Source organism: Lissotriton vulgaris, chromosome 2_1, assembly GCF_964263255.1.
Source record: "Lissotriton vulgaris chromosome 2_1, aLisVul1.2, whole genome shotgun sequence".
NCBI lineage: Eukaryota > Metazoa > Chordata > Amphibia > Caudata > Salamandridae > Lissotriton > Lissotriton vulgaris.
The window spans coordinates 496294774-496366862 of NC_141687.1; positions in this window are offsets into that span (position 1 = coordinate 496294774).

Genomic DNA, 72089 nt, shown 5'->3' on the forward strand with positions numbered 1-72089 from the left:
GCAGAAACGCTGTCCGTAGGGATTATGGTCAGGCCTCAGACTGTCCTACTGGCTCGTTGAACCCGTCGGAATCCAGACAGAATGCCTGGCTGGTTTCACTTTTGACTGTCCGCGGTCTAAAGTGAAACCTGTGATGAGACTCGAAAAGCCTCTGACTTTTGGTCAGAGGCTTACAGTGTCTCATCGTAAAGAGGCCCTAAATGTACAAGTTAACTAATATTTACATATGTTGATAATATCCCTACCCTTCCCCCCTAAAAAAACAATATCTAATTTCTATAATATAATTACTTATACATTAATACAAATAATTAATCAAATTTATAATAAAATATTTATTTAAACTTGATTAAATGACAAAAAAAGTACAAAACATACTAACACAAAGATCAACATACATCTGAAATAAATGTACTTGTATGCATGCTTATAAATTAACCATACTTATTTCAACATGTTATGATCACCTTGACGGCCTTGGAAATGAATGGCTATTTGAGAAGTAGCAAGTTGACCAACACATAAATCATCAATGTTGATCTACTTAGCGAACTTGCTTGTAATATAATGTAATGTGTTGTAGGTGACAGTACATATACAATCCATTCCTAGAACTTGACATTATACCTGCATCCACAATCAGTAAAGGAGAGAAGATACAGCAAGACACCTAGAAATACATGGTCATTGGTGGAACGCACCTTTGTCTACTGAAGGGCATGTGTCGGGTGCTACACAAAGTGGAGCATTCATCTGAAACATAATGCAAGGTAATAGTATACTGGGCCACACTTCATGTCGTAGCAAGGACAGGCCTAATATTAGTCCCAGAGTATGTGGACCCTGGTGGTGGTTCTGCAAGAACTGATGACTATAGGGCATGCTGGAGAAATTTAACACCCTACCACTTTTTCAAAATATATATATTTTTTAATTTTTGCTGTGAAAGAAAGACCTTCAATATTTCTGAGCCAAAACTATTTTTCTATCTATTCACAGGTTATATACCGATTTCATTACAAGACCGGAGGCTACCATTATGCAAATACTTTTATTTGCTGCCCAAACATGCAGCCCTTTAAAGAATACTATTACATCACAATAAATAGAACTTTAACACATAACAACTAGGATGAGCAGGCTCCTATCTTCCTCTTTTTTCGCTGCTCTGACAGAGATAAGTACTACATTTCTAGCATAGCATCTTAACTTATTTATAAAAATGTTGGTGTGTTTTAAATGAATTTTACTATTATTAATATTTCTAAATAACTAATGTGTACTCATTTATTCAATTATTAAGTTTATTTTAATACTGCTTGATTAATCTGCTATTTAATGCAATTATCTTTTTAGATTTTAACATTTCCCAGTCCAATTTACGGTCAGGATTAGACTTCTCATTTCTGTTCTTCCTTTTGGTCCATACTTGGTGGTAGGTATTCCAGTCCTATATAATGATAAGGATTTATGTATAATCTACCTTTTCTATGTACCGTTTATACCTCAATGGCTAAATATAACTAAAGGATTTTAAGCGTTTCGTTTATTTAAAAATAAAAGGGAGAAATAGCAAATGAAGAAACAAAACGCCGACATATATTTTTGATTCCCCGCATCTCTTGGCAATGTAGAGACGCGGGTATTTACCAGCTTTCCCTCGAGCCCTGCGCATGACCATTATGCCTTCGTGAAAGCCTCACGCATCTCCTAGCAACTGGCTGGGAGATGCGGAGACGCAGTGACACAGAGAGACGTGGTGCCTCGCGCTTTAATACGCAATAGAGATTTGCTAAAATAAGCTTGCTATCTCCATGGTTACAACTTCCCTAAACGAGAGAGTATAACGGAGACGGAACATACGGAGCCCTTTCAAGTTAATTGAAATCTTTCTAACCGGAAAATAATAACAATATTTTAATATATACAAACGATTTAAACTGAACGAAGATCGCCATCTACTGGCCTTCACCAGAATCGACAGGGGAGTTTTCTTCCTGTAACCCCTTCGCTGCTCATGACGAGCTCAGCTCATCATGCAGTACACTGGTCGTGTGCTTATGACGAGCTGAGCTCGTCATGAACAATGGGGATCCTGCAAATGCAGCACAGGAGAAAAATCTCCCCAGCAGCCAAGGTGGTAAAGATAAGTGGAAAACTCGATTTTATAAGAGAATCCTTTCCTTAAAATCGTTTCAAGGGTACTATCTATATATTTAACCCTTTAGAAACTTATTTAAAACATATTTGATTCTAACATTACCATGGAAGACAACATTAATGACGCAAATGATGCAAATGCTTCCCTTAAGGAACCTTTGCCTGACAACATTAAAAACCTCTTTAGAGAGGAATTTAGATCTTCTATTAAGGAAGCTTTTGACGCTGCCCTGGCAAAAAGAAAGAGAATTTCACCTGCAGAGGAGAATTACTTCTCACTCTCGGATGGGGAATCTCCTTCAACATCTGCAGGACAGAAAAAAGGAAAGGTACTTGTAACGACCGGGTTCTCGAACCAGATAGGATCAGCTCCTCAGAGCACCTCCAACCCAGCCGGAACGTAACCACCTCCCTCCTCAGGACCCATCTGTCCAGGCACCTGGGTACCTACCTGACGATGGGGAACTCGCAATATACAAGCTCATATCATCAGAAACACCACTAAATCTATAGGGATTACTAGGAATACTCACTGATTACTAAGGACGTCCATGCCCCACACCACACTCATACCTCATAGTCTCGCGACCACATGGGTCCAGACTAATCTACCCTGGGGCAGTTCTGATTATTTACCATTACATACTGACCACAGTCAGTGCTCGCTCGGCACCTCCGCAATCCTGCGTGCCTACACACTGGTCTGCAGCCCTAGTGCTCTCTCCCTCACAGCCCGGTCCACAATCCGGCGAACCTACACACTAGTGTTCCTCCCTAGTGTTCTCTCACTCACAGCCCGGTCCACAATCCGGCGAACCTAAGCACCAGTCTCCCACCTGGTGTTCTCATTAACTCTGCTTACCAACGACGATCACTTTCCTATGAATACCTTTGGAAGGAATCTCTCATTGGCTACTCGGGATATGATACTATAATATTATAGTACTCTAAGAAAACAACAGTTCCCTTTTCTTAAGTTTTTTAGAGGTATTGAAACCACTAAGGGATTTTTAATCACCAATTTCAAGGATAAACCGTATGTTGTATCCAGAGTTGCAACGAGATTGACAAATTTACACATAGAACATTTTCAAAAGCAATCTATCAGAGACAATTGGGACCCACAAACACAAATACTACATTCAGAGTTCTTTCACTATACTGGATTGATGAGAATATGCACATTCACAGGAGAGTTTTTTTTAAAAACAATGTTTTTATTTAGTGATATGACCGACCATTTGAATTTAAAAACAGAGTACTTCACATTTATTCAGTAATCACATTAAAACTTAAAAATACAAAAACATGAAATGTGTCGACGCGGCGTTTCGGTGATGTAAGTTGTCACCTTCTTCAGGACAAGATTTCAATTTAAAATCACTATGGAATTAAAAAATACAAAATTGACAGTTACCTCATATCTCCAGTGCAAGGAATTATATTAAAAAAACATTTTTTTTAAAAAATATTTTCAAACTAACTGGTATGGCACTTCCTGCATGAATCACATATGATCTATTAATTTATTTAGACATGTGCATCCTGATCAAACTTTTGGTTATTCTCAAAGGGGTCTTGGTATCAACAAACAGATAGTTTGGGGTCAAAAAACAGATATTTTGGGGGCAAACCACATTCATAGAACCATTGACAGATATATAAAACATTTGTGAATCTTGCAACCTGCTACGGTATGACCTTGTTTGGTATCCCTCTGCGAAAAAGCCTTTTTGCATCTTTGACACCATTGGAAGTTGTCTATTAGAAATGAGAAACCGCCATTTTAATTTGGCAGCTTTTAGGGGCTATTAGGTTTTACTGACTGAAAAAGACCTCCTGCCCGCTATGTCTGTCCATTGACATCTCATCTCATATTATATTTTGAAGATTTTTTAATTACTTGAAACTTAATATTATTGTACATACCTACTTGGTAGTTCAGCAATCGCTTTAATCAATGGGCGATTTCCAGAATTTTTACAACTTTAATTCAGTTTCTGAAATTAAAACACGAGTGTCATGGATTTATTCAAGCCTTTATCATAATTCAAAAAAATTCAATCGCCTGTTTATAACTACCTTGTTTCTATGTCATTCATAAGGTTTCAAATTGTTGTTCCCCTTGAACTTCTTTGAGTCAAAAGGTCGTGTTCTCTGTATTGTGAAAAGATATTTCATTCTCATTACTCTTTTATTCATGCCTCATATCTTCGTTCATTTTTAGTAAACGAGACCTCAAGGAACAGTCAGGGTGAGATTATCTTCATTCTTTCAAGTCCTTTGTTACAACTGCGGTGATATGTCCCTCATATGTCTACCGTTACATGGCGTATCTCATCTCTACTTTTAGAGCCTAAATTATTTTCAATCATACTAATTTTGTTGAGGGCTTATTTACCTGGATCTTTCTATTACGATCCTGAAGTGGACGGTCGTTTTAACTTCTTGCCCAGCCGTACTGTAGGGAAATATCCCTAAGAAAATATATATGCGAGGATATATTACAACTCTGCAAATTTCTCTCAGTTTACAAGAACAATTCATTTAGTTATTGTGACTTTCCTACCTTGCAGCTGTTTGTTATATTTATCTAGATGCTCGCACTGTTTCTTGGTTTGGCGGCTTGTTCTTGAAGACCTTGAACACTCTTGGGCATCTGGTACAAGGGTTTTAAAATAGAAAAAAACTTTTTATTCTCTACTCTAATATGCTTAAGGCAGTAGAATACAAGAACAGAATCCTCCACTATTTAGAGTTTTTTTTTTAGGATCTCCGTACTTACTCTTTTGAGAGGTTCTTCTGGCGTCTCGGGTGGGCACCTACAACGACCGTCTTTCCGGGCTGGAATGGCTTGGCTAGAATTATGTCTGTTTATATACTTTGCCTAATTGCTAAATTGAACACATGTAATGTTATACACCTGTGTAATTTCCGCGTCGCGCTCACGTGAAGCAAAACGGCGGCGGCCATCTTTTAGTTCCTACCTTCTAGTTAATGGGATATTCTGGTTTCCCTTGATGTTATAAATTCTAACTTTTGTGTTGTCCAAATATTTGTAAAAACGTTCACTTCCTATGATTAGACATTCTAATTTCATTTTTTAGGGGATTGGGTTTTGTGATCCGGGTTAGAATACATTATGTTTAATGGATCGAGTTGCGATCACGTGTCCTATTCAAATGCCTTGTTTCTGCTCGTTGCGATGGCGGCCATCTTGGAACGCCTCGCAACCGTATGTATTTCCTATACATACCCAATCTTTGTATATGCACTACTGTTCCTATGGTGCCACATTAATTTAGTTATTCGGTTCCTATGATATTTTCGCCTTATTCCTCCTCGACCATGCTCATATACAGCCCTTGGAGGGTGGCTTACCATGGGTTGTATTCAATATCGTTTTAATAACTCCAGGTTTACTGAAACTGACCCGCTCGATTCGCGTTTTGTGGGCGGCCATCTTATAGTGTAGTGGTGCAATTTTTCGTTGTTTACCTTAAATGCAAGTATTTGTTATTTTTACATCAATTTATTCGTTGTTTATTGTTAAAGCGAAAGGGTTTGCACTTGTTTGGCATTTTCTACTTACACCGAATTGATTTTTCAACCTCTTGGGTTTTTAGAGAGGTTGATAGTTTTAAACCTATGAGTGAAAATTAAGTATATATCCCCATGCGCTATTGCTGTAATTATAGGGCAGTTCTACTTGTTGAAAGAGTTCTTAGATTATTCTGTCCCATTCTTCCCGGCTGTTTAATTCATTTCTGAATGTGTTGAATTTAGACATGTAATACTGCTCTCTCTTTTTTCTTTTACTGTCCAAATCTCCACCGCGATTGTTCAGTTTAACCACTTCAACAATCCACCATTTTAGGTCCTCAACAGTATGTTTGGACTGTTCCTAGTGCTCAACTAAAGGTGCATTGGTTCGTTTAGTTCTAATTGAGGATTTATGCTCATTTAGCCTGAGTCTCATCTCTCTTGCAGTTTCTCCTATGTACGCTTTTTGACAAGGGCATTGTATCATGTAGACCACATTTTGGGTTTTACAGTTAACTAGTTCCTTTTGGTGATGGGTGATTCCATTGTAATTTATTTTAGGACCTTTGATTATCAAACTGCAATTTTTGCATGCACCACAGGGGAAATTACCAGCCGGCGTTTTTCCGTCTATGGTTTCTATCCTATTCCTTTTCATCTCGTTAGGATATGTGTGTACTAGACTGTTTTTAATTTCCGTCGATATGCGAATATCGGTTTTGTGATGGGTATGGATCCTGCATTCTATAGTAAATTCCAGTTCCTATTTATAAGGTTCTTGACTTTATTGCTGATGTTTGAGAAGTTGGTCACACAGACTAATTTTTGATCTTTTGTTGCAGTTTGGGATTTGGGTTCAAACAGACTCTCCCTATTAAAATATTTTGCTCTTTTATATGCATTTTTAATCATCTTTTTCGGGTAGCCCCTTTCTAAAAACTTATTAGTCAGGGTTTGAGCATGTTTTTCAAATTCCTCTCTATCAGTACAATTTCTTCTAACCCATAAAAATTGGCCAAAAGGTATATTGTTTTTTTGAGTTGCGGGGTGGTGGCTTTCAAAATGCAACATGGTGTTGCGATCAGTTGGTTTGCTAAAGAGTTCCACTCTCAGGGTTCCATCTACAGGTTTTATTCTAATATCTACTAGACACCTTTGAAAAGGTCATAGAGAAGGGATTAGAAGATCTACTAAAACAAAAATCATGGATAAAATACAATCTCACTAAAAAAGAGAAAGATGCCCTAGAAACCCTGAAAGGATGTAAGGAAATCACAATAAAACCTGGTGACAAGGGGGGCAGTATTGTCATAATGGACACCGAGAAATACGAGTGTAAAATGCAGGAGATGCTAAAAAACACCCTTCACTATGCCTCGTCTAATCGACAAGAATGGTCGGACTTAAAGAAAAAAATAAGAGAGAGACTCAACTTTGCGCTAGAAGACGGTGTCATTAATCAGGAGGAATTTAATTTTTTTTAAAATGACAAACCGGTGATACCCACCATCTACGGCCTCCCAAAAGTTCACAAAGATATTAGAGACCCACCAATGCGACCCATAGTTTCGAGTCTAAACTCTTTACCAGAACCATTGAGCCAATATGCTGACAAATATATTCAACCATTAGTAACTCAGCAAAAAGCTTACATCAGGGATACTACAGACACAATCAGAAAAATTGAGAATAAACCCTTTAATGTGGATAGTGAGTGGCTAGTGACTCTAGACATAGAGGCACTATACACAAACATACCACAAAACGATACGAAAATTATGATAGAGAAGATTCTAAAAGGGACAGATGATGAATTATCTGAACATGCCCAATTTGTAGTGGACTGTATAGAGATAGTCCTAACCAATAATATTTTTCTATTCAAAGACGAGTTATTCAAGCAAATAAAGGGCACAAGCATGGGCGCTACATGTGCGCCGAGCCTTGCCTACCTATATGTAGCAGCATTTGAAGACACACACATATTCAATGAAATGGCCCCATTCTTTGAGAACATAAGGATGTGGGTCCGTTTCATTGATGATGTGTTTTGTATATGGTCAGGGGGCGAAAATGAACTAAAGGAGTTCATCCAATGGATCAATCTAGGAGACAAAAACCTGAATTTCACGTCCACCTACAGCAATCAAAGCTGTGATTTTCTTGACATTAGAATAAAACCTGTAGATGGAACCCTGAGAGTGGAACTCTTTAGCAAACCAACTGATCGCAACACCATGTTGCATTTTGAAAGCACCACCCCGCAACTCAAAAAAAAATATACCTTTTGGCCAATTTTTATGGGTTAGAAGAAATTGTACTGATAGAGAGGAATTTGAAAAACATGCTCAAACCCTGACTAATAAGTTTTTAGAAAGGGGCTACCCGAAAAAGATGATTAAAAATGCATATAAAAGAGCAAAATATTTTAATAGGGAGAGTCTGTTTGAACCCAAATCCCAAACTGCAACAAAAGATCAAAAATTAGTCTGTGTGACCAACTTCTCAAACATCAGCAATAAAGTCAAGAACCTTATAAATAGGAACTGGAATTTACTACAGAATGCAGGATCCATACCCATCACAAAACCGATATTCGCATATCGACGGAACAGAACAATTAAAAACTGTTTAGTACACACATATCCTATCGAGATGAAAAGGAATAGGATAGAAACCATAGACGGAAAAACGCCGGCTGGTAATTTCCCCTGTGGTGCATGCAAAAATTGCAGTTTGATAATCAAAGGTCCTAAAATAGATTACAATGGAATCACCCATCACCAAAAGGAACTAGTTAACTGTAGAACCCAGAATGTGGTCTACATGATACAATGCCCTTGTCAAAAAGCGTACATAGGAGAAACTGCAAGAGAGATGAGACTCAGGCTAAATGAGCATAAATCCTCAATTAGAACTAAACAAACCAATGCACCTTTAGTTGAGCACTGGGAACAGTCCAAACATACTGTTGAGGACCTAAAATGGTGGATTGTTGAAGTGGTTAAACTAAACAATCGCGGTGGAGATTTGGACAGTAAAAGAAAAAAGAGAGAGCAGTATTACATGTCCAAATTCAACACATTCAGAAATGGATTAAACAGCCGGGAAGAATGGGACAGAATAATCTAAGAACTCTTTCAACAAGTAGAACTGCCCTATAATTACAGCAATAGTGCATGGGGATATATACTTAATTTTCACTCATAGGTTTAAAACTATCAACCTCTCTAAAAACCTAAGAGGTTGAAAAATCAATTCGGTGTAAGTAGAAAATGCCAAACAAGTGCAAACCCTTTCGCTTTAACAATAAACAACGAATAAATTGATGTAAAAATAACAAATACTTGCATTTAAGGTAAACAACGAAAAATTGCACCACTACACTATAAGATGGCCGCCCACAAAACGCGAATCGAGCGGGTCAGTTCCAGTAAACCTGGAGTTATTAAAACGATATTGAATACAACCCATGGTAAGCCACCCTCCAAGGGCTGTATATGAGCATGGTCGAGGAGGAATAAGGCGAAAATATCATAGGAACCGAATACCTAAATTAATGTGGCACCATAGGAACAGTAGTGCATATACAAAGATTGGGTATGTATAGGAAATACATACGGTTGCGAGGCGTTCCAAGATGGCCGCCATCGCAACGAGCAGAAACAAGGCATTTGAATAGGACACGTGATCGCAACTCGATCCATTAAACATAATGTATTCTAACCCGGATCACAAAACCCAATCCCCTAAAAAATGAAATTAGAATGTCTAATCATAGGAAGCGAACGTTTTTACAAATATTCGGACAACACAAAAGTTATAATTTATAACATCAAGGGAAACCAGAATATCCCACTAACTACAAGGTAGGAACTAAAAGATGGCCGCCGCCGTTTTGCTTCACGCGAGCGCGACGCGGAAATTACACAGGTGTATAACATTACATGTGTTCAATTTAGCAATTAGGCAGAGTATATAAACAGACATGATTCTAGCCAAGCCGTTCCAGCCCGGAAAGACGGTCGTTGTAGGTGCCCACATGAGACGCCAGAAGAACCTCTCAAAAGAGTAAGTACGGAGATCCTAAAAAAAACCCTCTAAATAGTGGAGGATTCTGTTCTTGTACTCTACTGCCTTAAGCATATTAGAGTAGAGAATAAAACGTTTTTTTCTATTTTAAAACCCTTGTACCAGATGCCCAAGAGTGTTCAAGGTTTTAAGAACAAGCCGCCAAACCAAGAAACAGTGCGAGCATCTAGATAAATATAACAAACAGCTGCAAGGTAAGAAAGTCACAATAACTAAATGAATTGTTCTTGTAAACTGAGAGAAATTTGCAGAGTTGTAATATATCCTCGCATATATATTTTCTTGGGGATATTTCCCTACAGTACGGCTGGGCAAGAAGTTAAAACGACCGTCCACTCCAGGATCGTAATAGAAAGATCCAGGTAAATAAGCCCTCAACAAAATTAGTATGTTTGAAAATAATTTAGGCTCTAAAAGTAGAGATGAGATACGCCATGTAACGGTAGACATATGAGGGACATATCACCGCAGTTGTAACAAAGGACTTAAAAGAATGAAGATAATCTCACCCTGACTGTTCCTTGAGGTCTCGTTTACTAAAAATGAACGAAGATATGAGGCATGAATAAAAGAGTAATGAGAATGAAATATCTTTTCACAATACAAAGAACACGACCTTTTGACTCAAAGAAGTTCAAGGGGAACAACAATTTGAAACCTTATGAATGACATAGAACAAGGTAGTTATAAACAGGCGATTGAATTATTTTGAATAATGATAAAAGCTTGAATAAATGCATGACACTCGTGTTTTAATTTCAGAAACTGAATTAAAGTTGTAAAAATTCTGGAAATCGCCCATTGATTAAAGCGATTGCTGAACTACCAAGTAGGTATGTACAATAATATTAAGTTTCAAGTAATTAAAAAATCTTCAAAATATAATATGAGATGAGATGTCAATGGACAGACATAGCGGGCAGGAGGTCTTTTTCAGTCAGTAAAACCTAATAGCCCCTAAAAGCCGCCAAATTAAAATGGGGGTTTCTCATTTCTAATAGACAACTTCCAATGGTGTCAAAGATGCAAAAAGGCTTTTTCGCAGAGGGATACCAAACAAGGTCATACCGTAGCAGGTTGCAAGATTCACAAATGTTTTATATATCTGTCAATAGTTCTATGAATGTGGTTTGCCCCCAAAATATCTGTTTTTTGACCCCAAACTATCTGTTTGTTGATACCAAGACCCCTTTGAGAATAACCAAAAGTTTGATCAGGATGCACATGTCTAAATAAATTAATAGATCATATGTGATTCATACAGGAAGTGCTGTACCAGTAGTTTGAAAATGTATTTTTAAAAAAATGTTTTTTTAATATAATTCCTTGCACTGGAGATATGGAGTAACTGTAAATTTTGTATTTTTTAATTCCATAGTGATTTTAAATTGAAATCTTGTCCTGAAGAAGGTGACAACTTACATCACCGAAATTCCGCGTCGACACATTTCATGTTTTTGTATTTTTAAGTTTTAATGTGATTACTGAATAAATGTGAAGTACTCTGTTTTTAAATTCAAATGGTCGGTCATATCACTAAATAAAAAAATTGTTTTTAAAAAAAACTCTCCTGTGAATGTGCATATTCTCATCAATCCAGTATAGTGAAAGAACTCTGAATGTAGTATTTGTGTTTGTGGGTCCCAATTGTCTCTGATAGATTGCTTTTGAAAATGTTCTATGTGTAAATTTGTCAATCTCGTTGCAACTCTGGATACAACATACGGTTTATCCTTGAAATTGGTGATTAAAAATCCCTTAGTGGTTTCAATACCTCTAAAAAACTTAAGAAAAGGGAACTGTTGTTTTCTTAGAGTGCCTAAAACCCCATCCCTTTTCTCTGAAAGGGTTTCTCCTTTTAAATTTCTCTAACTATAATATTATAGCACACAACAGTTTGCCAAATTAGATAATGTCCTATCTATTCTCCTCCTCAAGGGGCCCCTCTCTCCCTCATTGCTCAGTCACTACTTACCTGACCGGGAATTACATCCGTTCATGAAAACAATGTCTGACTAGAAGAACAGGTTACCCTGATTGAACAAAAATACAAGGCACATGCTGGTTTACTAAGAACTGGGGTATCTTTATTACAATAACAATAGAATGGGAATAGACACATACATAGATCTGCGGGGTCTCTGTAACTAACAGGAACTGTAACACACCACTGAAAGAAAAAGGATTAGACATACAGTATAAGGACAAGGTTAATGTTTGGAAATACAGAAGGATATCACCTGAGGGGTATGAGGTCTTGCTCTAGCTGTCATCTGGGCTCCTCTCTCGTCTGTGCCTTAGCGCGTCTTAGATCCTCTCCTGCACCCTTGGACACACATCTACGCTGATCACTCTGCACTGGATTCCTCTCTCCCACGAACTCTCTCCACCTTCCAACTTCAGTCTAATGGTTTCTGTCGCTCTGATAACCGTTCGCTCCACTAGCTTCTTCACTCTATTTGATTGTCTCTGTGCTAATGTCCAATTCACTCCAGCTGCTCCCACAGATTAATCCACAATATAACTTCAGTCTCTTCCAAAAGGCATTACTTCAGACTCCAGCTATTCACAACTCCTCCTGATAAATAACTGCTTCTGACTGCTTCCTTCAGTTCCAGCTCACTGACTGTCTGTCTGTCTTCTCTCTGTTCCAAGCATCTTCTGTCTCTTCTCCTCCTGCAACTGCACTCCTCTCCTCTGCTCCAATTCAACTCAAACTCTTTCTGATTCTCCACTCCTTCTGCAACTCCACTCCTCTCCTCTGCTTCAATCCAACTCAACTGCTTCCAGCTCAAACTCTTTCCAGCTCGAACTCTTTCTGCAACTCCAGCTCAACTCTTTCTCGCTCGAACTCTCTCCAGCTCAAGCTCTTTCTGCAACTCCAGCTCAACTAACTGACTCCGCCTCTGCACTTCACTAATATGGAATGTTGTTTCCTCATGGAAAGTTCCAGCCATCAGCCCGCCGCCCATCAGATCTCTGCACCACTCCGCGCCAAGGACACACACCCAGCCGGCCGGCCTTTTGTGGTGTCTTCCACACAGAGAATAATACAGCCTACCGATAAGGGCTGGCCCAGACCGGTTCTCTTCAAGTGGACAACAGCTTTAACTATAAACATTACCTTTACCCTGCAAGCATCTCAGCTCTGCAGGGATAGAAAGCAAAATGGAGTCTCTCTAGTTCTGGGCCTTGTAGGCCTGAGAAGGATGAAATAACCCTTAGCTCTGTCAGAGTACCTACACAAACCATACCAATATGTAATATAAAGTCAGGACCACAGGATCCACCCTCTACTATAGGCAGGATAATGAAAGGACACATAATTATGTCAAAGCCAATAGGCAATAGATGGATTAGAGTCAAGAATAAGGGATCTATCATCATATAAAGCAGCTATCCTCTTCTAGGTCTGGAAAAAAAGGCTTAAAAGGGCCAACACAAGGTAAGAATACAGATTATAGATGTTAGCAAGCTTAAAGTCTTCATCACTCCGAAATAGAGCCAAAAACCATGTCAGAACAGTACTCCTAAAGAAAAATTATTCTTGCGAGATTGATGGCCCTCGCGCCACAAGAATTATCGGTGCTCCTTGCAGCACAATAGACAGACCTCAATTACTTGAGGCAGGGAGAAGAGGTGTCCCTAGTGGCACAATAGAAGGTGGTACCCTCTACGGGACAAATGATTTTAATGATTATTTTGAAAATCAACCTATAGAATATGATAATTCTGATGAATTTATATTTGATCCTCAAGATTCATTCGATGATATTGATGAAGATCTAGAAACTCCTTCTACTTCCACCTCGGTCAAAGACCCATTTGGTGGGGAGATGTTTAATCCCACTACGATCCGTCACCCCCGTAGCACCGAATGGTGGCCTATGGATCATGTTAGTAAATATCTATCACAATGGGTTAGAAAACCCCTTGATATCAATACTCGTAATCTCTTAAAGAATGAGTGCCCTCGTCCCTCTTCAGAAGACAAGATCTGTAATACTCCTAATCTTGACCCTGACCTAATCACCTTTCTGTTCAAATCTGGAAGAGATCCTAGGAAAGGAATTGAAAGGTGCCTTAAACAAGCTCAAGATAAGCTTCTTGATGTGATGGGACCACTGTCTAAAATTCTGGATATCACCGAAGAAGCTAAAGCTAATGACTCACCTGTCGACATCGAAGTGCTTCGTGGATGGTCTCAACGTGCTATTTGCCTTATTGGCAATGCTAACGCAAACCTAATCACTGAACGTAGAAATGCTGTTCTCCTAAGAATGAACCCGAAACTAGCTGATCTCTCAGCTAGTGAAGATATGTCCAACACAAAAGGACTGTTATTCAGAGACAATTTCATCAAAACACTCGGGAAATATGTCTCCACATTTAATGCCTTTAGTAGGGCACAATCAAATATGCGAAGAGTCTTTGGCACTCAATCACTTTTTGGAAGGGCTGACAGAATGGGACAATCTGTCAGCCGCTCCTCATCTCGGTCCCAGTTTTATCAAGACAACAGAGGCTATCGTCCCTATAGAGGTTTCAGTGGAAACTCAAACTTCTATTCACAAAGAGGAAGAGGCCCAAGATTCCGTGGTGACAGACCTCGATCATCCAATCAAGGAAACTACGGTAAGGATAACCCCTTAAAGGTGGCAGGAAGATTGAGACACTTCAAAAAGAATTGGCTTCGAGTTACCCAAGATCCATGGGTTTTGGAAACTGTTGTGGGATTCAAAATAGAATTTTGGGAAGAACCCTTTCAGGAAAGAGCTCCCAGAGAACTCATTTTAGACGAGGAAAATTCAAAATTAATAGAGACAGAGATCTCCCAAATGTTAGAGAAAGGGGTTATTATATAAATTCCACTTTCAGAGTTAACAAAAAGCTTTCTGAGTTCTATCTTTCTAGTCAAAAAGAAAGACAAGGGTTGGCGACCTGTTATAAATCTAAAAAATCTGAACAATTTTCTAATCTACAGACACTTCAAGATGGAGGGTATCCATCTTTTGAGGGACATTCTTCAGAGCAAAGACTGGCTAGTGAAATTGGATCTGAAAGATGCCTATTTCACTATTCCCATGCACGAGGATTCTCGCAAATATCTCCGATTTACTTGGAAAGGAACTCTCCATCAGTTCCAATGTCTCCCCTTCGGTTTATCTTCAGCCCCTTGGTGCTTCACCAAGGTTCTTCGTCCGGTGGTCAGTTACCTAAGGGAAAGGGGGATTTGTCTTATAATTTATCTAGACGATATCCTTATCATGTCTCAAGACAAGACAGAAATTCTGGAACATTTAGATATCACTATGAATCTCCTTCGAGACTTGGGTTTTATCATAAATTCTCTGCCCGAAATACTTAAAGCTGCAGATTGGTCTAATGCAAGTACCTTCTCGAAGTTCTACTTGAGACCGATAGAGCATGTTAGCGGTGCAGCTTTGCATGGCTTTAAACATGCAGAATGGTAGCCTTCGGTCTTGTAATGAAATGTCGATTCTCCAATTAACATGAAGAGAGAATCTTGATTTCATTAAAGACATACGCAGGCTAACATTATCCCACCCTCATCTCCCTGAGAGGTTTGGGTTGATTGATGTCAATTTTTTTTCTTATTATATCTGAAAACATGATTTTTTTTTCTCTTGCCTTTTTCACTATATGATATTTTTTTGTTCCTTCTCAGATAACAATCTTAAGGAATAATTGTTTCGAAGAACTTTCTTCACTGTACTCCTGTGTCATCGCAGCCCACGAGGAAGATAGGAGCCTGCTCATCCTAGTTGTTATGTGTTAAAGTTCTATTTATTGTGATGTAATAGTATTCTTTAAAGGGCTGCATGTTTGGGCAGCAAATAAAAGTATTTGCATAATGTTAGCCTCCTTATGTCTTTAATGAAATCAAGATTCTCCCTGCATATTAATTGGAGAATCGACATTTTCAAGTTAAGATTGTGATTAAGAATGGGCAGAAAATCTGTTCCGCTTGCGGATTTTGCGGATTTTCGGTAAATTCGCAATACGCGAGATTTGCGGATTTCCCGCAAAATCCGCAAATTCGCACGCAGCGGATTTTTTTTTTCTTGGTGATACAATTTTGCGGCGCGTGGCGTTTACTTCCCGTCATTCATCGTTTGCCGAGTTATTTTTCTTGATATTTTGCGAGTGCTGCGCCATTTTGGATCTTGCTGTGGGATCCCGCGGGAATTTGGCAAGCGCGATTACGTAATTGCGGCTTGCCAACTTTTACAGCGAGAGTTTGTCAACGCGAGTACGCCGTGATCAAGTATCGCGGTACTTCGCAATAGCGAGCTTTGAGATGCGGCGAGCAGCAACAATCTTGCACTTGCGAAAATATAAAATTTGCAATTCTGCACAAGAAATCCACCAGCAAGCAGCATAAACCTTCTGGAAATGATGATTTTTATCTGAATAACTCCTCAGGTTGACATTTGCCTGCACTTTTTTTGCGAGGAGTCCATTTTGGGGAGGGGGGGTGGTGGGAGGAAGGAAGTGCTCCACAGTCTTCAACTTCCTGTTCCTGTTCAGCAGGCTCCTCCCAGTGCTTTGTCTATCTCCTGGTCACTTTTCATTTGGATCTGGAGCTGGAAGGATTACTTTTTGTGGATGCTGCTGGATATTTGGATTTGAGGCCTTTTTGACTTTCTTTGGATCACTTTTGGATTAGAAATTTCACAAGTAAGTTTGTTTGGGGCATTACAGTTGCTGCAACTACAATTTTGGAATTTTCGATTTTTGGGCTGTTTTGGGGCCTTTTGCCCAGGGGTACTCAGTGGTGGGTGCACTGAGTCTTTCTGTGGGGTGTTTTGAATTTAAACATCATGGAGGGGCTGGATGGCTTGGGATTGTGCTGATTTTTCTGTGATTTTCGTTTTTTTGGCCTGTTGTGGCCTTTTCACCCGGGGTAGTGTGAGGTAGTGTGGCTCACTGGTTAGAGGCGGCAGACCCGAGAGCAGAGGACGGCCCGGGACCAGGGTTCGATTCCCGGCGCGGCAGGTTTCTGGACCAGGGTCAGCGGACTCGATAATTCTCTCGCCTCGGTGCCCACTCTGATCAGCGATCACACTCAGCAACTCTGGGCATTAGCTTGCCTCATCTTCACTAACGGCCCCACCAGACCGCCGGGGATGCCTGGTCTCACCCTGGAGATACCCATTAAGGGACCATCTCTCAGGGAAGCCAGGAAGGGTTTCGCAGCGGTCGAAGCGCGGAGATACTCCCCCGGGAGTGATTCTAGCGCTATATAAACACGCAAAAATTAAATTAAATTAGTGAGTGGTGCATGGGCCTAGTCTTTCTGTGGGTTGTCTTGAATTTAAACATCATGGAGGGGCTGGATGGCATGGGATTGTGCTGATTTTGCTGTGATTTTCGTTTTTTTGGCCTGTTGTGGACAGGCCATGTGGTTGGGGGCCATTTTGAGTGCTGCTACAGGCCCTGGCCATGTGCTGTGATGGAGGGGGCCATTTTGAATGCAGGCAGTGTTCTCAGGCCTGCACCCATTTTGCCTAGCTTTCATCCATTATGCCCAGGGGTAGTGAGTGGTGCATGGGCCTAGTCTTTCTGTGGGTTGTCTTGAATGTAAACATCATGGAGGAGATGGATGGCATGGGATTGTGCTGATTTTTCTGTGATTTTCGTTTTTTGGGCCTGTTGTGGACAGGCCATGTGGTTGGGGGCCATTTTGAGTGCTGCTACAGGCCCTGGCCATGTGCTGTGATGGAGGGGGCCATTTTGAATGCAGGCAGTGTTCTCAGGCCTGCACCCATTTTGCCTAGCTTTCATCCATTATGCCCAGGGGTAGTGAGTGGTGCATGGGCCTAGTCTTTCTGTGGGTTGTCTTGAATTAAAACATCATGGAGGGTCTGGATGGCTTGGGATTGTGCTGATTTTTCTGTGATTTTCGTTTTTTTGGCCAGTTGTGGACAGGCCATGTCGTTGGGGGCCATTTTGAGTGCTGCTACAGGCCCTGGCCATGTGCTGTGATGGAGGGGTCCATTTTGAATGCAGGCAGTGTTCTCAGGCCTGCACCCATTTTGCCTAGCTTTCATCCATTATGCCCAGGGGTAGTGAGTGGTGCATGTGCCTAGTCTTTCTGTGGGTTGTCTTGAATTTAAACATCATGGAGGGGCTGGATGGCTTGGGATTGTGCTGATTTTTCGTTTTTTTGGCCAGTTGTGGACAGGCCATGTCGTTGGGGGCCATTTTGAGTGCTGCTACAGGCCCTGGCCATGTGCTGTGATGGAGGGGTCCATTTTGAATGCAGGCAGTGTTCTCAGGCCTGCACCCATTTTGCCTAGCTTTCATCCATTATGCCCAGGGGTAGTGAGTGGTGCATGTGCCTAGTCTTTCTGTGGGTTGTCTTGAATTTAAACATCATGGAGGGGCTGGATGGCATGGGATTGTGCTGATTTTTCTGTGATTTTCGTTTTGTTGGCCTGTTGTGGACAGGCCATGTGGTTGGGGCTATTTTGAGTGCTGCTACAGGCCCTGGCCATGTGCTGTGATGGAGGGGGCCATTTTGAATGCAGGCAGTGTTCTCAGGTCTGCACCCATTTTGCCTAGCTTTCATCCATTATGCCCAGGGGTAGTGAGTGGTGCATGGGCCTAGTCTTTCTGTGGGTTGTCTTGAATTTAAACATCATGGAGGGGCTGGCTGGCATGGGATTGTGCTGATTTTTCTGTGATTTTCGTTTTTTGGGCCTGTTGTGGACATGCCATGTGGCTGGGGGCCATTTTGAGTGCTGCTACAGGCCCTGGCCATGTGCTGTGATGGAGGGGGCCATTTTGAATGCAGGCAGTGTTCTCAGGCCTGCACCCATTTTGCCTAGCTTTCATCCATTATGCCCAGGGGTAGTGAGTGGTGCATGGGCCTAGTCTTTCTGTGGGTTGTCTTGACTTTAAACATCATGGAGGGGCTATAGAGGTTTCAGTGGAAACTCAAACTTCTATTCACAAAGAGGAAGAGGCCCAAGATTCCGTGGTGACAGACCTCGATCATCCAATCAAGGAAACTACGGTAAGGATAACCCCTTAAAGGTGGCAGGAAGATTGAGACACTTCAAAAAGAATTGGCTTCGAGTTACCCAAGATCCATGGGTTTTGGAAACTGTTGTGGGATTCAAAATAGAATTTTGGGAAGAACCCTTTCAGGAAAGAGCTCCCAGAGAACTCATTTTAGACGAGGAAAATTCAAAATTAATAGAGACAGAGATCTCCCAAATGTTAGAGAAAGGGGTTATTATATAAATTCCACTTTCAGAGTTAACAAAAAGCTTTCTGAGTTCTATCTTTCTAGTCAAAAAGAAAGACAAGGGTTGGCGACCTGTTATAAATCTAAAAAATCTGAACAATTTTCTAATCTACAGACACTTCAAGATGGAGGGTATCCATCTTTTGAGGGACATTCTTCAGAGCAAAGACTGGCTAGTGAAATTGGATCTGAAAGATGCCTATTTCACTATTCCCATGCACGAGGATTCTCGCAAATATCTCCGATTTACTTGGAAAGGAACTCTCCATCAGTTCCAATGTCTCCCCTTCGGTTTATCTTCAGCCCCTTGGTGCTTCACCAAGGTTCTTCGTCCGGTGGTCAGTTACCTAAGGGAAAGGGGGATTTGTCTTATAATTTATCTAGACGATATCCTTATCATGTCTCAAGACAAGACAGAAATTCTGGAACATTTAGATATCACTATGAATCTCCTTCGAGACTTGGGTTTTATCATAAATTCTCTGCCCGAAATACTTAAAGCTGCAGATTGGTCTAATGCAAGTACCTTCTCGAAGTTCTACTTGAGACCGATAGAGCATGTTAGCGGTGCAGCTTTGCATGGCTTTAAACATGCAGAATGGTAGCCTTCGGTCTTGTAATGAAATGTCGATTCTCCAATTAACATGAAGAGAGAATCTTGATTTCATTAAAGACATACGCAGGCTAACATTATCCCACCCTCATCTCCCTGAGAGGTTTGGGTTGATTGATGTCAATTTTTTTTCTTATTATATCTGAAAACATGATTTTTTTTTCTCTTGCCTTTTTCACTATATGATATTTTTTTGTTCCTTCTCAGATAACAATCTTAAGGAATAATTGTTTCGAAGAACTTTCTTCACTGTACTCCTGTGTCATCGCAGCCCACGAGGAAGATAGGAGCCTGCTCATCCTAGTTGTTATGTGTTAAAGTTCTATTTATTGTGATGTAATAGTATTCTTTAAAGGGCTGCATGTTTGGGCAGCAAATAAAAGTATTTGCATAATGTTAGCCTCCTTATGTCTTTAATGAAATCAAGATTCTCCCTGCATATTAATTGGAGAATCGACATTTTCAAGTTAAGATTGTGATTAAGAATGGGCAGAAAATCTGTTCCGCTTGCGGATTTTGCGGATTTTCGGTAAATTCGCAATACGCGAGATTTGCGGATTTCCCGCAAAATCCGCAAATTCGCACGCAGCGGATTTTTTTTTTCTTGGTGATACAATTTTGCGGCGCGTGGCGTTTACTTCCCGTCATTCATCGTTTGCCGAGTTATTTTTCTTGATATTTTGCGAGTGCTGCGCCATTTTGGATCTTGCTGTGGGATCCCGCGGGAATTTGGCAAGCGCGATTACGTAATTGCGGCTTGCCAACTTTTACAGCGAGAGTTTGTCAACGCGAGTACGCCGTGATCAAGTATCGCGGTACTTCGCAATAGCGAGCTTTGAGATGCGGCGAGCAGCAACAATCTTGCACTTGCGAAAATATAAAATTTGCAATTCTGCACAAGAAATCCACCAGCAAGCAGCATAAACCTTCTGGAAATGATGATTTTTATCTGAATAACTCCTCAGGTTGACATTTGCCTGCACTTTTTTTGCGAGGAGTCCATTTTGGGGAGGGGGGGTGGTGGGAGGAAGGAAGTGCTCCACAGTCTTCAACTTCCTGTTCCTGTTCAGCAGGCTCCTCCCAGTGCTTTGTCTATCTCCTGGTCACTTTTCATTTGGATCTGGAGCTGGAAGGATTACTTTTTGTGGATGCTGCTGGATATTTGGATTTGAGGCCTTTTTGACTTTCTTTGGATCACTTTTGGATTAGAAATTTCACAAGTAAGTTTGTTTGGGGCATTACAGTTGCTGCAACTACAATTTTGGAATTTTCGATTTTTGGGCTGTTTTGGGGCCTTTTGCCCAGGGGTACTCAGTGGTGGGTGCACTGAGTCTTTCTGTGGGGTGTTTTGAATTTAAACATCATGGAGGGGCTGGATGGCTTGGGATTGTGCTGATTTTTCTGTGATTTTCGTTTTTTTGGCCTGTTGTGGCCTTTTCACCCGGGGTAGTGTGAGGTAGTGTGGCTCACTGGTTAGAGGCGGCAGACCCGAGAGCAGAGGACGGCCCGGGACCAGGGTTCGATTCCCGGCGCGGCAGGTTTCTGGACCAGGGTCAGCGGACTCGATAATTCTCTCGCCTCGGTGCCCACTCTGATCAGCGATCACACTCAGCAACTCTGGGCATTAGCTTGCCTCATCTTCACTAACGGCCCCACCAGACCGCCGGGGATGCCTGGTCTCACCCTGGAGATACCCATTAAGGGACCATCTCTCAGGGAAGCCAGGAAGGGTTTCGCAGCGGTCGAAGCGCGGAGATACTCCCCCGGGAGTGATTCTAGCGCTATATAAACACGCAAAAATTAAATTAAATTAGTGAGTGGTGCATGGGCCTAGTCTTTCTGTGGGTTGTCTTGAATTTAAACATCATGGAGGGGCTGGATGGCATGGGATTGTGCTGATTTTGCTGTGATTTTCGTTTTTTTGGCCTGTTGTGGACAGGCCATGTGGTTGGGGGCCATTTTGAGTGCTGCTACAGGCCCTGGCCATGTGCTGTGATGGAGGGGGCCATTTTGAATGCAGGCAGTGTTCTCAGGCCTGCACCCATTTTGCCTAGCTTTCATCCATTATGCCCAGGGGTAGTGAGTGGTGCATGGGCCTAGTCTTTCTGTGGGTTGTCTTGAATGTAAACATCATGGAGGAGATGGATGGCATGGGATTGTGCTGATTTTTCTGTGATTTTCGTTTTTTGGGCCTGTTGTGGACAGGCCATGTGGTTGGGGGCCATTTTGAGTGCTGCTACAGGCCCTGGCCATGTGCTGTGATGGAGGGGGCCATTTTGAATGCAGGCAGTGTTCTCAGGCCTGCACCCATTTTGCCTAGCTTTCATCCATTATGCCCAGGGGTAGTGAGTGGTGCATGGGCCTAGTCTTTCTGTGGGTTGTCTTGAATTAAAACATCATGGAGGGTCTGGATGGCTTGGGATTGTGCTGATTTTTCTGTGATTTTCGTTTTTTTGGCCAGTTGTGGACAGGCCATGTCGTTGGGGGCCATTTTGAGTGCTGCTACAGGCCCTGGCCATGTGCTGTGATGGAGGGGTCCATTTTGAATGCAGGCAGTGTTCTCAGGCCTGCACCCATTTTGCCTAGCTTTCATCCATTATGCCCAGGGGTAGTGAGTGGTGCATGTGCCTAGTCTTTCTGTGGGTTGTCTTGAATTTAAACATCATGGAGGGGCTGGATGGCTTGGGATTGTGCTGATTTTTCGTTTTTTTGGCCAGTTGTGGACAGGCCATGTCGTTGGGGGCCATTTTGAGTGCTGCTACAGGCCCTGGCCATGTGCTGTGATGGAGGGGTCCATTTTGAATGCAGGCAGTGTTCTCAGGCCTGCACCCATTTTGCCTAGCTTTCATCCATTATGCCCAGGGGTAGTGAGTGGTGCATGTGCCTAGTCTTTCTGTGGGTTGTCTTGAATTTAAACATCATGGAGGGGCTGGATGGCATGGGATTGTGCTGATTTTTCTGTGATTTTCGTTTTGTTGGCCTGTTGTGGACAGGCCATGTGGTTGGGGCTATTTTGAGTGCTGCTACAGGCCCTGGCCATGTGCTGTGATGGAGGGGGCCATTTTGAATGCAGGCAGTGTTCTCAGGTCTGCACCCATTTTGCCTAGCTTTCATCCATTATGCCCAGGGGTAGTGAGTGGTGCATGGGCCTAGTCTTTCTGTGGGTTGTCTTGAATTTAAACATCATGGAGGGGCTGGCTGGCATGGGATTGTGCTGATTTTTCTGTGATTTTCGTTTTTTGGGCCTGTTGTGGACATGCCATGTGGCTGGGGGCCATTTTGAGTGCTGCTACAGGCCCTGGCCATGTGCTGTGATGGAGGGGGCCATTTTGAATGCAGGCAGTGTTCTCAGGCCTGCACCCATTTTGCCTAGCTTTCATCCATTATGCCCAGGGGTAGTGAGTGGTGCATGGGCCTAGTCTTTCTGTGGGTTGTCTTGACTTTAAACATCATGGAGGGGCTGGATGGCATTGGATTGTTCTGATTTTTCTGTGATTTTCTTTTTTTGGGCCTGTTTTGGACAGGCCATGTGGTTGGGGGCCATTTTGAGTGCTGCTACAGGCCCTGGCCAAGTGCTGTGATGGAGGGGGCCATTTTGAATGCAGGCAGTGTTCTCAGGCCTGCACCCATTTTGCCTAGCTTTCATCCATTATGCCCAGGGGTAGTGAGTGGTGCATGGGCCTAGTCTTTCTGTGGAGTGTCTTGAATTTTAAACATTATGGAGGGGCTGGATGGCTTGGGATTGTGCTGATTTTTCTGTGATTTTCGTTTTTTTGGCCTGTTGTGGCCTTTTCACCAGGGGGTAGTGAGTGGTGCATGTGCCTAGTCTTTCTGTGGGTTGTCTTGAATTTAAACATCATGGAGGGGCTGGATGGCTTGGGATTGTGCTGATTTTTCTGTGATTTTCGTTTTTTTGGCCTGTTGTTGTGGCCTTTTCACCAGGGGTAGTGACTAGTGAGTGTTGCATGTGCCTAGTCTTTCTGTGGGGTGTCTTGAATTTAAGCATTATGGAGGCCATGGGATTGTGCTGATTTTTCTGTTTTTTTTCGATTTTTTTGGGGTGTATAACTGAACTGATGTTCCTCTGTCTTCCATTGCTTTTAGGTGCACAAGACTCAAGAGAACCACCAGTGCCAGGAAGAAGTCCTGCAGCGGTGTGTGCAGCATAACGTCACGCGACGTCACGTCTGGCCTCAGACAACTCTACAATTCGTGCAACTGCGGCCTGCTGTCTGACCTGCTCTGAAGAAGATGGCCCCAAAAAAGGTTTCCGTAGCTCCTCTAGCAAGAAAGTTGCTAGTAAGGAGCAGAAGAAGCAAGTTACCAAGGAGGCTGGTGTGCCGGCCGCCGGGTTTTTTGGGAGCAAAAAAAAAGGGACGCCTGCAGCAGCAGCAGGATCTGCTGGGGACCAAGCTGAGAGCAGCACCCCCGCTCCATTGGGTTCAGTGCCTCCACCACCACGCCAACTTAAGTCAAAGCCCTTGAGTGCTTTAGAGGCAGTCAGTGTACTTCTCCAATCACCATCGACCAGTGATGTTGGCTCATCGCAAGAAAGTAGCAGCAATGTCCCTGAATCAACACAGGTTGTTGTAACTCATCTGACAAGTGTTGAACAACCACAGCCGCAACAACAACACCATGTGCAAGTACAAGCCCAAGTACATGTGGAAGGAGAGGCAGCACAAGGAGATGCGCAAGCAGAGGTGCATGGAGGGTCACAAGTGCCCACAATAGTTGTTCCTCCCGAAGTAGGGGCACATCAGGAAATTGACAATCAAACCGAGGTATCATTTGAGGAAGCCACTCCTCCTGATGATCATTCATTGTCTTCCACATCCCTAGCAAGGAAAAGATCAAGGGAGTGTCTACATCTTCTTCAAGCCCACCTCCTTCTGATGATACGGATCACAATTGGGAACCAGCACCACTGCCGTCTGAGAGTGAGGCACACCATGATCTGACAAAGATACCTAAGCGTAAAAGGAAGGTCGTCGAAAAACTCATAGCTATGGAGTGTGATGAGGCTCAACAAGAAGTGACAGATACTGCTGCTGATGAAGCCTCTCACGATGACGACGAGTCAGTCATCATAAAGGTCACTGCAGCCCCAGCGGGCATGCATCAAAGAGACATTTTGACCCTATCCCGAGAAGCTGCTGAGCGTGATGATGATGTCGACGAGGAGGCAATGGAAATGGAAACACAACAATGATTAGATTTGGAGTTAACTAGTACACCAACACCTACCGCTTCCATATTTCTTCCACGCAAGAAGGGACCTCCATCCACCTCGACCTCAATTAGTGGTGGTGAAAGTGCAAAACGTACTGAAGTTCGGCAATCCACATCCTCCACTTCATCTGGCATTAGCAGCAGGACCACCACTACCAGTATCGCTGCCTCCTCCGGCCCCCAAAGACATTTCAAGTCTCCAGTTTGGAACTTCTTTAGTGTTTGCCCAAAAAAGGAAAACATAGCCATTTGTAGCATTTGTAAGCTTCGAGTTAGTCGTGGTAAGTTTGGTACCAACTATGGTACCGGAGGCCAGAGAGGTCATCTTAGGAGAACGCACACTGTCCAATGGTTTGCGCACCTAGAGGCGATCAAGGAAGCCCGAATTGCACGTAATGAAAAAGTTGATTTTTCATCTGATGATGACGAGGAGGAAGAAGACGATTCAAACACTTCACTTACACCCAGTACCCCTGTCAGCAGCACACCCCATGTGAGCCACACTAAGAGTGTGGGAGAGAGTGAGAAACCAATGCGAAAAAGTTCATCAGCGAGCGTAACTGGGTCGAAGATATCATCATCATCATCCCGTAAATCCTTGGTCCAGGGCAACATTAAAAAGATGTTGTTTACAGAAGCGCAATATGAACGCAACCACCCACTGACGCGTCTGTATAACACTAAGCTGGCTAAAATGCTAGCTCTGGACCTTCTCCCTTTTTCTTTTGTAGAAGGGGTTGGTTTTCTAGAATTAGTGGCAGCGCTCTGCCCTAAATGGAAGGTTCCTAGCCGGTTCTATTTTGCCCGAGTTGCGGTTCCAGCACTACATGAAGATGTTCTGGAGGTGATTGGGGCAGCTTTGCAGAAGAGTGCTGTTCACACTATACATCTGACAACAGACATGTGGACCAGTGGCGCAGGCGCTGATTACATGTGCATCACTGCACACTGGGTCTCTTTTTCAGGGGCTAAAGCAAAGCTAAACGCAGGTGTTGACCCGGACATTGCTTTTAAAGCTGCTCGGAAACATGCAACACTAGCCATGTTTGGTTTGGAGAAACGTCACACAGCACAAAACATTTTGGATGTCTTTAACACAAAGGTCCTTGACTGTCTGTCCCCAAAAAAACCCCAGGTTGGTTATGTTTCCACGGACAATGGCGCCAATATAGTTAAGGCCATGCAGCTGGGTGACAATTTCAGAGTGCCGTGTTTGGCGCACTGTATAAACCTGGTTGTCAAAAAATTCTTGGGTGATAAAGACAGTGCAGCGTACAGAGTAGTGGACACCTGCCGAAAAATGTGCAACCATTTCAGCCATTCTTTTAAGGCCCGGAAGCATCTGAGGGCCTGCTATATGAACGTCAAATGCCAGTGAAAGCACTCATCCAGGAGGTGGTAACACGTTGGAACTCAACCTTCTACATGCTTGAGCGTCTGTATGAGCAGTATACGGTACTCAATCACTATTTCTTAACACAGGGTACAGCTCAGAAGGAGGACCTGAGGATGGGTGCGGCGCAATGGAACATAGTTAAAAGCCTGACACGCATGCTTCGTCCTTTTGAGTTCTTCACGCGTGCAGTCAGCAAGGAGGACTGTAATTTGGGAAAAGCTATCCCATTGTTGTACATGCTGGAGCACCAACTGAAGGAGGTGTGTTCTGTGTTTGAAAAAGATGAAAAAAACCAAGACCCTTTTGTTCTGGCTGAGAAATTATTAGAGCACCTACAAGGTGATGAACGTCTTAAAATGATCCACTCAAACCAGCATTACATTTGTGCTACTATTCTGGATCCACGCTACAAAAAGGCGCTGGCAGGCCAAGCATTCTTTCCTTTTGCTGATGAAGATGTTACAAAGTACAAACAGTGGATAGCCTCCTCAGCCAAGAGGTTTGAAAGAGAACGGCAGCAAATTGAAGGAAAAGGCAGTACATCAGCATCAGCAGGCCATCCCCAGTCACAACAATCCACTTCTGCACCTGTGGCTGCAGCACAAGTGACCTCTCAGCCGTTAAAGAGACCAGCAACCGGATCATCTGCACCACCAGACACAACAGTAACATTGGAGGCTGAAGAGGATTGGCTAGCTCGGCTTGGGTTTGGTTCTCAAAAGGTCACAGCAACAGCTAAGCAAAGTGGAGGAACCTTGGAGGAGAACCTTGATTCGATGGTGAAGGACTATCTGAATGACTCAACAGAGGTCTATGTTAATGCTGACCCATTGGCGTATTGGCATGGGAAAAAAGAATTGTGGCCACAGCTCTCCAACCTGGCTTTAAACTACTTGTCTTGCCCACTCGCAAGCGTGTCTTCTGGACGTGTTTTCAGTGCTGCTGGTGGCATTGTAACTCCCAAACGGAGCCGCCTCTCGCCCAAAAATGTGGAGAGGTTAACAATGATCAAGATGAATCAGCACCTCATACCACCAGATTACAGAGTACGAGAAAGCGCGCCGGATGAAGACGAGGTGGACAGCAACATAGATGAGGGAATTTCTTCTCTGTCAGGTGACACTGAGCTCACCCTGCCTGAATTCGCAGAGTATGATGACGAAGACTTATTCTTATTCATGGACCGTGATACCGAGCCCTGAAAATGAGACAATGAATCAATAACTTTCTTGTTCGTCCTTATTCACTTTTATTCCTGTGTGTCTGTCTTTCTTTGTTGTGCACAGTTAATATAATTCAAACTTTAATCACCTAATCACAAAAACAAGCCCATCAGCAGAACTGTCTTCACTTGTTTGCTTATTAATTTGAAGGTGCCGCAGTCTGCATTCCTCAGGTTCACAAGTTCAGAAGAACATGCTCCTCTATCCTCCTCCTCCAGACTCCTATTTCCATCAAAGAGGAGGGCTGGTTTACGCCCAATGAAGAAAGACTCAGCACTTATGGGGGTGTTGTTCTACCTCTTTGCGGGTGAGTTGACGGCTCTGGGGCCATTGCTGGAAAGTTCTAATACCGGATAAAAGTGGTTTGGACCAAATCCGAGGCGGAATTTTTTTTGTGTTTTTGCTGACTTGCTTGCCTTTGAGGTGCTCTTAGGGGGGGTTCCGTCTGTTTGTGGGTGAGTTTCGGGGTCTGGGAGAACTGCTGGGACACTCTAATCTTGATTGCATTTGCTTTTCAGGAAATCCGTGGTGGCAAACCGGACTTATGGCCTAGCTACACAGCGCGTTTGGACCAAAGGCCGAGAAATATTGTAAGTAGGAGATGTTGCTTTTGGCCTGTTTGGGGGTGTTATGCTTTTTGGCGGGTGGGTTGGCGGGTCTTGGGGCATTCCTGGGAAGGTCTAATACCGGGTAGAAGTGGTTGGGACAAAATCCACGCCCATTTTTTTTGTTGCTATTTCTGACATTTTGCTCAATGTAGCGTTTTCGGGGGCCTGTTTGGGGGGCTTCCTGGTGTTTGTGGGTGGGTTTCGGGGTCTGGGAGCACTGCTGGCTATGGATACTTTACTTTGCAAGAGGTTTGAAGCAAATCCATGGTGGCAGAGGGGAGTTAGGGCCTAGCTGCAGAGCGCGCGCGGAGTGATTTGGGAAATTTGGAAAAAAATGACTAAGTCCGCATTTTTGTACTTTTGCTCTTTGGCTGTTTGGGGGTCTTCTACTCGTTTTCTCCTGGGTTGACGGCTCTGGGGCCATTGCTGGGAAGCTCTAATACCGGATAAAAGTGGTTTGGACCAAATCCGAGGCAGAATTTTTTTTGTGTTTTTGCTGACTTGCTTGCCTTTGAGGTGCTCTTAGGGGGGGGTTCCATCTGTTTGTGGGTGCGTTTCGGGGTCTGTGAGCACTGCTGGGACACTCTAATTTTGATTGCATTTGCTTTTCAGGAAATCCGTGGTGGCAAACGGGACTTATGGCATAGCTACACAGCGCGTTTGGACTGTTACAAGGGCTACTGCTTAATTAATTTAACTTTCACCCTACAGTGCAAATGAGTACTAGAAATGGAAAAATGAAGAAGATAAATAATCTGATTATCAATCACTTCACATGGGATGTTTTTGCTTACATATGGGATGACTTTAGGTGCTTTGCTTTTTATTGAGTGACCAGTGATACATCCACACATGAATGACTGAGTACTACTAAACTTATTAAGAGAGGTAGGGAGTGGCCACCGTAATAACCGGATCTATGCTGTGCTTGCAATACAAACTACTGCTACTATTGATGGTAGTATTTGGACATAATTACAACTTCTTTTCCTTGCCTTTCCTACACTGGAACGGACGTGCGGGTGCTGTGTTACATGCTCTTCAAAGTTACACTTAGTTAATCCACTGACCGTCTACTCTCTCTAGATCATGGGTACTCACAAACTTTCTCTCAGGGGCTAAATTTACAGTGTAGTTTGTGGCCGAGGGCCGCACTGGGGGGGGCGGAGTCAGAGGGGGCGGGGCTAAAGCAAAACGAAAACTTGTGACCATGAGGTTGCACACAGGTCCCTGCAGCAGATGCCTTCATCCACTGAGCCACCAGACCCAGCATTTACATACATCTCTCTCCCTCCTGCTCTCCCTCCTGCCCTCCCTCTCCATCTCTCTCTCCCTCCTGCCCTCCCTCTCCATCCCCCTCTGTCATCTCACTGTGTGTGTGTCTGTCTGTGTCAGCCTTCAGCCCGGGCTGAGACAGCTTCCTCAGCGCGCACACACAGACAGCCACACCAAAGTACTTAACAGGTCTTTAAAAGACCATTAACATATTATTGAGGCTTTGTTTGTTGTAGCGCCCCTGCATCTCCACCCTGACAATCACTGCTTGCCCGGCCCCACAGGGCAGAGGCTATGTTCTATTTCACCTCTTTGTGGCCCTGCATCTCCACTCTGCTCTGTGGGGGCCGGGGGAGCAGTGATTGTCAGAGTGGAGATGCAGGGGCGCTAACAGGTGAAATACAACAAAGCCTCTGCTCTGTGGGGGCCGGGGGAGCAGTGATTGTCTGCAAGGTCTGCGCACCGCCAAGGAAGGCTTGCCGGGCCGCAACCGGCCCGCGGGCCGTACTATGAGTACCCCTGCTCTAGATACACATATGCTATCTAAGAGTCAGATAGTAGCATGATCCAGGTATATTATGGACACATACAGTTTCTGTGTCACCCACCCAGGCTGTTGTCCTTCCACCAATCATTGCTTCATCATTCACCCAGCCATGCATCTCATATTCTTTCCTTCCCAGCCACGTCTTCAATCTCAATAAGTAAGGAATATATAAGAGCTTACCTCTGCCCGCCACCACCACCGTCTGAACTCTCACAGCCGGCACTGGAACCGCCGCCTCCTCCCCTGAGGAATTGCCCTCCGCCTCCGTGTTGAGCACCACCACCTCCGCGTTGGCCCCGCCACCAGATGTTCCACCTACAAAGTACATTTAAGAATGTTAGAATAAACCACTCACTAGTATTTGGTCTAGGAATGAAGACATGTGAAAACAATGTAATTTGTGACTGTGTACTCTAAAGTAAAAAAAAATGTCCCTTTTTCCAGGGAAGGGTGTTGTCTTGCTGCACTTTTTGGCACAACTGATGAAGGCTGGCTTTTTAACACGCACCATTTTTCTCCACACAAACAGAAGATGGACTTCTAACAACAAGATCAAGTTGAAACAAGGTGAGAGCTCGGCTCGACCACAAGAAATGTCTTCAATTAATCGTCAGCACTAACCACTTTTCCATTCTCAGTTAAACGTTTAGTTTTTTTATTATGACTTCATTTTAATAAATGTGTTTACTTTTATTAAAGCTTTTAAACTTAAATAGACTCTGTGTTTTTTGGTCCAGACTAGAGTGACTGAGCGAAAGGTTTTGCAATTTTTGCAAGCATGAGTCCGTGCCTCTGACACTTCTTGACTCTGACTCCGTACTCTTGAGCTACGTTGGATAATCATCATTGGGGATCAATCATCGATGAATTCGGGAGGTAAATGACTGTGCCACACTATGTAGTCAGTCAGTAAGGACATTGGGGGTTCAAAGTCTGTTATCAGAGAGGTATGTGGAAACTCTAACAGCGCCAATTATAATTGATAAGCAATGCACTATTTATTGTCCATAGTTGTTTCTGCAGAAGAATTGTCCCCTCAACAGTAGTGGTATAGATTGTCCTCCTATCCAAACCAAAAGGTAGTATCTTATTCTTTCTTGATGGTCATTCACATTTTATAGTTGGGAATTTTCAAAGCAGATAGAACACTTCAAAAGACATTATGGACAATCCCAGAGGACTGCACTGCACTAAGTTGATAGAGCTATTGCTGACTAGAATGGGAGTTTCGCCAACCGTGCAATCTTAGTTAGCTACACAGACAGACTAATAAGAATAATCTAGTAATACCACAGGGAGTCATAGTAGAGGCAGGATAAGAATTTAGATACAGTCTACAAGAAGATCAAAGACGATTTTGAAAAAATCAAATGAGGAACGCTAGGAAAAATAGGTACTAGTCTAAAATGAAAACTTACTGGGGCCAGCAAAGGAGCCCTCGCCTGCCCGATCCTGGCCCTGTTCAACAGCATCCGCCGCCTGCTGCTCCTGTGTCCCCTCGCCCCTGGGGGGAGCTGACGTACAACATGAAAGAAAGAACAGAAAACATGGATGATTGTTGCTTGTCAATGTCAACCAAATCAAACATTTCAAAACAACAATAACAAAATATTGCCGCGAAATTATATTGATTAGGGTTAGTTTTCATTGATTTGCGGACCTCCGACTTCGAAAGTCACGTAACTCACTAAACAAAGTACTGAAAGGTTCACCTAGGACTGGCAGGCAGCAGTCCGCAGGCAAGACGCAAAGTGACAGACAAACTCCATTGTGATTTCAGTCAGATCAGTGACAACACTAACAGTTGCCTGCTACATAACCAATTTACAAAAGGGGGTGGTGATGAACAGAGTGTCTGAGTTAAACAGACCACTCTTACCCAGTCCAAAGATCAGGCATTGATCCATCACCGTTATTTATCTCACTGCCCCATCCCAGCTCAGAACCTGGCTATATGCAAATCAGTCTGTCCCTGGCCCAGTGCATCATGGGAACAGGGCAGACTAAACTACCAAGCCAATTCTTCACCAGAAAGGAGACAAGCTACCGGGGACCGGTTTCTGGCATTTCAGCCTTCTTCGGCCCGGCTTGCTTGAATCCTGATGGAGCAGTGAGAAAGGGACTCATGTCTGAGTATACCCTGCCACACCTATAGTGGCCAAAAACGATTTACAAAAGGGGGTGGTGATGAACAGAGTGTCTGAGTTAAACAGACCACTCTTAAACGGTGTTGGATCTAGCCCTGATCTCTTGACTGGGTGAGAGCTTTCTGCTTAATTCAGAGACTCTGTCCCTCACCACCCCTTGTTGTAAATATTTTTGTCCACCCTAAGCGTGGAAGGGTATTCTCAGATGTGAGACCCTTGCTCATTGCACCATCAGGATTCAAGCAAACCGGGCCGAAGACGGCTGTAATGCCAGAAACCGGTCCCTGGGAGCTTGTTTCCTTCCCAGTGTAAGAATTGGCTTTTGTAGTTTGGTTTGCCCTGTTCCCATCATGCACTGGGACAGGAACAGACTAATTTGCATACAGCCAGGTTCTGAAACTGGGATGGTGCAGTGAGCTAAAAAACGGTGTTGGATCTAGCCCTGATCTCTTGACTGGGTGAGAGCTTTCTGCTTAATTCAGAGACTCTGTCCCTCACCACCCCTTGTTGTAAATATTTGTGTCCACCCTAAGCGTGGAAGGGTATTCTCAGATGTGAGACCCTTGCTCATTGCACCATCAGGATTCAAGCAAACCGGGCCGAAGATGGCTGTAATGCCAGAAACCGGTCCCCGGGAGCTTGTTTCCTTCCCAGTGTAAGAATTGGCTTTTGTAGTTTGGTTTGCCCTGTTCCCATCATGCACTGGGACAGGAACAGACTAATTTGCATACAGCCAGGTTCTGAAACTGGGATGGTGCAGTGAGCTAAAAAACGGTGTTGGATCTAGCCCTGATCTCTTGACTGGGTGAGAGCTTTCTGCTTAATTCAGAGACTCTGTCTCTCACCACCCCTTGTTCTAAATATTTTTGTCCACCCTAAGCGTGGAAGGGTATTCTCAGATGTGAGACCCTTGCTCATTGCACCATCAGGATTCAAGCAAACCGGGCCGAAGACGGCTGTAATGCCAGAAACCGGTCCCCGGGAGCTTGTTTCCTTCCCAGTGTAAGAATTGGCTTTTGTAGTTTGGTTTGCCCTGTTCCCATCATGCACTGGGACAGGAACAGACTAATTTGCATACAGCCAGGTTCTGAAACTGGGATGGTGCAGTGAGCTAAAAAACGGTGTTGGATCTAGCCCTGATCTCTTGACTGGGTGAGAGCTTTCTGCTTAATTCAGAGACTCTGTCCCTCACCACCCCTTGTTGTAAATATTTTTGTCCACCCTAAGCGTGGAAGGGTATTCTCAGATGTGAGACCCTTGCTCATTGCACCATCAGGATTCAAGCAAACTGGGCCGAAGACGGCTGTAATGCCAGAAACCGGTCCCCGGGAGCTTGTTTCCTTCCCAGTGTAAGAATTGGCTTTTGTAGTTTGGTTTGCCCTGTTCCCATCATGCACTGGGACAGGAACAGACTAATTTGCATACAGCCAGGTTCTGAAACTGGGATGGTGCAGTGAGCTAAAAAACGGTGTTGGATCTAGCCCTTATCTCTTGACTGGGTGAGAGCTTTCTGCTTAATTCAGAGACTCTGTCCCTCACCACCCCTTGTTGTAAATATTTTTGTCCACCCTAAGCGTGGAATGGTATTCTCAGATGTGAGACCCTTGCTCATTGCACCATCAGGATTCAAGCAAACCGGGCCGAAGACGGCTGTAATGCCAGAAACCGGTCCCCGGGAGCTTGTTTCCTTCCCAGTGTAAGAATTGGCTTTTGTAGTTTGGTTTGCCCTGTTCCCATCATGCACTGGGACAGGAACAGACTAATTTGCATACAGCCAGGTTCTGAAACTGGGATGGTGCAGTGAGCTAAAAAACGGTGTTGGATCTAGCCCTGATCTCTTGACTGGGTGAGAGCTTTCTGCTTAATTTAGAGACTCTGTCCCTCACCACCCCTTGTTGTAAATATTTTTGTCCACCCTAAGCGTGGAAGGGTATTCTCAGATGTGAGACCCTTGCTCATTGCACCATCAGGATTCAAGCAAACCGGGCCGAAGACGGCTGTAATGCCAGAAACCGGTCCCCGGGAGCTTGTTTCCTTCCCAGTGTAAGAACTGGCTTTTGTAGTTTGGTTTGCCCTGTTCCCATCATGCACTGGGACAGGAACAGACTAATTTGCATACAGCCAGGTTCTGAAACTGGGATGGTGCAGTGAGCTAAAAAACGGTGTTGGATCTAGCCCTGATCTCTTGACTGGGTGAGAGCTTTCTGCTTAATTCAGAGACTCTGTCCCTCACCACCCCTTGTTGTAAATATTTGTGTCCACCCTAAGCGTGGAAGGGTATTCTCAGATGTGAGACCCTTGCTCATTGCACCATCAGGATTCAAGCAAACCGGGCCGAAGACGGCTGTAATGCCAGAAACCGGTCCCCGGGAGCTTGTTTCCTTCCCAGTGTAAGAATTGGCTTTTGTAGTTTGGTTTGCCCTGTTCTCATCATGCACTGGGACAGGAACAGACTAATTTGCATACAGCCAGGTTCTGAAACTGGGATGGTGCAGTGAGCTAAAAAACGGTGTTGGATCTAGCCCTGATCTCTTGACTGGGTGAGAGCTTTCTGCTTAATTCAGAGACTCTGTCCCTCACCACCCCTTGTTGTAAATATTTTTGTCCACCCTAAGCGTGGAAGGGTATTCTCAGATGTGAGACCCTTGCTCATTGCACCATCAGGATTCAAGCAAACCGGGCCGAAGACGGCTGTAATGCCAGAAACCGGTCCCCGGGAGCTTGTTTCCTTCCCAGTGTAAGAATTGGCTTTTGTAGTTTGGTTTGCCCTGTTCCCATCATGCACTGGGACAGGAACAGACTAATTTGCATACAGCCAGGTTCTGAAACTGGGATGGTGCAGTGAGCTAAAAAACGGTGTTGGATCTAGCCCTGATCTCTTGACTGGGTGAGAGCTTTCTGCTTAATTCAGAGACTCTGTCCCTCACCACCCCTTGTTGTAAATATTTTTGTCCACCCTAAGCGTGGAAGGGTATTCTCAGATGTGAGGCCCTTGCTCATTGCACCATCAGGATTCAAGCAAACCGGGCCGAAGACGGCTGTAATGCCAGAAACCGGTCCCCGGGAGCTTGTTTCCTTCCCAGTGTAAGAATTGGCTTTTGTAGTTTGGTTTGCCCTGTTCCCATCATGCACTGGGACAGGAACAGACTAATTTGCATACAGCCAGGTTCTGAAACTGGGATGGTGCAGTGAGCTAAAAAACGGTGTTGGATCTAGCCCTGATCTCTTGACTGGGTGAGAGCTTTCTGCTTAATTCAGGGACTCTGTCCCTCACCACCCCTTGTTGTAAATATTTTTGTCCACCCTAAGCGTGGAAGGGTATTCTCAGATGTGAGACCCTTGCTCATTGCACCATCAGGATTCAAGCAAACCGGGCCGAAGACGGCTGTAATGCCAGAAACCGGTCCCCGGGAGCTTGTTTCCTTCCCAGTGTAAGAATTGGCTTTTGTAGTTTGGTTTGCACTGTTCCCATCATGCACTGGGACAGGAACAGACTAATTTGCATACAGCCAGGTTCTGAAACTGGGATGGTGCAGTGAGCTAAAAAACGGTGTTGGATCTAGCCCTGATCTCTTGACTGGGTGAGAGCTTTCTGCTTAATTCAGAGACTCTGTCCCTCACCACCCCTTGTTGTAAATATTTTTGTCCACCCTAAGCGTGGAAGGGTATTCTCAGATGTGAGACCCTTGCTCATTGCACCATCAGGATTCAAGCAAACCGGGCCGAAGACGGCTGTAATGCCAGAAACCGGTCCCCGGGAGCTTGTTTCCTTCCCAGTGTAAGAATTGGCTTTTGTAGTTTGGTTTGCCCTGTTCCCATCATGCACTGGGACAGGAACAGACTAATTTGCATACAGCCAGGTTCTGAAACTGGGATGGTGCAGTGAGCTAAAAAACGGTGTTGGATCTAGCCCTGATCTCTTGACTGGGTGAGAGCTTTCTGCTTAATTCAGATACTCTGTCCCTCACCACCCCTTGTTGTAAATATTTTTGTCCACCCTAAGCGTGGAAGGGTATTCTCAGATGTGAGACCCTTGCTCATTGCACCATCAGGATTCAAGCAAACCGGGCCGAAGACGGCTGTAATGCCAGAAACCGGTCCCCGGGAGCTTGTTTCCTTCCCAGTGTAAGAATTGGCTTTTGTAGTTTGGTTTGCCCTGTTCCCATCATGCACTGGGACAGGAACAGACTAATTTGCATACAGCCAGGTTATGAAACTGGGATGGTGCAGTGAGCTAAAAAACGGTGTTGGATCTAGCCCTGATCTCTTGACTGGGTGAGAGCTTTCTGCTTAATTCAGAGACTCTGTCCCTCACCACCCCTTGTTGTAAATATTTTTGTCCACCCTAAGCGTGGAAGGGTATTCTCAGATGTGAGACCCTTGCTCATTGCACCATCAGGATTCAAGCAAACCGGGCCGAAGACGGCTGTAATGCCAGAAACCGGTCCCCGGGAGTTTGTTTCCTTCCCAGTGTAAGAATTGGCTTTTGTAGTTTGGTTTGCCCTGTTCCCATCATGCACTGGGACAGAAACAGACTAATTTGCATACAGCCAGGTTCTGAAACTGGGATGGTGCAGTGAGCTAAAAAACGGTGTTGGATCTAGCCCTGATCTCTTGACTGGGTGAGAGCTTTCTGCTTAATTCAGAGACTCTGTCCCTCACCACCCCTTGTTGCTACATAACCAGTCATTTAAATAGTCAAACCATCAATCCACCGCCACTATTTTTCTTATTGTCAGGCGTACAAAGGAAGGGGCAGATTTAAGCCACTTGCGGCTCTTTTGCTCCATTCTTGCGTGACTTTTGTGACGCAGCAGCTAAACAAAAGAGGCGCCATGGTGCGGCGTATAATATTATAACAACATGACGCATTTGGGAGATGCATCCCGTTATAAAGCCCTCCGCCTTCAGGGGGCGTTCCGGCGCAAGGGAGGGCATTCCTGCGCTGGAACAAATCCTAAAAGTGGCTGAGGGAAATCTACAAAATGTCAATCAGTCACCTTTAGGACAATGATGCGTCACACAAACCCTGCACCTGCTTGAAGCAGACGTACGGCTTGACCCAGCATTGGGGAGATAGGGTACCCCAGAGCATTGCTGGAGCTGCGCCATCGTTGCGACGCAACTCCAGCAGTAAAGCTTCGGTGACTTTTTGGGCCCATGGTGCGCCGCATTACAAATACGGCGCACCATGTTTGGTGGTGGTAGCGGGCCGCACAATTACTGGCGCATCCCTGCTACTTTGCAGGGATGCGACGGTAATTGCAATTCTGCCCCTTAGGGGCATACTTACTTACGCGTTCTGGCGCATCTCCAGAGATGCGCCAGATCAAATGCGTCACGCAAAACTACCCTTGCGACACGGCAGATGCGCCTCATTTACAATGTGGCGCGCCCTGGCGCAAGGGTAGGCACTTGCATGACGCATCTCGTCACGTAAGAGCGGCGCATCACTGGAGTCACGTCGCCAACGCAATGCAACTCCAGTAATGCTCAGGGCCACCCAATACTTAACATGCTGTGTCAGTCCTTACGCCTGCTTCAAGCAGGCATAAGGAATTGAATTGACGTAGCAGCGTCGCAGAAGTGCCTGCGTTAAATCTTGTAGATTTCACGCAGGCACTTTTGCGAGGCGCACAGCCGCAGGACCGCCCACCCTGCATACTAGGAACGCACCCATTGTGGCGCAGGCCCATGGCTTTATACCGTGACGCATCTCCCTAGATGCGTCACGCTGTAAATGACTCGCAGGGATGCGCCACGTTTACGCCGCTGTTGCGTCACGCAAGGCAACGTAAACGAGGCGCAAGGGGCTTGTAAATGTAATCTGCCCCCTAGTGTCTAGCATTACGCAGTTCTGTAAAGTACACTCATACATAATTGTTACTCAGGCCAATGAGACCACAAAATAGAAAACAAATAAGCATAGTAGCAACACCACTGAGAAGGAGAGCAGTGCACCTGAAATGCACAGAAGATTTTGAAATATAATTTAACTACAATGTAATCATCAGAAGCATTATTGGCTTGCTCCATGTAAAAAACAAATATTTGCAATACAACAACACAGAGCAGGAGAAAACATAGTAGTGAGTGATGAAATAGCTACTACTACTCACCAAGCCCGGGGATCTCCAAGCCGAGCTGGTCCAGCAGGTCACGCTCCCTGTCCAGGACGTCCGTCCAGTGGTGGGTGACCTGGCTGTAGGTGCGCTGGACCCCGGAGAGTTGGGACATGGCCCAGCACACCTTCTGCCACCGCTTCCGGCGCTCCCGGATGTTGTAGCCGGCCGCGATCCTGCCGCCTCCCGCGATGGTCCTGGGCAGGCGGCGCTGGACGAAGTAGACCAGCGCGCCCACTTCCTCCGGGCTGAAGATCTCCCGTCGGGTCACCTGCTCCCACCTCAATCGCCCGCATGCTGTCCTGGCACGGGGTGCAGGACTCCTCCTCCCCGCCGCCGCTGCGTCCCTCAAGTGCCTGGGCAGCTTCACAGCGCCTGGCTTCACCATGGTCTGGGCAGGTAAGGTAGGAAGTAGAAAATTAAGAAGGAATAGGATAGGGAAGAAGAAAAGAAAAGAGTTTAAAAAGTAGTTTAAAAGTAAACAAAAATAGCAGAAAAGACAAAAATATACAGCTAGGAAAAGAGAGGGATAGATAAGAAGCAAAATCGTTCGAAAAAAAACTGAAAACAAGCAAAGGATGGCAAAGATAGCAAGAGGATAAACACCATGCCCAGACACAGGAAATGAATGAAAAACAAGATGGCTGCCCGTTCACGAGCGCGAAAGTAAGTTCGCACGCAATTTTCCTTGTGATCTTGTGCGAACTTGTACTCGCAATGCGCTTACCACGCGAGATTATACATAGCGGGCGGAAACGGAAATACGTCACGCAAACAAAATGGCCGCGCCCATACTCGACCTTGGGGTAAATTCGCGTGTTGCGCTGCAAGCGGCTCGCGAATACTGCAAAAAAACTCGCGAAATAACACGCTGCAAAAAAAATATAAAGCTCATTCGCACGAATTGGCGGCTTCCGCAGTCGGTTTCGCACGACGCCGAGCCTCGCAAATAGCGCGAAATTACCGAAAAACGATTTTTGCAAAAGCAAAACAAATGAGCAGGTGCAAAAGGTCAATCTCATGATTTGTAACGATTCCCTGTTGTGCTTCCTGAGGGGGCCCTCCAGAATTCGGTTGCCTGCTTGCAACAATTGTGTGAACCTGCTATGACCTTAACTGTATGCCACAAAGGTCCTGACTCCTGACTTACAGCTAAGGGAGCAGACAAGCAGGTGCCAGGCTGGAACTTCAAATTCAGTGACACATTAATTAGCCCCTAATTCATTATTGTCAGTTGGGGCAGGGCAGGTGTTGTTAATAAACTAACCCCAAATTAATTCATGTCAGTTGAAGCAGGGCAGGTGTGCTTGCTTCCCCCCCCCCCATCTTCTACAGTGATGATGAACCAGAGGGTGGCATTGATGTAACAGAGGGTGGCATGGGTCAAAGAGAGGGTGGCAGCGGTGAAACAGAGGGTGCTGGGAGGCTGTGATGATGAACCAGACGTAGAAACAACATAGTCGTGACCGTTGCGAGCCGATAAGTAAATTCGCAATTGCGAACTACTACCAAATCCTCGCGAACTGGCAGAAATACTTGCGAACACAAAAAAAATAAAAAATCCGCAAATTTGCGGGAATTCGCGGATTTTGCGGATTGCGAGTTCGCAAATTCGCTAAATTGGCGAACGCCAGATTCGCAAAATTCGCCCATACTTAATTGTGATATTGTACATTAAATGATTTCTTATATTTTCAAACAAATTGCATTATAGGAGAAACATTGTTGCATCACATGTATATTTGTATTTACTAAAGTACAAAAGTATATTTTTCTTTCTCCCACTCACTATCTTTGTTCTTCTTCTTCACCAACCCCTCTCCCTCTACACTGTGGCTACTGGTATGTCGTCCACCACTCATCAATGGTACAAAGAGTTGCTATTTAGGCTGAATGTCTCTTCACTTTCTCGACCAGTTGCCTGCTCAGCAGTGTCCAAATGAGCAGTCTACAACTTGTCCAAGGTGACCATAGCTTGTGAAAGACTCTTAGAAACATCTATGCTGTAGTGCCAAATCTTTACTTGTGGATTTACAGTACAACAAGACAGTAGCCTTGTAGAATTCAACAATCCATCTACACACCTATTAAACCCTTGGCTTGACGTGATATTAAACCCCTCAATTCTAGAGATAAGATGTTGTTGTGATTGTTTCTGTGATATAATGTTATCATGGAAACAGCCCACAGTGCAACAATGTCCTTGTATACAAATCCCACCTGGGTCCCCTGTGATTTTTCTGAATTATTCATGACCATAAAATAGACCCATTTTTCTTCTCCCCAGAAGTTGCATGAGGTGGAATTGCAATCTCTAAATGACAAACTGAAAAGACTCCAGTGACCGAAAGACCCTTGTGCTACTTACACCACTTCAACATCAAGCTCACCTGTTTCCTCCAGCCTGATAAATATTCTCTGTCTTCCTATCGTATTTTCACAGAGGAAACTGCTCTACACAGGTGTTTGTTTATGTGTTGTTTATGATGATGTGTTTGTGCAGTTAAGCTGGACCTGACATGTACTGAATGAATGTGAGGAACAGTGGTCTGCTTTGGCTGGCTTGGCACTGACATTGTGTCTTCAGTTGGAAAGTGCAGCTCTTGGTGTTTGTACAAATGAACTTATTATTTAAGTGTGTGACATGATGAAACTACAGTTTAATGTACATGCAAGTAAAATAGGGTGGACTGTATTTTATATATTAAACACACACTTATGTCACTATCTGCCCCATAATAAACAATGTACTACAATCCATTCTAAAAGCCTGATTACGAGTTTGGCGGTCCGACTGTCAACGTTGCGTAGGCATCGGAGTCGCCGCTGCCGAGTAAGCGGTACAACTGTAGTGTTACAAGACATGAGGTTACATAGATGAAAGACCACTGTGGTCCTGCTGCCACCACCAGCAAATCCCGACAGCCGCAGCAGACGGATAGGACAAAGCACCTGCCAGAGGGCAGATAGGCAGTGTACCACCAGCCCTATTATGAGGTGCCTTGTACCTGGAATGAATGCGGCAGTCCAACCACCACATCTGAGCTGGCGCAAAGGAAGGGATATACGGCCAAAACTCACATGTGCTCACTCCACATATCCAGTGCCACCATGGAGCAGATCGTCCACTTCCTGCCACTGCTGTACCTGCAAGATGAACTCCAAATCCGACACTGTTGTGTATCGAACCGACAATGAGGGATCTGTGTCTGTTGGTGTGGTGTCTCTGGGTTCGTTGGTGGTGGTTAAGGGGGTGAGTGTCTGGTGAGTTGTTGCATGTCTGCATTTTTGCATGTGGTTTTTCTGAGTGGGTGGTGCTTGAGCCTGATGAAGTGTGTGCATGGGATGTGTGTGCTTTTGACAGATATGATAATATCAATATTGGATGGGGAGGGAGCAGAGGGGGGGGGCAGAAGGTTTGGATGGGTTGAAGGCTGTCATGACTGAGGAGGCTGGAGCCTGAAAAGACCTCTGTAGGTTCGACTTAGCACAGTGGATGCCTTCCAGGTACGGCGACATCTTTTTCCGCGGGCTGCATTGCCTCTTGGATGGTATTTAGTAATGCCGTCTGAACCACAGAGATGTTTCTCAGGAGGTCAATAGCCTCCTCACTCAGGACAGCTGGGTTAACAAGGGGAGGGGCTGATGTGCCTGCAGCAAAGGAAATGGCACCCCTCTGAGGGGCGTGGGCCAGGGAACTGATTGGTGGACAACGGGGAGGGTGGCAATGGACTAGGGTAGTGGACAAGGATGAAGGTGGAACAAATCCTGTGAGATCCACCACCACTCAGGAGTGTTCACCCAAGGACGACTAGGATGAAGATAAACTTGAAGTTGTGTTCTTTGTGGCACTCCCCACATCCTCCTGGTTGTTGGGTCCCTACATGTCTGTGCTGTCACGTCCAGAACCACTGTGAACAGCTGTGTCCACAACGTTGTTGGCTCCTTCTCCGTGGCTTGCCATGCATGAATCTAAAATTACATGAAAAATAGGTGTAATGCTGCTTCATTTCCACACCTGACCATCACATGTCAACAGAATACATTCCTTAAGTGCCCATATCACACCAGCTTCATGGTTCGCCATATAGGCTTTACCATTAGCATGAACACATTCATGCATGCTACATAATCTGGAAACAGTTGGTTCTACTTATGTCTTAACCCCAGACAGTTCCACATGCATTGTTGGACTTGTCTATACTCCATCCTAATGGCCATATTAGGATAGCTGATCACCTTGCATACTTTGGCACTTGTAGTATACCAAAGTAAAATTATGTTACCAAATAGGATGGATACCATTTTTACATTTACAAAGATTGCGCACAAGACCCAGATTAAAAAGAACACATCATGATGTCTTGAAGGTCAAGTTAAAGGTCAATGTACAATCAATATGTGCTATAGCAGAAATCATGTCACATGCAAATGCTTACTGCACACTGATGACACTTTTGACTTGAAACTTCCTCATATTTCCACTACCATAAAAGTCTAATGAAAGCTGTTCTGAAGTAGTTTAACTAGAGACTACGAAGGGCAAATATTTTGGGACCTAGATACTCCAAATGGATACAACATAATATTTCTCATAGCCAAATTAACATCCCCAATCCTTCTTGGTACAGGTGATAACCCCATCACAGACGTCATTTCTGCAGGTTAATACACCTTTGAATATTGTTGTGTGTCTGTGAATATTTATCACATGAAGAGGTGAGAGAACAATAGTCCTAATGGGATGGCACTTCACAGCACCATTTGGGATAGCAAACCTCTCTACATCTCACTCCATGATGCATGTCACCAGTCAGTGAATGAATCTTCCAACAAAATTGTAAATAAAGTCCCAACAGGGAAATGTAGTCAGTAATGGCAATGGCATAGGTGATGTTTTAACACTCATGTTACTGTTGAAACTGAACTTACCAGTGTTTTCCAGTCACTGCATAAGGAGTGCACTGTATTCCAAGTTGCATGTAATAAAGTCACCATCACATGAAAGACAGTAGTGAGGGAACAAATGGCACTCCTTATATATGGAAGACAAGTAGTCTGTTTGGTGCAATTGTCACCCAGAACATCAAAGAACATGAACAGATGTTGTTTATTTCACACTGCCATGAGTTTGCTCAAGACAGGACATTGTTAGTGGACTGGGTTCAGCTTTGTGCCTGGTCATAAATGTAGGAGAGTAGGGTCTGCTTCCTATGGTCACCCCCACTTTTTGCTGTGATTTTCTGGTGTTTTGACTTAGTGTGGCAGTGGGCCTGCTAATCAGACCCACAGCCCAGCTGTTCTTGCTCTAAATTGATACCATGTACTTTAGGTACATACCTGATTGGGTATTGGGTCACCTTTGTGAGCCCCTGTATAGTGTACCATAGGTACCCAGGGCATAGGTGCATCCAAGGCCTACCAGGGGCTGCAGCAGGTATTATGCCACCCCTGGCTGGCCATCCACACTGATACAACAGGCTGAACACTCAGCTTGGGTAAGGTGGTGTAATCACCCCTTACTTAGATACAGTATACCTATATCTACCCATATATATATAGAGGTTTGTCTTCAGGAGGCTTACTAGCTAATGAGCTATACGTCACTCCTATGGTAGGCCTCGACAATCCTGGAGGCAGAGTGCTCGGTTTTATGTGAGAGGGTGCCCTAGCATGAGCTGAGACCCTCTTCAGCTTTCAGAACCATCTCCTTATAGCTGTTCTATGATATAGCCATACCATATACTCTTAAGTGCATTATAATCCTTGCGGTTAATGCTAACTTTGGTTTGGCTTTATCAAAACATGTCGAGTAAGGTGTCAAACACTTTGGAATACTACCCCCCGCCAATTCTGGCGGCGGATGTAGCATTCAACCATTCTAGAGGGAAAAGACATGTATGTTACTGCTTTACCCGGTTAAAGTTAAACAGAGCCCCAGCATCACAAAATGGATGCTGCTGCCACAGACACCAGCCTGCCTTCTGCTGCTGGACGAAACTCCGGCAGGGGAGGCCTAGACAATAGGTTTCCTGTGCAGGGAGGTGTCAGCACCTCCCCAGACAGGCAAATGTATATTGGCACAGGGAGGGCTGCATCAGCGTATGCTTTTTGAGACCCTGCCTGGGGCACACAAGGTGCTCCATGCATAGCCCGGTTCAAACCAGTTGCTGGGGCACTCCAGCCCCGCTCTGGTGTAAAACTGGACAAGGGAAAGGGGTGTAACCACCCCCTTCCCAGGTCCACCCATAGGAGGGAACTAGGCAGGTAATCCAGCCCCTTAGTTTAGTATAAGTATAGGAGATGTGTCCCCAGGACTTAAGATTATCCTGGAACGAAACTCTGATACAGAACTCTTGGACCTTCGATGTTTTATTTCGACTAGAAGACTGAAGACATCTCCCTTGTGGTCAAGGAGTGACCACCCTGTTCAAACAGGCACCCCCAGTAACTTGCCGGTTCGCGTTGTCAATGCTCCCGCTGGAACCCGAAGACTTAGCAACACAGGAACTAGACTTCCAGACTTTGCTGACTCCGATCCATATCCACAGCAAAGCTGAGACCCATGGCGGACACGAGAGATGTGGGACTGGACACCCTGGGCATCCTACATTTTGCTAACAGCTCAAACTACAAAGGTACCCTCCCAGTTGTGCATTAAGGTTCAAGAAGCCCCAGACCCGAGCGACATTTGCACTGAAGCTCAGCCCTCCACACTCCACGAGTGCTGCGTGGGGCCCACTCTTGCATTTCAGCTTGACGCATCTTCCCGGTTGCTAGCCCATTAGCTAGTAAGCCTCCTGAAGACAAACCCTTAAAACCAAATTGCTTTCCTGGTTGCTCCAGACTTGCTCCAGTTTCCCTGCAAAGGAGAATCTTCTCAGACCTTGCTGGTCTGACCCGAAGCCCATCTTTACTTCCTGCATGGATTGCATTTGCTAAGGCTTGTTAGGTCCAATCGAGAAACCGATGCTTCAGTCAACTAGATCCTTTGTGGGACAGCACGAATACAGATCCTGGTTGTCGTTGACAGCTCCTTGTCCTCGTGGCTGCAGAGACAAGCTTTGCCTCTTCACCTGAGATCATCTCAACATTGCCTGGTTCCTTCCTGGTCACTGGTTAGAGACCCAGACTCTGTCCCCTCTGCTTTCAGGTTCTTCACATCTTCGATCCACCCTTGGATTCACCAGTCACTCTTTCTCTGGTCGCCTGCAGCACTTCTTTGCAGATCTCCATTGAAAGCATTGACGAAATCTGACACCAAAAAGCACCTATGCACCCGGCTTCCCTGGGTGAGATAACACGAATACTCCGGTGCTCCCGTGGGTCTTGACTCTCAAAGTGTCCTAGTCTAAAGGGGTTTTGTTGTAGTCCATCCGGAAGTGCCCTTAAACAGTAACTTTGTAACTTTCACGTTCTCTATTCTAAGTCAATGGTAACTCACGACTGTGTTTAGACACTGCACGCGTCTCTAGTGGGCCTCCTACTTCCTAACCTTTGGTTGTTTAGTGGTTCTTATGCCACTTCTTTAGTATAGGTTTATGAGGCCCCTAGGGCATAACTGTATTTGTGCAACTTATCGTATGCTAATTGAGTAACTTGTGATGTACTTTTACCTCTGACTTCATAAAGAGTGCAGAGGGGTTGTGTTAGAAATAAATACATATATATTTGATATATACATTGTGTGGAGTCCTTTCATTTAGTATTCAATGGATTATAATTGGTAAAACAGCTTGCTTCAAATGCTCTCTGAAGTCCTAGCCTAAGACTGCTGGTCCATGCTACCACTAGGATAGCTTGTCTATAAGGTTGACTTTACAATCGCCATCAATAAGGGTCGATTGGACTGGTGCAAGGTGCCCACTAGAATAGTTGACATCATGTGCCAGGCTAACTTCTCACAATAAAGACAATAGGCACAGCATATCAGCATGCACCTAGTACCAGACCAACACAAACAGTAACTCCTTTTGTGTGCAACACATGGGCCACCCCCAATAATGATGGGGAAATGCCTGCCTGTAACACTCAAAGTTGACAATTTTGCATGTATGACTTTGGCCAAGGCTCACCCCCTTATTGCAGCTGTTGGGTCCTCAACTGCCTATCAAGCTATTGGTAGGAAACCACCAGTATGCAGGCCATTAGGAGAGTCAGGGTCTGGTGTGCACACTAGCCACGCTAGAGAGCAGCCGCAGCTGGACTTCCACGATCCTCCTGATCCATAATGGCAAAGTTTGCTTGGTGCACTGTAGACTGCGGCTGACAGTTTTGACCTTAAATTTCATGAAATCTTCATTATTATGCAAATAAAAAATGTCTAAATGGATGATGTGATATTTATTTCACAGGGACATGTGAATGAAACTTAGGGGATTATTGTTGTATTTCAGAATAGCAGACAATGATTACGTGAAACATGTGTAATACCTTCTGAAGCAGTTATGCTTTGTCACATGACTTTTGCCTTAGATTTTATCACCTACTGGTGGTCACCAGTAGGTAGTTATAGTTAGGACCTAGTTTCTATTCAAATAGAATTTTTTCTTTTGCCAATATCTTTGGCGCCGTTTGGTGAATATTCGCAACATTTTCAAAACTAATGGCCGACACCGGTCAGCTCCTATCTTGAAAGGTTCGGGGTGATTCGTCAAGCGGGGGCCGAGAAAAAAGTGGGGTCCCATATGTGTTTTCCCTTGTTAATTTCCATAGGAAAAATGAAAAAAGGCTACAGCCCGAACTGCTGAACGGAATTACACCAAATTTGTCAAAAAAGGTAGTCCTTGGTTCGGAAAGAGACCTTTTTTAAAAGGTGTAAATCAGTTCAGTACTTCCTGAGAAATTTCAAAAATAAAAAATATAGCTATCTGAGCACCAAGGAGGGTTTGCGAACCTCCAGGGCACGAGCTTCACTCTGATTGGCTGCCAACACTCCAAATCAGGAAGTGTTGGCAGCCATCTTGGGACTCGGTAAAACTACAAAACAAGAAAAGGAGGCAGAGTCTAAACACCCTGACCCCCTAGGCCTGCTCAGGGGGTCCCACTAGGACCCCCAGGGCCAAAAAAAGCATTTTAATTTTTTTAAATTGGGCAAATTCGCACTGGGGTCACGATTCCGTCTTAGAAAACTTAAAGAAATTAAGTACAGGCTCCCGCGCTTCATTTAAATGAGCCCCAGGGTGGGCCAGGTCCCAGGGGAATGCCAAAAATATATTGTGGGGGCTTGCAGGGACCTCCGAAGCCCTGGTGACTGCCACTTCCCCGGTGCTATGTAAATTATATGCTGGAGGGTGGCTTGTTTTTTAATCTGTGGGGGGCCTCCAAGGCCCCCCCAAACCCCAGGGACCGCCACACCTGGGGCTTTTCTTAAATATGCATAGGGGGACACATGGCTCCCCGCTGCCCTGGGGACCGCCACCTCCCCAGGGCAATTGTAATTGAAGAAAGGTGGCAGTGAATCCACTGCCCCCTCAAGCCCCGGGGACCACCTCCTCCCCAGGTCTATGTAAATAAAGTAAAAGAGGTGCGTGGCCCCCTTGTGGAGCCTTCGATGGCTCAGGGGACCACCAACCCCCATGGCCGGCTCCTGTAATGTCCCGGAGTGCCAATCCCTGGGACATTAATGTTTGCAATGACAGGGCGGGAGCCATGTGGCTCCCGCACTGTCATTGCAAACAGTGCTTGGTTTTGGGAAGGAGAGCATGCAGCTCCCCTTCCCAAAAGCAGTGCCGGCTCCCTCAGGAAGTGGGGAGCCGGCTGGGACCGTGTGGGCATTGGACCTTCCCCCATGGAACCCAAAGGTATGCCTCAGGGATGGGGCCCTCGAGGCACAATGAAACTTTATAAAATAGAGGGCATTTTTTTTATTTTGCGCGCATGGAATTGCAATTCCATTGCATCCAGCGCGTCCCCCCAGTGTAAACATAAAGGGTTCGCAACTCCAAGCAAAGTTGTATAAAAGAGAATATGTATGTTTTAATATGTAAGATTCACTGTTGGTTTATTGGGTGGCTCTAAAATGAACTCTAGTGTTTAATATGAGTTTCTTCTAGCTACATGTAAGTGCTGATGCAGAGCTTTAGGTTGTTGAGAAAGACTTTGTTTCCGTCATCTATAAAGTGTACACCGTCACTCCTGAAGATGCCCTCCATATGAAAACACAGATTGTTGTTATATATGGAGCCCATTGTATGGTCTCTAATTTATGCAGGAACAGCTTTATTGACATTTTTCTAGCTTTCTCAATTGACAGAATTGATTTGACTTCTTCCATTTTTGTCAGTATTCAAAGGGTGTACAAAGGTGTCCATCATTAGCATTTCCAGACCTACCCCAGTCAATGTGCTTGGGTCTTTGCCACCACAGTGCACAATCATGAGGTCAGGGGGTCAGAGATGCAAAGAGGTTTTACCAAAGACATCAATTAGTGCCACTTTAATCCTCTTTGTGCAATCCATTTAATGTCCACATTTTGCAAAGCTAGGTCTTTCTCAATACCTCTGCGGTCAGCATACCTTTTGCCCAAGAAAACAAAGATGTGCCCAACAATCCACACTGTCAGCATCTTGAAGGGATGTCTGGAAGTAATAAAAAGATGTCTGTAGTTGAGGTAGTCAATTGGCAGAATGAGAGGTATCTAAAATGGTGGACAAGATGCTGTTTTTAAAAAAAGTAGAGAATTGATTGGATGTTTCAGAATATTGTACATTCAAAGTAGGGTGCATTTAAGTTTTAGCATATTTCTTATTGGTTACTAAAAATGTTGGAAGAGTACAGTAGAAAGGATAAGCTCATATTTTGGAAATGTCAACCACACCTGCTGTTTGCGTGTGCTGTACTTGAAAATAAGATGAACTTGAGACCTGTCAGTTCAGTTGAGTGTTCCATCAACTGTTAATATGGACACTGGGTTCAAGCAGAATAGGGGTAGGGTTAAAAGTTAACTGTGGCATTAAAATGTGATTTTGTAATTTATAGAAAAGTAATATATTATTACAATGACATTTCCCAAGTCAGTGCTATCTTTAAAAGTGGTGTATTACTGAAAAATAGCAATATATTTATGTGTGATATATGTTTAAATTCCCGTATAGATTTGCAGTTCCATCGCCTTGTTGCACGGTGGATTTGTGACTCCCAAAAAAATACAGAAGCAGTTTGGTTACTTTTAGAGGTCAGTTGATAAGGATTGATATGTCTAACCAATAGAAATGTGTTTTAGTATTTGAAATAATCTGGGAAGCAATGTGATTTGTTGCGTACATGTATATGTGCGGAGAAAGAGAGGGAAACTTTGCCATTACTGGTTTTGCCTTGCTGAGAGCAGTGCATTACATTGATTGTGTGCATAAGAAAATCCATTCAGAGTTTCTGATATTTCTATTTTACAAATTAATCAATTTTGGAAGGTGAGTTATAAACTTGTAAGGTGTATTATGTGTTACCATTATTTTTAAATGTAAACAAATATTAAACATCGATGTTTGAAATGTATTATTAAATGTCGAGATGTTTCTTATAGTTTGTTGTAATGTAGTTAAATGTTGTTTGAAATTGATTTTGTATAATATTATGTGTATATTGGAATATTGATTACTGATTATGGTAGTATGTTTTAGGGTGTGGATATGTATAATTGTACTATACCGCATAATTTTAGCTCTTCCTTTAAGTTTGGACGGGGACTCTGACAAATATTAAGGTGGTCATGGAGTTTTGTCTCATGTATGTTTCTACTTGTATATGTATTTTCATATGTCTTTTAAATGAAATAATGCATGATGTATAAGAAAGAGCTGTTGTTGCTTTTTTGTGGTAGGGTCAAGAGTGTGAGTACTAGTTGAAAGGTGTAGATCTAGCACAAAACTGTGCTTTGAAGGATGTATACCTTAGGCATTATTAATTAGGCTTATTATTTATAATTTGTCAAAGGTATGGATGAATTATGCCGCAAAATGTTAGATAGAATGGTGAAGATGCTGTACAAGTCTGTAGTTTGAAAGATCCTTATATAAGGTGTTATTAATTAGGCTTCTCTTTTCTAGTCTGTAGAAAGGTATAGTTGAATTATGCCGCATAATTTTGGATGGATTTGTGAAGATGGAGCACAAATGTGTGCTTTCTAAGATGATCATATAAGTTGTTATTAATTAGGCTTCTTTTTTTCTATTCTGCACAAACGTGTATTTAAATGATGCCGCATAACTTTAGAAAGAAATGGGAAGATGCAGTATAAAAGTGTGGTTTCAAAGAGGCTCATATAAAGTGTTATGAATTAGGCTTCTTTTTATGTCTGTTGAAAGGTATAGTTGAAAGATGCCACATATTTTTAGATGTTTGGTTGAAATTGTAAGTTTTTCTTCATGTATTCAAGTAGGCCGAACTCAATGACTGATGAATCCCTTCGACTGTTATTTATACAGTTTTCCATGCACTGAATCTGTATGTTTACACTCATAAATTTAGCCGGTCACTTTTCAAGTTGTCCTGTACCGAATCAGTGACTTATAGTTGACTTATGTAATAGTGTGCTGCCTGATTTTTGAGTAGCTGTCATGCACTTGAAAAAACACCCAAATACTCACAATGCTGTCTTACAATGATGCAGGCGCTACATATGCAGTGCTGTAATCACTCAGGCATTACTGTTGCACTGATGCAATCATCTAGGCACTATCTTTGCAGTTATGCAATCACTAAGGTATAATTCATGTAGTTATATAATCACACAGGCACTGCTTTGGCAGTCTCTTATTTACTCAGGCTCCCCCTCAGTAGTTCTGCAATCACCCAAGAAGTACCCATGCACTTATGACATCACTCAGTCACTTGCTATGTAGTCATCTAAATTCCCAAACCTCATCCCTGAATTCATGCATTTACTGATGTGTTACCTTTGTAGTCCTTTAGTTCACCTGGAACTGTTTCAATCACCTACGCACTTTTTTTGAACTTATGTAATCACTCAGCCACTAGTCATGTAGTTTTAAATTCATCCAGTCAATACCTTTTCACACCAGTAATGACTCAGGCTGTATCTTACTAGTTCGGTAATCACCCAGGCGGTTCTGAATAATTAATGAAATCTCCCACTCACTTGCTATCTACTTAAGTAATCCTCCAGATATTACCCTTGCAGGCTAGGAATCCCTCTGGGTCTAGTTACGTACTACCCCTACAGTAATGCAATCATGTATGCTGTTGCTGGTAATCATCTCTTTACCTACTCACTACCCTTGCAGTCGTCAAAAAACCCAGAACTTTCTGTTGCATTTATGTGTTCACCTAGGCCGTACTCAATGACTGATGAATCCCTTCAACTTCTAGTTATATAGTTATCCATGCACTGAATGTGTATGTCTGCTCACATGAAATTAGCCAGTCACTTTTCAAGTTGTCCTGTACATATCCAGTGACTTATAATTGACTTATGTAATAGTGTGCCGCATTATTTTTGAGTACGCCAAACTGTCATGCACTTATAAAAACACTGAAATACTCACCATGCAGTCTTATAGTGATGCAGGTGCTACATATACAGTGCTGTAATCACTCAGGCATTATTTTAACACTGACACAATCATTTAGGAACTATCTATGCACTTATGCAATCACTAAGGTATAAGTCATGTAGTTATATAATCACCTAGTGACTACTGTTGGGCTCCTTGAATCACAGAGGTCCCACTTTTGTACTCTTGTAATCACTGAGCCAGTAGTCATGCTGTTATGAAATCAGCCTGGCACTACTTTTTCAGTCTTTTGTTCATCTCTGTAGGGTTCGGGCTGCGGTGTTGGCGTCATCGTTTTCCACAATGGTTGGGGTGGATTTGCTGAGAGATGAGGTTATCTGGTTGTCGGAGATTCTGGTCCAGTTTCTTTGTGGGAGCAGGTGCTGGTGTCTTTAGATAGTGGGTGTTCGGAAGGTGAAGTGGACGCATTGATGGTCAGGCCATGGGAGTTCGGTGGTGTGGCTGAAGGTGATGGAATTTCCTGTTGTAAAGAAGGGTCGAGGGTGTCCCTTGCTAAGTGTGTGGGTTCAGGTATGTTCTGGCGGAGTGCAATGTTGTGAATGTTGTCCAGGAGGGATGTGGTGCTGGGGTCCAGTTAGTAGTCGAGGTGGAAGTTGAGGTCTCCCAGTAGGGTGTAGTTGGTGGACGCGATGCGGGGAGATGATGTCCGTGATGGAGTTGGTGAAAAGTCTGCAGGTCCAGGGGATCGTTAGATGAGAGTTCCATGGAGGGTGGAGGTAGGGCTGGCCAGTATCTTGAAGTGAAGGTGTTCCATCAGGTCTGTGGGCTCATCATTGAGTGTGCTCAGGTGGAGGATGGAATTGTGGACAATGGTCCTTCCTGAAGATCTTGTATCCTTGGGGAATGGCGATGGCGATGTGTATTCCTGAGGTGGTGTAGGTCCAAGTTTTGGTAAAGAATGCTACCTCTGGGTTAGTGCTGTTGATGAGATCCCAGAATTCTGTGGTGTGCTTTTGTGGTGGGATCGGACGTTAAGAAGGATGCATTACAGGGTCTTCGGTTTGGTTGTGTTTTTACGGGCAGGTTGCCCTGGGTCAGTGGTCTTGGCAGTGCTGCAGGTGGGCTGGCAGCGGTGACAACTGAAGGGTCAGTGGGTGACGGCTGGTGATGCTATTTGCAGTTGTTGTTCAGCCTGGGTTGAGAGCGTCGAGTGCCGCTGGGTGGTAGCATTGGCGGTGCAGAGATCCTGGGTTCCTGGTGCACAGATGGGCTTGCCTTTGGTGCCCCGGCCCTGTAACTGTTCTAATCACCTACGTACTTTTCTTGTACTTATGTAATCACTCAGCCACTAGTCATGTCGTTTTGAATTCATCCGCTAACTACCTTTCCACACCAGTAATGAATCAAGCAGTATCTTACTGGTTCAGTAATCACCCGGCAGGTTCTGAATGACTTATGAAATCACCCACTCACTTGCTATCTACTTCAGTAATCTCCTAGATATTACACTTGCAGGCTAGAAATCACTCGGGGTCTAGGTACGTAGTACCCCTACAGTTATGCAATCATGTATGCTGTGTAGTCATCTCTTTACCTACTCACTACCCTTGCAGTCCTCAAATCACCCATGTGTTTCTGTTGAATTCATGTTTTCACCTAGGCAGTGCTCAATGACTGATGAATCCTTTCAACAGCTATTTATACTGTTATCCATGCACTTTATATGTATGTTTGGTCTTATGAAATTAGTCATTCACTTTTAAAGTTGTCCTGTACTTACCCAGTGAGTAATAGTTGACTAATTTAATAGTGTGCTGCTTTATGTTTGAGTAGGCCTTTCTGCAATGCCTCCATCTCCCCTACTGAGTTCATTTACAACTGGATACCATTTGATGACTCTTCCTTCCTATCCTGCTTAAAAAGCATCAGGTCAGGTTCTCCACGGGACCCAGTCCCTATGAAAATACTCAAACAACTTGACCTTGAACCACGGAGATTCTTAATGAGGTTACTAAACATCTCTCTCACTGAATCTCGGGTGGAACAGGATTGGAAACATGCCATGGTCGTTCCCCTACTCTGGTGCTGACATCACAAATCTTGCCAACTTTAGGCCTATATCCCTGCTGCCAGCCTGTTCAAAAATCTTAGAGCGTCATGTTAACACCCAGCTTAATGAGTTTGTTGAAAACGTGGGATATCTCCATCCATCCCAATCAGGCTTTCGCGCTAATTACTCCACCGAATCCGCACTCCTTGGGGTAACCGGGCGACTCCGACACGGTATTGATGGCGGTGAGACCTTTGCGTTTATTCTTCTTGATTTAAGCGCTGCTTTCGATACCGTGTCCCATTCCATCTTATTAGAGTCTCTCTGTTCCCTTGGTGTTGTTGGACCAGCGCTTGCCTGGGTGGCCTCTTTTCTCAATGAACGCACCTTTCAGGTTTTCTCAAACAAAGCTGAATCTGCGATTCATTCCTCTGCCTACGGCGTCCCTCAAGGGTTCATATTGAGCCCTCTGTTGTTCAATATTTACATCAGACCACTTGCTTCTATCGTAGAGGACGCCGGTCTGTCTATATATTCATATGCAGACGACACGCAGATTGTGTTCTCTTTGTCTAGCAGCAGGGTTCAGGACACTTCTGCCCTTAAAATCGGCCTTTCTCGTGTTGCAGCTTGGATGCAAACGCATCTGTTAAAGCTCAACGGAGATAAGACCGAGGTGATCATACTAGGCAAACAAAAAGATCTATGGGGTTCAAGACACTGGCCTAGTGATATGGGTCCACTGCCTACCCCCGTGCCTGTTGCTCGTAACCTCGGTGTCCTGATCGACGACAAACTCTCGATGAGGCAGCAGGCAACCAAGGTCGCTGCAATCTGTTTTAACACTCTTCGTTTGTTGCAGAAGATCATATGGATGTTGCCTGAGTCCACTCGTAGAACTGTTGTACAGGCCCTTGTGATGTCTTGTATCGACTACGGCAATGTGCTTTATCTAGGAGCAGATAAAGCCACAATCAATAAACTCCAGGTTGTACAGAACTCAGCTGCTCGCCTGCTGCGCAATGTTCCACGGAGAACGTCTGCAATGCAAGCTCTACGCGACCTTCATTGGTTAAAAATTTCGAATCGTGTTGCCTTCAAAACTTTGTGCTTCCTATTCAAGATTCGTCAAGGTTCTGCTCCTATTTACTTGCATAATCTTGCCCAGCCATATCAGCCTGGCCGCCTTCTGAGGTCATCCAACAGTGGCAATCTTGTGATTCCTAGAATCCGACTGGCAAAAATGGGAGGCCATTCATTTGCATATCTAGGACCCAAGATGTGGAATGCTCTCCCGTTGGCGCTAAAAACAGAAACGAGTCTTCTTGCTTTCCGCAAAAAACTGAAAACTCTTCTGTTCTAAATTTTTCGGTCTTGTGTCTTCCCTCTTTGCAGTTGCTTGTTTTCTTCTCTAGTCTGTCCCTGGCGCCGGGAAACCCACTGCGGGTAGCTGTGCGCAATACAAGTTCAATAAATAAATAAATAAATAAATAGGCTGAAATTCCATGCACTTATAAAAACACCGAAATACTCACCATATAGTCTTACAATGATGCATGTGATACATATGCAGTGCTTTAATCACTAAGGCATTATTTCAGTACTGATGCAATCATTTAGGCCCTATCTATGCACTTATGCAATCAGTAAGGTATACGTCATGTAGTTATATAATCACCCAGGCACTACTGGTGCACTCCTTGAATCACTGAGGCACCACTTTTCTCTTGTAATCACTCAGCCAGTAGTCATACTCTTATGAAATTAGCCTGGCACTACTTTTGCAGAATTTTATTTACTCAGGCTCTACACCAGTAGTCCTGCAAACACCCAAGAAGTACATGATTGCACTTATACAATCACTGAGTCACTTGCTATGTAGTCATGTAAACTCCCAGACATTATCCCTGCAGTCATGCAATCACTGATGTGTTACCTTTGCAGTCCTTTAATTCACCTGGAACTGTTTCAATCACCAACACACTTTTCTTGTACTTGTGTAATCACTCAACAACTAGTCATGTAGTTTTAAATTCAAACACTCACTACCTTTCCACACAAGTAATGACGCAGGCAGGATCTTACTAGTTCCGTAATCACCCAGGCGGTTCTGAACAACTGATGAAATCACGCATTCACTTGCTATCTATTTCAGCAATCCCACAGTGCTACTTCAATGAAGCTCATCATTACAGAACAAACAGTAACATTTTCCAAAAGTTGCACACACTCATATCCCTCTAGGTATGTACTTAGAGAGATATTTTTTAGTATTGGTCTCAAAAATGTCCTTCTTGGATCATCATAGAGTGTGCAAAAGAGTGTAAGGTGCATAGTTCTCTGGGTAGTACTGTTATCGCAGGCACAGAAACTAAGGGTTTCCGCCCACCCAGTTTAAAAGCAAACAAAAAGTGCAATGTCCCAAGGCAAAATCTGGTTAAATAAAAACGCATCTGACAATTTGTAGAAAAGGCTAGATAGTACTGCTGGTTAGGCAAAAAAGCACATTTCGGGTCAGACGCCTCTTGCTGAAACTAATCACTGAGGCATTGCTTTAGCACTGATGCAATCAGTTAGGCACAATCTATGCACATATGCAATCACTAAAGTATAAGTCATGTAGTTATCTTATCACCCAGGCACTACTGTTACACTCCTTGAATCAAGGAAGCGCCACTTTTGTACTCTAGTAATCACTCAGCAGGAAGTCATGCTCTTATGAAATCAGCCTGGCACTACTTTTGCAGTCTTTTATTTACTCAGGCTGCACCTCAGTAGTACTGCAGTCACCCAAGAAGTACCCATGCACTTATAAAATCACCTAGTCACAGCTAGGTAGTCATGTAGGTTTCCATACATTATCCCTGCAGTCATGCAATTGCTGATGTGTTACCTTTGTAGTCCTTTAATACACCTGGAACGGTGTCAATCTCCTATGCACTTTTCTTGTACTTATGTAATCACTCACCCACTAGTTATGTAGTTTTAAATTTATCCAGGCACCACCTTTCCCTACAATAATGACTCAGGCAGTATCTTACTAGTTCGGTAATCACCCAGGTGGTTCGGAACAACTTATGAAATCACCCACTCACTTGCTATCTACTTCAGTAATCCCCCAGAAATTACAGTTGCAGGCTAGGAATCACATGGGGGTCTACTTACGTAGTACCCATACAGTTACGCAATCATGCAGGCTGTTGTTATGTAGGCATCTCTTTACCTACTCACAAGCCTTGTAGTAGTCAAATCACCCATGCATTTCTGTTGCACTCATGTGTCCACCTAGGCAGTACTCAATGACTGATGAATCCCTTCAACTGCTATTTAGACAGTTATCCATGCACTGAATGTGTATGTTTGCACTCATGAATTTAGCCGCCATAAGTGTGGCAGCGTATGCTCAGACGTGAGTCCTTTGCTCACTTTGCCACTGGATTCAAGCAAGCCGGGCTGAAGACTGCTGGAATGCCAGAAACCGGTCCTCGGAAGCTTGTTTCCGGTCCAGTGAAGACATGGCTTGGCAGTTTGGGCTGGACTGTTCCCATGAGGCACAGGGTCAGACTGATTTGCATATAGCCATCTCTGAACTGGGGTGGCAGAGTGGGCTAAAGAACGGTGATGGTTAAACCCAGATCTTTTAACTGGGTGTGAGTGTTTGATTGATTCAGATGCTCCGTCCATCACCACCCCCTTTTGTACCGCTTTTGGCCGCCATAAGTGTGGCAGGGTATGCTCAGACGTGAGTCCCTTGCTTACTTTGCCACTGGATTCAAGCAAGCCGGGCTGAAGACGGCTGGAATGCCAGAAACCGGTCCTCGGAAGCTTGTTTCCGGTCCAGGGAAGACATGGCTTGGCAGATCGGGCTGGACTGTTACCATGAGGCACAGGGTCAGACTGATTTGCATATAGCCATGTCTGAACTGGGGTGGCAGAGTGTGCTAAAGAACGATGATGGATTAAACCCAGATCTTTTGACTGGGTGTGAGTGTTTGATTGATTCAGATGCTCCGTCCATCACCACCGCCTTTTGTACTGCACGAATTTAGCCAGTCACTTTTCAAGCTGTCCTGTACTTACCCAGAGAGTACTCTTGTACTTATACAATTACACAAGGACTACTTATTGAGTGGTAGAATTACTTAGTGAGGTGTATTATTTGTCTTAGTTTCTAGGTTTCAACATGTTTCAGAAATATTGTATACATATTTCTTTTACATATCATCATGGCGATAGAGAGATATGTATGTGTGCTTTTAACAATTTGAAGACACTTTTAGTTGAGTTATGTAATACTGTGCTGCTTCATTTTTGACTAGGCCCAACTCTCATGCAGTTATTAAAACACCCAAATACTCTCATGTAGTAACTTACTTGCCTTTTTTCCACCTATATTTGCTGTTACTGCAGTTCTCTTGTATCTTTCTGCACTTTACTTCCCTGTTTCTCTAACCGTGTTGGCTATTTCAGCACCTCTCCTTTCCCTTTCCTTAGTGGTGTTACCTATTTTCTACCTCTGATACTTCTTTCTGCAAGTCTTTTACTTCATTCTGCTCTTCAATTGCCTTTTTCTGTACCGCTCTTGCCTGTTTGTGCACATATGTTGGTTCTTTCTGCACTGCTCTATCTTCTTCCTGCACCTCTGTTCCAAATTTACATATATGAAAACATGAAAATGTTCACATGCCCATACTACGGCTAGGCTCTCCTTTTCGGGCTGTGAGTAGGCCCGTTCCGGGTCAGTCAGACTACGACTCGCGTAGGCAATGATACGGCGTTGATCTGAGTCATTCTCATATTGTGCCAGGATCGCTCCAAGCCCCACGGGGCTGGCATCCACAGTTATCTCAGTCTTTCGCTTTGGGTTGAAGTATGACAGGTGATACGGTGATTCCACCGCTCTCTTGATGTCCTTGAATGACTGCTCACATTGGGGAGTCCATTCAAATGGTTGACCCTGTTTGGGTAGCATGCGGAGGGGATGGCTGATCGTTGCGTAGTCCCTAATATAACGAGCACAATAGCTGGCCATTCCAAGGAATGACCTGAGTTCGCTGACATCTTGGGGACTCTTGGTGTTGTTTAAGGTCACAATTTTGTCAGGGTCAGGCTTCATGCCAGCTCCAGAAAAGATATGTCCAAAGAACTTCAGTGTGGGCTGGTGAAACTCGCACTTCTCTTTGTTCAGAGTCAGGTTTGCCTCCAATAGGGCATGGCAGACACGTTTGAGTGCGATATCGTGTTCTCGTACATCAGAACCATAGACAAGGATGTCATCGCTATAGTTGAGCGTGTTAGGAATGTTTTGAATGACTTGCCTGATGGTTTCCTGAAATATTTCGGCCGCTGAGGAAACTCCGAAGCTCAGTCTTTTATATCTAAACAACCCCAGATGGGTTGCAAAGGTGGTGATATATCTTGACCCTACATCCAGTTCCAGTTGATGGTACCCTTTATTTAAATCCAACTTGGAAAACACGGTGGCCCCATTAAGCGCTGCGATCATATCGCTCAAATGTGGTCCCGGGTGTCGCTCTCTTTCGATTGCAGTGTTGGGCAGGCGCATGTCTACACAGAGTCTGACTTTGTTGGCCGTGCCCTTCTTTGGGACAATAACTACTGGTGATACCCATGGGGTCGGGCCATCGGTGCGCTCGATGATGTCTGCGGCCAACAGATCCTGGAGTTCTTCCTCAACAGCAGTCTGTAGATGAAATGGCACCCGTCGAGGGTGTTCGGCGACGGGTCTGACTTGTTCATTAATATGCAGTCGCACCTGACAGTCTTTCAATTTGCCCAATCCCTGAAACAATCCGGGAAACTGGCGGGTCACATCTTGGTTGTCGCTGACCTTGAAAAGTATTTCTACTAGGTGAAGCCGTTCAGCGGTTGGTAGGCTCAATAGACAGTCTGCCTCTGGGCCCTTGATGACATGGATGACCTCTGATATGGTTGTGTTGTCATGTTGAAGAGTCGTCGAGAACTTCCCCAGGCAGGGAAGTGGCTTCTTGGCCATCCACGTGAAGACTCTCATGGGTGCAAATGTCAGAGGAGGCCGTGGACTCATTCTTTCGTATTCAGTGACTGGAATATAGTTTAAGGATGCACCAGAGTCTAGTACAAACTTTGTGTCGTGATTGCCAACTTTGATATCCAGCCGAGGGTATTTCTTAAGCTGGTCCGGATCTGCCGCCAGGTTCAGGTACTCGATGGGGTATGCTGAGTCTCAGGACGACGATCTGGACTCTCTGGAGGGTGACCTCCGCTCCCACCTGGACCGACGTGACTCTCTGCTAGAGTGTGACGACCCAGAGGACTGCTCCGTCTGGTCTTGGACAGCTCGCGCATGGTGTCTTCGGGTGTCGGACCTAGACATTCTTGGGGCTCTGCTTTGTGTGTCAGATCGTGGTGTCCTTGTGGTACCACTTCGTTTCTCCTTATTGTAGTCTCCACACATCACTTCGAAATGGTTGGTTCGACCGCACTTCCGACATCTCTGACCCATGTCAGGGCAGCTGTCCACATGAGGGTAATCATACCCACATCGGTAACATTTCCTTACTCTTTCCGATTTCCTCTCTTTCTTCCATGGTTCTCGTCGCTGATATTTTGATTGTTCTTGACGGGAAGACGTGTGTGACCTCCATTGTCTGTCTCTTGAGCTCCTCCGACTGTCACTTTTGGCGTGCACACGTCGCACTTGTTCATGGCTCCCTTTGTGTTCTGTTTCAATATCGGCTGCGTACTTCTCCGCCTGATCATAAACTCGTGTCATCTCCTCTATGTCATCCAGTTCATGCACTTTTCTCAGTAGGCGCCTCCTAAGCTGATCAGAATAACATCCGTCTATTATTTGTGATTTGATGGCGGCATCTGTGGAGAAATTATCAAATTCACAGTACTTGGCCAGTCTCTGCAGACGCATCATGAAGGCACTCATGGGCTCATCCTTCCCTTGCCGAGCGGAGTGGAACGTGTGGCGTTCGTAGTCTACATTTCTTTTGTGAAGAAATTTTTTATTCAAAACTTCACGTGCTTTGTCGTAAGTATCCGTTTCAGTAGCAGGAAGGTCCTTGATTATTTTAACTATCTCTCGCCCCGCCAGGTTGCGCAGGGCAATCAGCTTCTTTTTGTCCCCTACAATGTCCGATCCTTCAACGTAGTCTTCAAACTCTTCCAGCCATTCTTGCCATCTGGGACCCATACTCCCTCCAGTTGTCACCTTGAGAGGCGCGGGCGCCCGCAGGAGCGACCCACCTGTGGCCTGGGGACTGGCGTCATTTGTTGGAGGCTGAGCGTCGTCTTCGTCGGCCATTTTGTAGCAATCTCACTTGGTTTCACCAATGCTTGTTTATTTGCCACTGATTGATTGCTTATCAATGCTTGTTTGTTCGCCAGTGCTTGTTTGACTTTCGGTGTCAATGCTTGTTTGGTTACCAGTGCTTGTTTTGTTTCTGTTGCCAATGCTTGTTTATGGGCCAATGCTTGTTTCCTTTACCGGTGCCTGACTCCAAAATGGCCGCTCTGTGAAAACTAAAGGGTCGGTCCTGACGAGTGCCTGACTTCAAGATGGCCGCTGTCACTGCAGTCACACAAGGCTTTCTCTCCTGATTCAGTCACTCCAGACTCACCGGCCAGCACCTTCAGGGCAGCGCGCTCTAGGAGTCACTCTTCCCTGACCACCACGACAACCAGGTGAGGTGAGGTGAGGTTGTGGGTGGGCTCCCGCCTTGCCCTTCACGTTCCCGCACTTTTCCTTGCGGCGGCCTGCCAATTCACACGCATCAAGCGTGAGATCTTCACCGTCGGCGGGGATTCAGACCCGGACCTCCCGGCGCTCAGCCGCTCTCGCTGGACGGTCTTTGTGGACGTCGTCCTCACCACTGGGGCACTTTTCCCTCACTCTGGGGTATGCAGCAGGGTCGGAGTAGGCTCCCGATCTCTGCACTGCCAAGACTCACGCTTCTGGCGGGATCGCGTGTCAGCGCGATCACTTTCCTTCGGTGCGAGCCGTTCAGCGCTCGAATTCACAGCCCCTCTCAGCTCCCTCACAGTCCTCAAGGGGGGGGCAGGGTCTCCTGCTGCTGGCTCCTTCTCCTTGGGCAGCAGCAGCTCGGCAGCGTCTTCTTTCTGCGTCGCCGGGGACAGGGTGTCTCAGTCTAGCTCAGCAGGCGGTGGGCTTGGCAATCCCACGCTCGTCGCCAGTTGTAGCATCGTGCTACAATAAATACAGACACTTATTGTTATTTTAACTGGAGCTTTATTCAATACCTCTTGCCCGTGCCCTGTCCCTACTCTAACTGCCCCTTTCCTGTGTCCACTCCTCCTCTTCCTCTGGCCCCCTAGCTCCGCCCACTCCCAACTACTAGTGTGCTAACTTCATAACAGGTCTTGTTTCTCTTTTCTCGCCCCTGCACTGTGGAATTCCCTTCCGACTCCAATTTGATTCTGTCCTAACTATACCTGTTTTTGCAAGCTACTCAAAACTCATCTCTTTCAGTTAGCCTACGAGTAACCCTGCTGCTTGGCCCCTCTGCTTTTGTCTATGAGCGCCATGAAACTGTCTGGTGACCGTGCGCGGTAAAAATGATTTTAAACTAACATAACATAACATAACATGCGCTTGGCATTTGCTCTGTCCATGGCCAGCGTATATTTATACTTCCCTTTGGCCTGACATCATTCAGCAACTGGCTAATTTTTGTGCTCCAGATCAATAAGCTATTGCCTTCAGACATTATTAATCGCATCATGGTTCAACCCAAACTGTATTTTCGTCTCACTGGCATTGCGTTGATTGTAAACTGTGCCTTTAAGCGCCATTGCAATGTTTGGACGAATGTTTTATAGTCAGCTCGTGGCGTGGCAGCACTGGGGAGCAGGTACTGACAAAAATATCTTAAATTAGATGCTGCAGAAAAACAGAACTTTGTAGCATCCATTTTCAGATGCTTTTGCTTCAGCTTGATCTCCAGTACGCAAACAAGCAAAATGCCATACAAATGTTAAAGCTATTGGCGTTGCCAACGAATGTTTAGACTACAAAATCTGCAAGAGTATGCTTTTTAAGCAGTGATAGGCATATTTAATTGACTATCTCAGATTTCAAGGAAGCAGTCTGAGCAATACATGAATAGCTCTCGAAGCTACCTATTATAAAAGCAAGGTATGATTAATAATAATACCAAATTCAACACACGGCATTAACTCAGAATACCACCTTTGTGGCTGTAGTGTGCATGAATGCACTCAAAAAGCAAGCAACCGATATGCACAATAACTAGAGTAAGAAGAAAAAAAATATCCTTGTTTTGCGTCACTTGTATGTCATGAAAAGACTTCGAATAATGCAAAAATCTATTATTCTCATTATAATACAGCAACCATTTTAAAGGCAATGGGGCATATTATCAAGCCTGTGCGCTAAAATTATCGCCGCTTTATCGGCCGAAAACGGCCGATAAAGCGGCGATAATGGGCTTGATAACATGCTCTGTGGAATTCCAATCGAAGCCCATGTTAGATGTCTTCACATCTAACATGTGCTTCGATTGGAATTCCATAGAGCATATTATCAAGCCCATTATCGCCGCTTTATCGGCCGTTTTCGGCCGATAAAGCGGCGATAATTTTAGCGCACAGGCTTGATAATATGCCCCATAGTTCGTTTCCTGGTAAGCTTGATTTGAATTTTTCTAATCGGAGAAGTGGGCACAAGAAGACATTTATCGGGCAGGTACATTAGTTTGTTTTGCCATTGTTATAAACCATCGGCACAGCCTGTATGACTGGGCTTGGCAAGCTGGTCCGACGGGTATTATATTTTTTACTGTAAACGATAATAACAAAAATAAAGCATTTTCCCGCAAAAACGTAGTTGCCATATGCCTGGCTTGCAGTAAAATATGCATACATGTGCAAAATAGTACTGCTTCATAGCATGCAGGAGTACTTAGAACAGGTATAGAAACTCTGGAAAATGTGATTTTTATTGATAGTAATGAAAGTTCCTATTGACTTTAAAATAAATGTAACCTGAAGAAATTTCCGCAACAGAGAAGAGTGTCTAAAACAAAACAAACAATGGATAAAGAATGGAAAGAAAAGAGCATTGATAATGGAAAAGTTTGGCCTACCTGACCTGACTCTGACGTGAACTTCCTTTTAGGTGCATGTGCACTTGTGAGCAGGCAAATCGTCATCATTCTTAGTGCCAGAGAGCCAAAGTGAACTAACGGTTGTAGTCGGCTGACCCATTGTCTCATTTTGTATGTCATGGTGGGCAGAGTCGAAACATGAATGGCAGTTGTGTTGATCAACAAATGAAGAGTGCAGGCCCAATCCTCTTTACAGGCTCAATAATGAGTTACACAGACAGTGAGTTTGTCAAATGTGTCAGGAATCTGCCACAGATACAGGATTTACCAACGGTCAGTGCAGAAATGTTCCAGAAAAGCACTCAACATGTAGGCAGAACACTCATACCTATCATGTAAAAAGAAGTTACACGGAGGTGTGTCCAAGATGGTGCCCGGACAGTACCTTATTTGCAAAGCTCCACCGCTCCGAACTAGAACTAGGGGGACCGGGACAACTAAACAGTCTGAGACACCAGATAATGCTGTCAGAAGCATTCTGGGGCCCAGCGGACCCGGCAGCGGCAGAAACAGTACCCCCGGGTGTGGCTTGGGACAGATCGTGAGCCCATTTCCTGATGTCAAGATGGCGACGAGCCGTCTCTCTGAAATCGGAAGACTGGAGCAACAGTAACCGGGGTGCAGACTGTGACTGTAAAGAGGCTCCGCTGAGAGACCAGGACTGTTCCCTGCCTTTAGTGCCTTCAACATGCCACAAGCCAGGGTCTGAGTCCGGTCCGATGCCCTGCAGAAGGGATTGGAGGAGCTACATCTCGAGCCGTTCGTCGTGGTGCGTCATGCGGCCTAGCTGAGGTCGGGCCTCAGAAGAGGTAATCAGGCGCACAATCATCCAGCCCGTCGAGGAGTGGAAGACTCGAGTGGCTGTCCCTGTGCTGAGTACTTAATCCAATTGCAGCACATGGCTCTCCCAGCCACACCGGTAAGCGCGTGCCACCAATTGAGTATGGGGCGATGCGGACTACCCTACAGACTGTGGCTGATTCAGTGCTCCTGGCCCCCTCCTTGCCCCCTCTCCATTTTCCATATTCCTGCTGGCAACCACACCCTGAGAGACAACACTAAGAGCTGGGGTGCTTGGGGAAAGCAGACGGATCTTCTCCTCCACCTAATGCTTCTCAAATACCATTTATGCTCAATAGAGGGTGGGTAAAATTAGCTGCATAAGCAAAGGAACAAATATGACAATACTATCACCACAGAGCCTTTACACTCCAGGCACCCCCACATTAAAGAGCAATTGACAGCAGACTTCAATAGGAGGCAGGCGGTGATGCGGCCAGAGAAGTGCAAGCTCAGCAGCGCCACAGTTGGAGAGGTTGCGCAGACCATACTATTTGTGAATTCACTGCTTTGAACCACCTCACTTCCCACGGCAGACCTGCGGGTGCCCTGCCCCAGTCTATAGCTGGTCTGTAGGGGGGATACATGATGACGTCTACTGAGGCCAAAAAAGGAGGCCACGATTAAAAATATTTTTACTAAAACCCTGGCTAAGAAGTCAGGGGTGAACCCTGGTGCTTTGCCTCCTAGCTCAGTCGGCCAAACTGAGAAACCTGACGAACACGACAAAGCCCACGGTACCCGGGGATTCATGGAGACTCTATTTGGCTCTTGATGAGATGATATAGCGGCCTTGCATGACAGGAATGAACTGGCGCAAAAAGTGCACTCAGTCGAAAAGTCAGGAGAAACTCGAAAAGGAGAAATCGAAGAAAACAGCAGAGAAATTTGGGAACTCAAAGATCGCAATTATCATCTAGAGGATTTAGAAAATAGATCCAGCAGATCCAACATACGCATCATGGACATTCCACAGGGAGACGCTGGCCATCTGGAAGAATATTTGCTGAGCTTATTTCGCCATGTCGCCCCAGACAACAAATATAAAGAGCTACAGCTGGATCACACCCACAGAGATGGCCTGGATACCAGGTACCCCGCAGGATATCCTCATGCCTTCATAAGTACAAGCAAAGAAAACTCATTATCTGTGACATGTGATCACCCACATATATCCTTCAAAGGTACAAAAAAAGTCTCTATCAAGCCCTCTCCGCAATACCTCAATAGCCCAGACGTGCAATGAAACCCATCACAGATCTTCTGAGTGTGATACAAATGGGGATACTGTTTCAAATGGTCTTACCCAGTAACGGGCAGACATATTTAGCACGCACACCACCGGAAGTGGCAGAGATCTTGGGAATTGAACTGGAGCAAGTGCCTTCATCGCAGCAGGCTGACTCCCAGGCAGCTTTGAAGGCACCACAGGGGCGGCATGGCCCAGGAAGCAAGTCATCGCAACACAAAGCAGGCCTACCAAGAGCAAAAGCTTCAAGGAACACTCAAAGCTCCTACAGCACCTTACGACGAGGGAACAATTCCCAAACCAAACCAAACCAAACGGGTGAATGATGATTGGAAATATCAGACTGCTGCAACCACCACCAACATGAGGTTTATATGGGCCTGTACTTTGCAAACTGAATGGGTGTTAACTGATGGTGACACTGGATTGATGTAGTGTTGGGCGTCTCCCTGGGTCAACTTGTACACAACTGAGGAACTGGCAGAGGCAGAGGCTTCTGCGCCCTCAGTATTAGTTAGTCACTGGCATATGTGGCCAATGACATGGACGCCATCACAAAATCGCAAGTTGTGCACTACTCTGTGCTGCTGTTTGTTTTGTTTCACTGTTTACCTTTTTTCTATTTTTATTGATATGTAATATAACAAATCCAACAAATCGGAGAATCCACATGTTACTTCTACCACAGACGGGACATGGTACGAATATTTAGTTTGATTGTGAGGGGTTTAAATTCTCCAACTAAGAAAACAGCACTGCTGTCCCAGTTGAGATCGTCGTGCTACGATGTGTGCCTTCTGCAGGAAACTCACCTTCTTAAACAGGATTGCGCCGTGATGAGATCTAAGAGGTTTGATCGACAGTATTGGTCAGCCGGTCCAGGGAAAAAATTGGGAGTGGGGATACTATTTGCAATGCACTTTTAGGGTCAGGTTCTGCAGATTCAAGCTGAGATCGCGGGCTGCATGCTCTCACTATGTATTTCCCTCCAATCACTCACGTTCACATTAGCATGCCTATGTGCCCCTAATGACCATCAGGAGCACTTGTTGAAACAATCACTTGCCACAATACTAATGTCATCCAACGCTGAGATTGTGATAGGAGGCGTTTTCAATCTTGTTTCTAACGCCTCATTAGATAGATCAACGCAGAAGACAGGACCCACCGGAGCTTTTTCCCCACAGGGTATTAGATGGTTAGCAGCCGCAAGGCTCGTAGATGCCTGGAGGTCATTGAAACACACCACATAGTCATTTTCCTTCTTTTCCGCTGCCCACCAATCATATGCTAAAATTGATAATTTTTTGGAGTCAGCCACATTGCTTCCAATCAAGACAAGGTCCAACATTGATGTGGCTTCTATTTCAGACCACATGCTCATTCACCTCACGCTTAATTTGCCCCTGAGTGTCACACGAGGCAGAAGCTGGCACCTAACCCTAAACTACTATCTTATGAGCCGGCTATCAAAGAGATAGAGAAAATGATTACAGACGATTTAGCGACAAAGGACGATGCACAGATAAGATAGAGGCGTTGTTTGATGTGCTTATGTCTATGGTGAGGGGGACATATATTGCCATAGCTGCATGACTCAATAGGGAACGTAGGGTGAAGCAAGTGGATTTGGAGGGGGAAGTGGGAGACTTGGAAGCAAAACATAGGACAAGAGGTTCACATAGTATTAGACATCGGCTGACTATATCCTGCAAACAACCTAAGGCTTCAGATTTAGACGCTGCAGAGCATGCTCTGCTACGTATGCCGCAGAAGTACTATGCAAGGGGGAACAAAGAGGGGAAACTGCTGGCTCACAGGTTGCGAGCCCAGACTCTGGCCTGCCCCATCCACAGTTTGAATGGACACGACCAGGTACTGATAACCCGGGATGATGACATAGCAGCTTAGTTTTTGCCAATTCTACGCCCACCTATATGGATGGGATGAATCACTCATCGACCAATTGCTCCATACGTGATGCAAAGGTCATTAGCCATCTTAGCAGAGAATATAGTAGCCCCACTGGAAACAGATATATCAGAACCGGAGGTCCCCCTTGCTGTTGGGATGTTGAAACTAGAGAAAGTTTCAGGACAAGATGGATACTTAGCAGCATTCTATAAGCAATAGGTGTCCATATTGTCTCCCATACTGACTCGTCTATATAATTTAATTAGCACAACCGGAGCCCTCACAAAGTCAATGTGTACTGCAATCATTACGGTTATACCGAAGCAAGGAAAGGATCCTTAATACTGTGTGTCATATTGTCCTATTTCATTGCTTAATGTGGATGCAAAAATCTTTACCAAGATTTTGGCGCTCAGGGTGGAGCAATATCTTCCGGGCCTTGTGGACCTGGACCAATCGGGATTTGTACAGGGTCATACATGTGGGGTTAACACTAAGCGTCTCTCCCATCTATTGGATAAAATGCAAAGCGCTACAACCCCCACTCTTTTACTGTCGATAGATGCCAAAAAGGCATTTGATTGAGTACATTGGCCTTTTCTTAAGATGGTACTGGAGGCATACGGCTTGGGGCCCCGGATTCGGAGCTGGATATGGGCTAGCTATGCAAAGCCAATGGCATTGGTGCGGGTCAATAATTCACTGCCCGCCTCCTTTCTGGTTTCCAGGGGTACGGAGCAGGGATGCCGCCTTTTTCCTCTTCTATTCTCGTTATATACGGAGCCATTTGCAGAACATAACCGTAGACAACCTCTTATTGAGGGCGTGCAGATGGGAGGCAAGTCACACAAAATAGCGCTCTATGCGGACGACGTTTTACTAATTGTCACCAAACCCAGACAGTCACTACCCCTGCTCTTAGAGGAGCTTGCTTCTTTTGGAGCAGTATCTGGATTTAAAGTTAACACGCTAAATCTCAAGTTTTAAATGTTACTATCCCCCCTGACAAACAGGCGCTTGGTGACCCATGTGAAAGTTCCCTTTCTCATGGGTCGATATATTTCTATTTACAACAACATCCCTGGATCCAAGTTTAGAGAATGTTAGTAACCATAAAGCATTGATGCCCCTTACACTATGTATTGGGTGGGCATCTTGCAAGATTACAAGAACCGGTCTTTCACATGCAAGTGCTGGTGCATTGAACTAGGTTCACTTGTGTCACCTGTGGACGTGAAAAACAAACCTTCTCGAGCTAAATCAAACTTAGTTGATGCAAATGATTGTTTCATTTTGTAAAACAAGCTCACTCCTGAAACCCTACCAACATTAATAAGTAGAACATTTAGCTTACATAGAAGTAAAACTGACATTACATAATAAACAATAGCTGCTTTACAACATGAATAAAACACAGTTCTACTAACATCACGCTTGAAAATTGAAATATTAAATGCATATTCGTAGGGCAGTAGGCAGGCCTCTTCTGTTTGTAGTGAATTATATCAGTGAAAATAAAGATCACCACAGAACAGGGCACATTTAGGCCTGGTTTTAGCGAGCCTTTGCATCGCTCTTCAATCATGCAAGGTAATGCATGACAGTGTAAAGGTTAATTTGGAATTTACAAACCACTTAATGCCTGTTTTGTATGACCTTGCATGGCTTTGTAAAGAAATGTAACACAATGGAGATGCTTGTGCTGTGTTATGTTACATTTCAAGGAAGGTGTTCCATGGTGGAGCATGGGTGTTCCCATGCATCCATCCGTGGATTTTGTCGCATTCCCAGATTTCCTAATGGTAATAAACCTGGGAATGCGTCAAAATGCCTCGCCTTCCTCAGTGAGGCATATCTTTCTTTCTTCTGGTTATATCCTCTTTCCATGTGTGCTGCAATCTGCAGCATACTTAGAAAGATAAATCTGCCTCTACCGTTTTTTTAGTGCAGGAAGGTGTCCCTTGCTGCACAAAAACAAATCTGCAATTAAAGCAGGCTTTCACATCTTTTCTTTCCTTTACAAGCACCGCAGAGTAGTGCAACAACTTTGGTGTCGCATGAAAGATGAATAAATATGCCCCATGTCTATTTTATGAATGAAAGGAATAACACAGTATGGAAACATGCAAACAATGCACAGTGCTACCTTTACAAGACATGTTTTCAATCCACCCGGGCTAAGGCCCAACACATTAATTTTGTGGACTGCACCTGCTAACTTAACACCCAATTTTATTAATTCTAAATTTGCTCTCTCTGTGAATAATGTCTGAATCAATCGTGCCCAATAAACGTTGAACACCTTTTTTTCTAAGCCTATTGAAATGTATATTTCTTTGATGAGCACTGCATTTTTTCATTACGAAGAGGTCTTTGTTCAACTTTTCATTCAGATAATGTGTGTCTATGACAGTGTATAGCTTGGTATAAATAAACAGGCATTGATGAAGCCAAAAGTCCTTTTCAGGATGCAGCTTTTACACTTTTTCTTTAAAACACCATTTAATAACATTCATATCAGTATGACATACAGTATGACATATACTCATTTAGAAAAAGAATGCATGTATTGTTTCATTTAAATATCATGGTGTGTGCTAAACAGACAAATCTTATTTTTTATCGTCACTCCATATATTCAAAATGCTTTATTTTCAGAAGACGCTGACATGATTGTTTATAAGTTATGGCCTGTATATTCTCAAAATCTTTCTCACTCTTTCTCTCACTCTCATGCTCTTTCTCACTCTCAGCATTACTCTCTTACTTCTTCAGTTCTTGTGACTGCTTTGGGGTAAAGGGCAGTATGTCTAGAAGGGTAGTGGTCTTAAAAACTAAAGCCCTAAATACCTTTGTACTTCAATTGATAACCAATGATTGTATTGTTACACTAACCTCTCCAATGTTCGCTTGTTTTTGTAAATAAAACTACTTAAGAAGGTCTTTGTAGGTTTGGAATGCAGATACAGTGTCTTACAAAAAGACACCTATAATATTTATAAAATGGTTGGGCAGTAAATGGTAATAAATAAGGTGTATGTGGAATTGTAATACACACACATAGAGTATCATATACTATCACACAAAATGAAATCAATGTCCAGTCAGAACTTTTATTTATAGGGAAATAATGGTGCCTAGTCACAATATGCATTTTAGAGTACATACAATAGTCCTCCAGTAGTACTAGTAAAGTACTACAAACTTCAGTTCACAAAATTCCAGCTGGGCATCTCTGCCGCTCCTATCTTTTCTGTGCAGTGATCTGCACCATGTGTGTGGCGATCTGCCGACATATAGGTATATATTTTCCTTTTTTTAGTAAATGTTAACCTAAAAAATGGGTACTAATTACTACAAATCGGTTTGGATAAAGGGTTGTTAATTGACAGTTTCAGTTTAATGCAAGGACCTGCCAATACAGCCAATGCATCCACAAAACAGCAAAACAATTGGTATTCACACAATGAACAACTCTAATAAAGGCAGAGCATTCTCATAATTATCTATTCAAAACTTACAGTACATTTAGTGCCACACATGACTAATCACTCATACAGCAACACACTCTCATTGACATCAAAGCAGACACCATAGAACAGCAGGGAAAATGGGAAAATGAAGTGAAAAACGTTTTACGGGTTCACTATTTTTTTCAAAAGCTGTGTATCTAATGTAAATTTGTATACCTAAATATTTTTTCTACTTTCACTTAGTTATTTATGAAAAAGCATACTAGGAAAATTACCCCAACACATGTAACACACCTGCTAATGTACGGAGAGATGGACTGATGACTCTTTTTTTTTTTTTTTTTTTAAATTTTTGAAAACCTTTATTGTGCCTCAAAGCAAAACAAATACGGGCCTACAACCTATCGGCCGGCCACGAACACAGTTAAGCACCAATGCAGCGTTACGGCGACATAGCATTAATCACTTTCAGGCGAGCATTCAATTACACTGTATACTTCGTAACACCATGTCTCAGAATCAATGAAGGTTCATTTTAAGGTTTTTCAGGCTAGCATTGTAACATGTCGTACTGCACCAAGTCTTTTGAGAAGAAGAAAGGAAGGATCCATGCAGGAGGAGCAACACCATAGTTTCAAACACACGTACAGGATAGGACCGCCAACCAGTGAGTTCCCCCCGGGCAGGAAGGCAACC